The sequence below is a fragment of the Quercus robur genome, chromosome 1 (genome assembly GCF_932294415.1).
Source record: "Quercus robur chromosome 1, dhQueRobu3.1, whole genome shotgun sequence".
NCBI classification, from domain to species: domain Eukaryota; kingdom Viridiplantae; phylum Streptophyta; class Magnoliopsida; order Fagales; family Fagaceae; genus Quercus; species Quercus robur.
This window is the reverse complement of record NC_065534.1, coordinates 39,167,590-39,239,678: the sequence shown is the minus strand read 5'-3', so window position 1 is coordinate 39,239,678 and position 72,089 is coordinate 39,167,590. Positions and strand designations below refer to the sequence as shown.

General features: G+C 34.8%; 4 protein-coding genes and 1 pseudogene across 7 annotated transcripts in view; 1 reads left to right on the top strand and 4 right to left on the bottom strand.

Annotated features, from left to right (window-relative positions):
* Positions 1-5,636, bottom strand: part of LOC126689498 (peptidyl-prolyl cis-trans isomerase FKBP43-like) — a 6,274-nt gene extending 638 nt beyond the window's left edge. Inside the window, exons 1-11 of one of the 3 annotated variants that reach the window (XM_050384714.1) lie at positions 5,422-5,630; positions 5,204-5,277; positions 4,668-4,879; positions 4,070-4,206; positions 2,944-3,292; positions 2,487-2,729; positions 1,843-2,013; positions 1,016-1,255; positions 443-689; positions 131-218; positions 4-45 (exon numbers count right to left, since the gene is read on the bottom strand). In XM_050384714.1, coding sequence (XP_050240671.1) covers positions 4-45; positions 131-218; positions 443-689; positions 1,016-1,255; positions 1,843-2,013; positions 2,487-2,729; positions 2,944-3,292; positions 4,070-4,206; positions 4,668-4,879; positions 5,204-5,277; positions 5,422-5,434 — 1,816 coding nt within the window. In that variant the 5' untranslated portion in view covers positions 5,435-5,630. Of the gene's footprint in view, positions 1-3; positions 46-130; positions 219-442; positions 690-1,015; positions 1,256-1,842; positions 2,014-2,486; positions 2,730-2,943; positions 3,293-3,787; positions 3,914-4,069; positions 4,207-4,653; positions 4,880-5,203; positions 5,278-5,421 lie in introns of those variants that run through there. The other 2 variants (XM_050384722.1, XM_050384733.1) reach the window with 2 other exon arrangements.
* Positions 5,637-12,337: 6,701 nt separating this feature from the next.
* On the bottom strand, positions 12,338-13,328 carry LOC126689488 (auxin-binding protein ABP19a-like). The gene has a single exon (XM_050384704.1). The coding sequence runs from the start codon at positions 13,278-13,280 to the stop codon at positions 12,642-12,644; it is 639 nt and encodes a 212-aa protein (XP_050240661.1). The 5' UTR covers positions 13,281-13,328; the 3' UTR covers positions 12,338-12,641.
* A 731-nt stretch (positions 13,329-14,059) lies between these two features.
* LOC126689479 (UDP-glycosyltransferase 87A1-like) lies at positions 14,060-22,107 on the bottom strand. The gene is made up of 2 exons (XM_050384692.1): positions 21,614-22,107; positions 14,060-15,096 (listed from the first exon to the last, which is right to left on the bottom strand). Exons 1-2 carry the CDS (start codon positions 22,098-22,100, stop codon positions 14,204-14,206), a joined length of 1,380 nt encoding a protein of 459 aa, XP_050240649.1. The 5' UTR covers positions 22,101-22,107; the 3' UTR covers positions 14,060-14,203.
* Positions 22,108-43,340: 21,233 nt separating this feature from the next.
* On the top strand, positions 43,341-47,521 carry LOC126709063 (protein SHORT ROOT IN SALT MEDIUM 1-like; annotated as a pseudogene).
* A 12,955-nt stretch (positions 47,522-60,476) lies between these two features.
* LOC126689466 (UDP-glycosyltransferase 87A2-like) lies at positions 60,477-66,481 on the bottom strand. Of its 2 annotated transcripts, XM_050384676.1 has the most exons (3): positions 66,348-66,481; positions 64,201-64,808; positions 60,477-61,556 (listed from the first exon to the last, which is right to left on the bottom strand). In XM_050384676.1, the coding sequence occupies exons 2-3, from the start codon at positions 64,691-64,693 to the stop codon at positions 60,652-60,654; spliced, it is 1,398 nt and encodes a 465-aa protein (XP_050240633.1). In that variant the 5' UTR covers positions 64,694-64,808; positions 66,348-66,481; the 3' UTR covers positions 60,477-60,651. The 2 variants fall into 2 exon arrangements, with proteins under 2 accessions (XP_050240633.1, XP_050240639.1); XM_050384682.1 differs by lacking the exon at positions 66,348-66,481 and having other exon boundaries at positions 64,201-64,873.
* Between the last annotated feature and the right edge of the window lie 5,608 nt (positions 66,482-72,089).

Here is a 72,089-nt window from a genome sequence, read left to right as displayed (position 1 = left end):
TACCATTAATACCAATGTCCCAACCCTCCATAACTTTTCCCACACCTGCAAGAAGCCATATATGTTAAACATCTATTAAACTAATAAATCTTATTTGGCAAAACCATGATTCTATATAGTATGGTAATACCTAGGCGAAACTTAAAGGGAGCATCACCATCATTCGAGTCAACTGATTCTCCATTATTTTTCAACTTTCCATTGTAATTGACACTGATCTGGAACCAAACAAAATTCATATCAGCATTTTTCTAACATACATGTTTTTGGTTTGCTCTAGTAGAACATGTACAAGATGAGAATATCTTTTTTGGTAAGCTACCCCTCAAGCTCAGATGACCCAGAAGAAGAATAAATCAAATTACTCTATCTTTTCATTATTTGGATCAAAGATTGCATGCAACAAAAAAGCCTTTAATTAATATCATTTGAAGTGACTTGCCTTTTTCCCTGACACAGCTACTTTGCTGTCTGGTTTCCCCATTTCTAGCACCTCAAGGATTAATCCATTAGACAAGGTCCAAACTTGAGATGACTTGTCATCAGCTTTCTTGTCCACTGACAGAAGGGATGTATTCATGTTCAAATCTTTCCCATTCTCCTGGGTTTTATTCTTTTTCTTCTTCTTAATATTTTTGCCCGAAGAATGATTTTCATCAGCAAATACATGAGAATTGCTGTCAAGACTCCTGTACAAATAGAAGAATGATATAAACAGAAAGCATAAAGCATACAGCAAACAAAGACTGAAAGAGTCACCCAAAGAACAATTCGCCTTGCACTCAGCTTAGCATTCAGAAGATCTAGATGGCCAAGAGCATTATCTACATAATTGCATCCTTCTCACAAGTGAACAATAAAATGAGAATGAATTAAGCATGTACCTTAGTGATTTTGACTCTCTCTCTCTCTCTCCTGTATTTGGACTAGGTTGGAAGGGAGCGGGGCAGGGAGTTCATGCAACTTTTATATGTGTTTCTATTATTTGTAGAATTGAATTTAAAAGAATACTAACTTGTAATTGGCTGGATTTGGATTTTGTTTGAATGTCACGGGCAGACCAAGGACAATGTCTTCAGCCTTTGCCCTGTTTTGCTGAGCTCCATCCTCTCTGACAACATTTTCATGATTACTGTCAGATTTAGAAGCTTTCACATCCCTTGCCCGTTGTTTGCTTTTCTTTTTAAGCTTTTCACCAGGTTCAGAGCCAACTTCAGCGGAAGGCAGCAAAAGATTTTCAGGCAGTTCAGCTTCCCTACTCAAGTAAAAATAAGACAAAGTATGAACAAACTAAAGCCTTAGTAAAAACTCTCAATAAGAGGAATATGTGATGTCCCAATTAGTTGAGTGTGTGTTAGGCGAGTGTGAACTGAGTGAGTTCCACATCGGGCATGTACTAGGTTGATTTGGGTTTTATAAACAACTATAATAAATCTTAATTGTGACTAAAGTAGTCCTTTTAAGGTAGGGTGCAGATGTGACTAACACTTTTTCTTGGTATTAGTGCCAACCAAGTAACCCCGTGTATCTCTCGGAGACACTACCCCACAACGAGGGCCCCAACAAGGACGTCAGAGATTTCAATGGAGCAGATTGTGATGCCCCAGATTGATATTGAATAAGTTACTGTATTGTGTAGTTAAAAACTGAGTTCCACATCAGGCATGTTCTAGGTTGATCTAGGCTTTGTGTTTACAAGGAGACTCAATTGTAACTAGACTAGTCCTTTTGGGGTATAGCATAGATGTGGCTAATGCCTCTAACTTGAATGTATGTATATGACTATGTTATATATATTCTTCTTTTTTATATATTTGAATCTCAAATCACAGAAATACTCACTTGTCATTTTGTTGGGTGTTATTGTCTTCAACAACAGTGCTATGCTTATGCTCAGCTTCATATTTCTTCCCTTCCTTTGTTAGTCTTTTCTTTCTCTTCTTTGGCCTTTCAACATCTTCAGGGCTCGCTTCAATGGAAGGCAGTGAAACAGTATCTGGAAGTTCAACTCCCCTGCACAAGTAAATTCACATAAGCACAAGGATCGACAAACAGAGTTGTCAGTAAAAACCTTCTGATTAAGAATTTTATATGTATGCACAGTTGCACACTGATAAGAATTAAGAATTCTAGCATATTTGGTCATCAACCTTTAACCTTTGTTTCAAAATCATCCTTATAATCTAAAATGTTTTACGTTAGTCACTACAATTTCAAAATTGCTTTAAATATTTCCTTATCATCATCTGATGGATAGAAAATTCTGACATGGCAAATAGAATTCATGCCACATCCTCAAAGTGACCTTTATTTCATAAATTCCATTAGCTACGTCAACATTCTCCATCGCTCAGATAACAATAAGGACCTTTTTGAAACAATTTAAAGCATCAGAAAGATTTTGAAACAAAGGTCAAAGGCTGAGGACCATATATGCAATTTAACCGATATTAAAAATTCAAACCACAGATCACAAAATCACTAACTTGCCATTGGCTGCCTCCCACTCCTGTCCATTTTTCATACACATATCTTGCCCCATATTATCAACCCTTGCCTCATCTCTAGGGGCTTTATCCTCTTTAAGAATATTACTACAGTTAGCATTATCAGCCTTGAGAGGTTTCTCCTCCTTAAACCGCTCTTTTCTTTTCCTCTTTGGCTTTGCACCATTTTCGGGGCTTACTTCAGAAGCAGATGGCATTGAATTGATTGGCGGGTCAGATTGCCTGCACCAAGCATGGAAAACAGAATGAACACTTTCCCCAATGTTGCTCAACACAATTACCATTGACATAAGCAGTAAAGGAATAAAAGAAACCTTTCTTAAACTTAACCATTTGAGAAAACACATCTGATTGTTTTTGTGTGACCAAAAAAAAAATTATAAACCAAGTAGACTCTAAACAAGATAAATTGCCACACCAGCCATGCAGTACTCACATTTTTGGCTGAGCATCTACAATCACATTGTCAGCTTTTATTTTTGGTTCAATGGCATGATTAACATCATCTTCTGTCTTCTTGTCACCGGTTCCACCTGTTCCCTCGTCAGCTTTGCTTTTTACTTCCTCAGTAGATTTCTTTGTGGTGGTTTTGCTCTTGTAGAGAACTACAATGGGGAAGCTGTCCTTATCTTCACTTTGTAATACTGGCTCACTGCTACTACCATCGACTATATTTTTTGGTTGAGAACATCCCCCATCATCAGAGTCACTCATTTGGTAGCTCTTCCTAAGCCATCTACAGCTGCCCTTCCCATTCTTGGGTTTCTCATTATGCAACATTTCCTCTGTAACCACCAAAAAACATAGAGCAAAAATTCAGAGCATATATTCCATAAATATTTACAAACATGTACTACTGAGTGGGTATATCTTAATTGGACAATGGAAACACATGAGACATGTATTCAGCAGGAACAGAAAGAGAACGACGAGGTTAGCTAAACAAGGAAATGAGCAGCATAACCCTGAATTCGAATATATGGAAAATGTTGAAGAACATAAGTAGAGCATATGCATGAGAACAACAAGGAATGTGAGGAGATTAGGTTGATATATATATATATATATATATATATTATTTGATTTAGTAATAATTGATCAGAAGTGATTCAATAATCTGATGGTTGCAAAGTACGCAGCTCTTATCAACATGACCAGTCCAACCACACTATCATATTTATTGTTAAATTTGACTATGATCAAATTCCATTCACAAACAAGTTTGGTAATTGTAAGTTTGTAACTACCATTAAAGAAAAAGGTTCAATATTGGAACTAACCGAAGTCCACTATAAAACCAATTCTCTCATGCAGCACAAATGCACAATGCATGTATTAGCAGAACAAATAATTGTTCGCACTTGGGATATAAGTACTTCAATCAAAATGATAATGTAGAAAATACCACATCAAAGATGATACATACATAGTCCCCTCCATCTGGTGTGATCTACACCAATGACAAAAAATTAGAACTAATGTTATAGGCTAAATTTTAACATCGTATAAGAAAAACTCATGAGGAAAAAAAAAGAACCTCAGAAAGTGTTTTTTTAACATACTTTCATCATTGGAAATGGGAGAAGGTGGATAGACTTCTGGCTCATCATCGTCAATAAAACTATTCTCGTACTCGTCTTCATCACTATTCTTGGATAAATCTGTTTCTGTGTCAGCAATATCTTCTCCACAGGGTTCTCTTGCCATTTCAGTAAAGGAAAAGTAAAGGAAACCCCTAAAACAAATTCTCAAGCAATTAGTCGGTAAACTCTTTCTACCACCAAATTGGTTGCTAGTAAGGTGAGAATTTATGTAACTTTTTTTTTTTTTTTTTGGAGATGAGTAGATAGTGGAGAAGAGGGAAGTGGGAAGTGGGGTTTCAATCACAGATTTCAAGCCTAATGTTTTATGTTGATTTTATCTCCAAAAGATGGAAAGCTCATCTAAACTGATCCAAACTTACCAAGCATAATTAAATGAACAGCTCCAAATTAGGGGATAAAACAGCAAACCGTAATTCTAAATTCTTTTTTTTTCCCTACTTTTCCCCAATGACCAAACAGGTATTAAGTGCATAGACTTTTTAACTAATAACAAAAGTTAAAATAGCATAATGTCTCGTCATAATCAATACCAAGGTCCTAACCAAAAAAAGGATACTGCTGGCTAGTGCTCACATAATAACCAGAAAGGAAAATACTCCGAGGACCAAGCACTGAGAAAACGACATCATCAGCCTCCTCGAATTCCAAATTCACTTGCAGCGACTCAGAATTCACAGGATATAAAGTGCAAAGAAAAACAGGACTCTTGTTTCCTATATTGCACTGAAGTATACTTCTTCCTTCGGCAGTACCAAGCCCCAGTGTTGCCTGAGTAAACCCAAATAAACATCATCATTCACAATAACAGTCAAAACCCAGTTCAGGAAACCTCAAAATCTCTTCAAAACTCACACGGCACAAAAGATTTAAATCAAACACATCCCATAACTTTTTTATGAATCGAAATGAACAAAATTTTCAAAACCCAGTTCAAATAAAACTCAAACTCTTTACAGAAAGCAGCCAATACCAACCCAAAAAAAAAAAAAAAAAAAATCAAAACCGGAGCTTTTACCTCAAAATCTATTCAGAATACAAAACCAATACATAGGATTAAATAGAAATTAGCAAGCTCGGCCTTGTAAACAGTACCATTGATAAGTGAAGGCGTCCTTTTGTGTCATCATGTTCATGTTTGAAAGGATTCCCGGGTTTTACTTCAACTCCTGAAAATATATATATATAGACACACACGATTATAACACATGTGGATTGAGAATACATTGCAAAAAGTGACAAGTAGTTAACTTTCCAGGCTATTAACCAAATGATTTTCTAAAAAAGAGAGTTCCTTTTTTTGGGGAACTTACCCCAGAAAGCCATAGTTTTGGTATAGAATCAGAGCTCCAAGTCCAACAGAGGCGTTTGTAAAAGTAAAACCATAGAATGAGCGCCAATGGCCTTTGTCTCTTTTTGTTAAACCCTAGAACAATCACAGAGCTCTTTCTTCTCTGACTTGATGGAGGCACACAAAATGAGGATGTTCTATTTTAAAACACAACGTTGCCATATTATTATAGGTGGGATCCAGATGGATTGTGACGTGGTAAGCGCCTATGGGAAATTAGGCGGTACCCGCTGTTACGCTAGCTGGGCTCAGCGCGGGACGCTGATAACTTTTTTGTATTAATTTTGAATTTTTCTTTGGTTTTGGTTTGAATTTTACAACTTTGCCTTTTTATATCGGCTCTTCGCAATCAAATAGTAGTAGTAGTCTTCTCAAAAAAAAAAAAATTAAGAATAGTAGTAGTAGATAAAAAAAATTAAAAATATTCTATAAAAAAAAGAGGTGCTACATTCATAACATTTACACAACAATTTCAAGACAAATCATAAGTGTTTAAGTTATTATTGGTTCTAATTTTAATCAATAATTTAAATTATTTTTTACCTACTCATAACAACTAATAACAACCTACCATTTAGGATTTGTTGTGAAAATATTGTGAATATAGTATTTCTCTAAAAATAATGACTAAAATGCAAACTGTACCCTTAAAGTTTGAATCTTTAAATTTTACACCCAAAAGTTTCAGAATTTAAGTTTTACCCTCTAAAATTATATTTTGTTTACATTGTTAGCCCCACCGCTAAAAATATGATAATGTGTCTGTTAAGTGACATATTAGCTTGCCACATGTTTATGGTTGGTAAATACAATAACACCATGCAAATTTCTTATGCCATATCATTAAACAACTGTTGAGGACTCTTTTTTCAAGCCACATGGCATTGCTTCATTGGTGCAACCCACGCCATATCAATGTATTATTGAATTTTGGGTAAATCTCCTTTAAAGCCTAAAATAAGCTTATATCTTATCCAACTACATGGATTGGGTTCACATGGCCCACAAGATCCTTACTTTAGGAGGTGAATTCGTGGTCTACATTTCATCTTCATCAATTGGGATCGTAATCCACGACATCATCAACATCAACATATGGATCAGGCTCAAACAATAAATCAAAGCTCATAGCCTATATTACCTCTCTCATATTCATGGAAGGCAGTTTCTCCAACAAAAAACAGATTTACACAAAATAACAACATAGCCCAAGGTACATCATCTCATATTCAACTCATGATCCAAATTCATAAGTTTCTTTGAGAAAACTTTAGGAGTCGTGGTTTAGAAGACCAAGAAGTGTGTTCAGTAAAGCTCTAGTGGTTTAAAGTTGATAAAAGAAACATGTTACTTAACATGTCTTCTCTAACTCCTTGAACTCTAACGAGTCAGTGTGTAACAAGTAACATTTGGTAAGCCTCTCTTACCACATAAAACCTTAAAATAATAAAACTCTTCATTGCTCTTTGACTAAAATGTAATACTCTTCATATAACAAATACTCAAAAACTCCAGCCATATAAATGTTGACAAAATAACTATTCATTTTTTATCTCTAGCTGTTACTATACGGATTTGGAAACCTAATCATATTATTCAACATAAACTATAATACTATCTTCAGCTAAAATCCAACTCAAACACATGATTAAATTTGATTGGCTATCTTTAATTTTCAAATATAAAATATTCATAATATCTTTAATATCCAGCTGCCATCTACCATAATCATACCAAATATTCCCTTGCCATGAGGGAATTCAATGAAATAAAAAGAATAATTTTAGAATATTCTTTCATTCCCTTATTTGGGAGTTTTAATGGAGGAATAGAAAATTCATTCCCTTATTTGAGAGTTTAAGTGAGAGGGAATTGAATAAGTAAGAAGGAATACTCATTCCTCTCTATTCCCTTAAAATCTCAATTTTTTATTCCCCCAGAAATTGGGAGGAATAGGAGGGAATGAAATTAGATTTAATGAATTTTTTTATTAAACTCCCAAAATACCTCTATATATTCAACACTTTATTTTAAAATAGGAGGGTCTAATAGTAATATTGTCATAAAATGATTCCATTTCATTCTCTTTATATTACTCCCAAACAAGATTATTTACATTTCATTCATTTTTATTCATTTCCATCATTTCCATTCTTTTATTTTAAAACATCTAATTAAAGTTACTTAATTCTATTTCATTCTTTTCCCTTACTTAAATACATTCCATTTCTTTCCATTCTCTTGTGATCATTACATCCAATTCTATTTCATTCCCTTATGAACTTTCAAACAAAGCCTTAATGCTCAATACCAACGACCAGCTGCTATACCCAAAACATCAAGATATCCTTAAAAGAGATCTTACCATTTTCAGCTAAATCCAAGAAATTAATTTTGAATATTCTCTCCAGCAACCTAACATCATCCAACTAACCTCATCTACTTCAATTCCAAGCAACAACTGTCTTATGACAACTGTGACAGCTATTTCAGAACAAATGTGACAGTTGACTCAGTAGCCTTAACATTATAGAATTTCCTTATTTAGCTAAAAACCAAAACCAATCAAAGAAACTATCTTTTTCTTGCTAAAATCCTTTCATTTTTTGTTGGTCTTTCCTTCAGCTGAACTGATTTAATTTCAGACTTGACTCTATATAAAGAGGATCAAGCTAAAGCCTAAGAGACATCATTCCATACACTTACTACACCATTACTCATTTTATGCTTATTCTCTCACTCTCCATATTTTGAAAATACCAATATTATGAATACCGTTTCGGAACCCGTTTTGGTTTGTTCTTTGGAATGAAATATTTCGGTATCAATCAATTTCTGAAACCATTTCGGAATTACAGCTAAAATATATTTATATATATTTATATATTATTATTACTATTATATAAAATAATGAATTTAATATAGTTTTCTATTAAAAAAAAGTGGGATTATTATTTTTTTTAAAAACATTTATTTATGGTTTTTTTTTTTGTGAATAAAACTCACATTTTGGGTAATTGTACACAAGTGAGCTTCCAAGAAGCTTCCTATTGACTACTTTTTCAGTTTTTCCCTTTTTCAGCTTCCTAAATAAACTAATGTTAACAATTTTTTAGAATATTATAAAATAAAATGTATATAAATAATGAAAGATAAAAAATAAAAGCTGAAATTTATTTTTATAAAAAGCTAGATGACAATGTGGAGTGGAGGAGGGCGGGGGGGGCTAACAAGTCAACATAAAAAGCTAAATTAAAGCTTTGCTTTCAAATACTAGTCAGGCTAGACACGTGAAGGCTCACAAAACTAAAAATAATAATATTACCAAAAAAAAAAAAAAAAAAAAAAAAAAAAAGCACAATAAAAAGTTGAACTAGGCAGAAAATAGCCACAACAATGAAAGCTCGATTATGTGTTAAAATACAAGATCTTTTTTAGACTCCCAATTAAAACTACGGCTAGATTGCTTTTACTCTTACTTAATCAAAGTGCAGAAACAAGAGTAAATGTGCACAATGAACTAATACTACTCTAGTGCATAAACGTGAACAACAACTAATAAAAGTAAAACACAAGAGCAAGGGAAGAAAAATGCACAAACACAAGATAACTCACTAATTTGTTATCGAAGAGGAAACCAAAAAACTCGACGAAAAACCTCTCCACTGCCCTCCAAGTAGTAAATCGATCCACTAGACAATAAGTTGGGATACACGAATAGCAAGAGACCCTCCAAGCCTAATCTACCCAATATACCTAAGCCCTCCAAGCTCCTACTCCAACAAGACTTCTCGGAACTGTGTCTTGTCTAGCTTTCCGGATCCTGCAATACGCTCGATTGCATCCACCAAGCCTCACTGGCTTCTTTTGGCAAATCCCCAAAGCTTCCCAAGCTCTAAAACACTCTCAACACTCTGAATAGGTGTGATTTATGTTTGGGTTCAAATCTCCTCTCAAGGTATGACAATGGGGGAGGGAAGGAGAAAAGGTTAGAATGATTTCTCACTAAGGATGAGTAGCTTTCTCTCTAAAAGATGGGTGTGTGTTGTTGAAAACTTATCTAAGATTTTTCTCACTGAATGGCCTCCTTACCATTTCTATAGGTAATGAGGGTATATATAGTATGGGTGAAGGGTAAGAAAGTCACACTTAAAAATTCTCCAGGCAGAATGTTTCTCGACTAACTCACGGGAAGGCCTTACCTGCAAGACACTCGCGAAACTGACAACTCGACACGACTCTTCAGCTTTCAGTTATGTGCTTCATATTTGTGCAAATAAAGATTGGTGGCAAGAATACATTTTTTTGTGGTGCTACTTGAACCCATTTTTGTTTTTGTAATGTATGGGAGACATATCTCATTTATATATATTGTTGTAGTTATTTTGTAAACTACTTACTTTAATGGGTTTAATAGTATAACGCTTTTTTTTATTTACTTTTTAGATTGTATGGATGATTTGTTTCTGAATGTGATTGGAAAAGATTGTATGAATGAGTTCTTTATGAATGTGATTGGAAATAAATAGGTTAATGTATAATGTAATTGCAATTTAATGGAAAGAACAGGTTAATGTAATTGGTGACAAAATGTTTTGTCACTAACAAGTTGAACTCTGAGTATGCACAAAAATTGGTGAAGAAATAAGTCGTCACCAAATCCATTAAAACCGGAAAATAAAAAATACAAAAATACAATTAGTGATGAAATATTTCGTCATAGAATATGGTGAAATAAAAAGAATTAAGAATTAAAAATAATTTGTGACGAACTTATTTCGTCTCTAAATATAATGTTTAGTGAGGAAAATATTAGGTGGCAATTTTTTTCGTCACCTATAATTCTTTTTATTAAAAAAATTAAAACAATTTAGTGACAAAAATTTTCGTCACCACGACTTTCTGTGACCGAGATTACGTGACGAATTACATTTCATCACCATATGTTGTAGGTGACGAAATAAGGGTATTTAATGATGAAAAGTATTCGTCACCATAGGTCTTGTTTGTTGTAGGGGCATTATTTCTCTTGGTACCATTTTTTAAGGAAAAAAACAATGAAATTAAAGATTTATTTATTTATTTATTTATTTATGTAATGAGTTGAATGAATTACAAATTTGAATGATTAAAGTTTTTTTTTTTTTTTTTGGTTTTGTGGGGTCCCGATTTGTGGCCCAAATCCAAAGTATAAGGGATCTCAGCCCAATGAGCCCAATACAATAAATTTGTAGAGAGTAGGTCAAAGAACTAGACTCTAATAAATTGAACAACGGCTAATATGGAATTAAATGACAATCAGGCGCAAACGAAATGTATTGACATCAACAGACTTTTGGTCCAAGGAGGCTATAATCATGTATATTGATCACAGTTAAATACAAAGACAATTTTGATTACTATAGTGTTCTGTTTTTCTTTTTTCGATCTCCCCTCCATGAAGAGTCTTTTACCTTATATATCCTTCTTTGGATCATCTTCACCCTCCACTTGTTGATCATCCGAACCATTACTTGAGTAACTGTCCTATCAGACACACTCTCTAATTTTCTGTGAGTTGTGGTAACCAAGATAGTACTGTTCAGAGATTTTCTCCACATAAATGCATCCAGAAAAGTAGATGCAGTGCATTTAATGCGGTGGTGGCAGCTTTCCCTTTGGATAGTTTTGGGTTTCCTTCCTTCTCGTATGTTCATGAAATATGTCTCTTTTATTGGAGCTTTCTAGAGGATTAGGCTGACAGATGGAGTATATATTGTGAACTATTTTCATCATATCCGAGGAGGATTTCCTCCTCAGATTACCTCCCACTTGTTCCCCATCTTTAAGACTTTAATTGGGAACGTTTAATAATTACTTGCTCCTCCTCGGACTTATCAATATCCTCAGACAAGGCCTAAGGCCCAATACACTATTTTGGGCCCTAGTCCCTACAAGTTTCTTAATAGGTTTTTTGTTGAATAATTGTACACTTGTTGTAATTTAGTTTAGTCTTGTTTTTGTTGTTATTTTGGTTAATTTTTGTTGTTATTAGTTAAGTTTTTTTTAAGGGGTTAAGGATTATGTTTGGGAGGCTAGAATTATTTTTGAAGTAATGTTACATTTTCACAACAAATCTTATGCAACAAGTTATCATTGGTAGATTTAAAAGTGATGTTATTGAATTAGTAACAACTTATTACATAGTATTTCTTGTGAAATTATTGTAAAAGTGATGTTAATATTGAGCCTAAATTAGAATTAGTAACAACTTATTACATAGGATTTCTTGTGAAATTATTGTAAAAATGTTGTGGAAGTAATATTACTCTTATTTTTATTTAACCCAAATTCTTTTGATTTTCAAGTCAAGGTATTTAACATTTTTATTAGGGTGATCACAATAAATTAGTTTAGCATTTAATTTAATTTTTTAGCAAATATAAATATAGATTTTTTTGCAAGTCAGGTGGTGAAGCTTAGGTGTGGAGCTGCCACTGACTTTATTCATGTGGACCAGTTGGGTTGTCTGTTGATGTCGACATGCTCCTAATGGGGATACCTTGAAAGAGTTTAGAGTAGATTGGGTTGTGACTAATGTGATTAAATTAATCGTGATAGGCTTTTGTCTCTGCTCAACTCTTGACCCAGTTGAAGCAGAACTTCTGAATCTAAATAAAAAGGTACAAGAGAATGACTCTAGTCTTGGCACACGTGACCCATCAAGAACTTTATACCACACAAAATAGTTGATAAGGTTATCGAATTTGATGGTGGATAATTTAAAATGCAATTCCACATATATAAATGATGAATTGATGGTCTCCTTCTGTAGAATTTACCACCTATTATCTGAGAACTTGTTGGATAAGTCTTTATCCCATTTGGAACACACAAAATAAAGATCAAGCATTAATTTATTCATCTTGCTTCGTCGAAGGCATAGGCATAGGCATTTGCCTTCAACAATATTGCGTACTATTCATACATGCACTCATTAAAAAGCGTACAATCAAAGTTCCAAAAGCAACACAAAAACCACTCGCTAGACACTTATTTTTATTAATAAACCTAGCTAGCTATAGACTGCCAGACTTTGAAGAATCCTACTCTTACAGGATCAATCACGAAGACAAACAAAAATATTAAGCAAGAGAATCTCTGGAAACATTTTTATTGGTTGATGAACTACACACGAAGACCTTAACCAGTGCCGCCAAGAACAGCTTTAAGCTTCTTAATCTGAGCAGAGTCAAGGAAAGTAGTTGCTGCTATCAATTCGGTAGGTAAATTGTTTCCAAACAATGCATAGTCCAGAATTTGGAGACCTGGGCTTGAACTACTAAAGCTAACATATGCTTGGGCGACAGTGTTTCCGGCATTTACTTGGAAGTGAAGTAATCCTTGAGGGAAAACCATAATGTCAGCCACCTTCAGGGTTTTAAAGTAAACAGTGTTAGCTGAGGAAACAAACCCGGCAGAGATTGTTCCTTGTAAAACAATTAAGATTTCGGAACCTCCAGGATGTGTATGAAATGGCACAACTCCGCCAGGAGCCAAGTCTATACGAGCAGAAGAAATTCCAAGGCCATTGACACCAGGAAATTGTGCGGCGAATGCTGGTGTCACTGCGGCTTTAATAAGATTTGAGGTGTTACCGGCAATGCCTAGGGCAGAGTAAACAAAATCATTCACTGCGACAGTTGAAGGGTTCTTGCAAGAGTAGCCTGCAGGGCCTTGAGGAGCTGTGAGGTCACCTACACAGAAGTCTTGTACAGCAGCATGGGAGCTACTGCTGGAGGAAAGGAGGAGACAAGAGATGAAGAATAAGGGAAGTATCATCCTCACAAATTAAGATAGCTTTTTAGGGTGTGTTTGATGTTGGTCTTGGTGTCTATTATATATATATAGAACCTCGGATACATGGATTCGATCTTAGGCCATAGAAATTCAATCTTTGGAATATGCCCATGCAACAACAGGAAGAAACAGACTATTTCATACGTGGAAAATATTGTTTCTATGTAGAAAATATCTGTTCAAAAATTCGTTGCTTGGGACATGCCAAGATTACACGGGCAACAACAGGACAAGAAACAGACTGTCACCGTTTTTTGTGAAAAAATAATACCACAAAAAAAGACATAATACGCATGATGCGGTACCTCAAACTGAAAGACATTGTCCATAGTCTTAATTTTCACGTGAACAATATCGAACCTATACAGCCATTCTTGAGGAAAATATCCACGCAGAAGACATTATGCAATTTATTACACATATATGCCAGTTACTTCAGCTACGGACATTTTACACCAGCTGGTAATTTTATCAACAAAAAGACCATCATCATGTCATCATATGAAACTTTTAGCTCGATTTGTAGTGAATTGCTACACATGAGAATAATAATAAAAATTGTAACTTCGATTAAAAGATTGCTAGCCTACTACTGCACACTTCCTGACTGAAGGTTTCCGGAGTCTCTACCTTCTAAATGGACCAATTGAAAATGGAAAGTATTACTTTTGATAGTAAATTCTTAATTAGCTAATAATTAAAAATTACGAGATGCAACATAATCTCTTCTGATTATGCAAATAAATTTTTGTGCATATGTATGATAGGCTGACAGCTTTAATTTTACTTTTCACGAACTTTCCCAAAATCAAGCAATTCGAATCCACATGAACTTAATGGCACAGTACTCAGCATACAATTCAATTAGTAACTGGATACAACTCATACAAGGTGCAACAATCTACTTAATGACTGTGGCCTTTTGAAATATTTCTAATAAAAGCATCAAGATTTGCTTCTGATGATCCACCTTTAGCAATTGCTTGTCGACTGGTCTCTTGAAGTTCTTTCACTCTTTTCCTCATTTCATTCCCTTGTTCACTTTGTTGATCCATGAACCTTCTCACGAGCTCTGAAATTTCTCCTCTTGTCACAAATTTTCCAGCTCCCACGCCCTTCTTAGCTCTCCAGCCGATCTTCCAATCCTCCACAATTTGTTTACAGTTTAAGATTTGATCCCAAACAATAGGGAAAGTAAGCATTGGAACACCAGCAAAAATAGCCTCTAGAGTGGAATTCAATCCACAATGTGTCCAAAACCCTCCGATTGAGGAGTGGCACAACACCTTCAATTGGTCACACCAAGGCACAACCAAGCTCATATCATCAAAAACATCATTAAACCGACCAATTTCCCCACGTGACACCCACAAGCACCGAACACCACTATCCCTCATCCCACCAACAATTTCATCCATTTGGGCATTTGAAACCGATAGGAAACTTCCCATTGAGATATACAAGACCGAAGATGGAGGTTGACAATCTAGCCACTGGAAATAGTTGACACCATTGTTAGCATTAGTTACAGAGGAATTATTTCCAAGTTCTAAGTAAGGTATGGCAGGGCCAATAGGGTAGACAGGAAAAGGAAAGTTGGCTTTTAAAGCATCAATGGCTTGAGCTTCAAGTTCGTGAAACGTAGTGAAGAGAAGATACTGCCCTTTCGACACCAATGAAACACATTCCAGAGCTCGATGCAAAGCTTTTAGATGATCTCCTTGAGTAGAGATGGGAAGATCTGCAATACGTGTGGCAGAAACTCCCGGGATGTATTCCACGAGCTCATCTCCTCGTTCTTTGTCACCCACATGGCAAAGACAAATTTTAAAAGCAAAGTATGTGAAAATTTTTCATTGGAACTATTCCAATTTATTAAAACAATTTTTTTTTGTCGCACTATCTTATCATTTTTGGGACTCACACTTAAGAGCATTTAAATCAGCTCATACAAAAATTTCCATCTATTTTAGCATAAGAATCTGTATTTTTTTTTTACACAATTATTTTAAAAAACACCCACATTATTGATTTTAGAAGTTATTTCAATAAAATATTCATTTATCATTCACATAATCACTTTTTTTTAAAAATCCATATCACTCTCACACACACCAACTGAAAAAGTGAATTAAGAAATAAATAAAATATACTTTTACACACAAACAATAATCTTTTAATTTACCTACGTACTGTAGTTGTGGGTAAAATATGCACAATTTTAAACAAATTGATGTGGATAATTTTTTGGGTTAGTTGGCCGAAATTTTGGGCCATTTTACATTTATTGACGCAAGTGCTCTTTGCACATTATTTTTCCTTGCCTATTTTAATCCTTCTCGACTTTGACAGTATAAAAGAACATTACTATCATGTGCTGAGGCTAAACTGCCGTTTGTATGAGTGAATTAAATTTAGTAATAGTGAAAAGAAAAAAAAATGTAAGTTAGGGCTGTAAATGAATCAAGTCGATTATGAACAACTCGGGCTCGACTTGATAAAAAGTTCATTTATGTTTGTTTGTTTATAAATAAGCTAAGCTTGAGCCTTAGTTTTAGGCTTGTTTAATAAACAAGCCGAGTCCAAGCAAAAAATTTGTTTATGAATAAGCTCGTGAGCTATTAAGCTTGATATAAAATAATTCAAGCATAGACTCATTTATAAGTTTATATGTGTTAGCTAAATATACTCATTACACATTTTAATAATGACATGGCCAACATGGGATCACTACTTTTACCTTAATTTTTTTCATTTCCTCTAAACTCAGTAAACTGACCAAGAACCACTTTAGATTATAGTTACATTTAAAAATAAATTAATTAATTAAGTGGGTCACATATGATCCTTCCCTATCAATCATTTAAATTAAAGTTATGAAATATGAGTATTTTCTCATTCATAATAGTTACAAACAAGTATTTTTCTAGATTTTCACCATCTAACGTGAATGTAAAATTTGTATTTTGAACAACTGTTAAAGCTGTAAACAAGGAATGATAAATGAAATGAATTTAATTATGTAAAATTTTATTTTACATAAAATGAGTATACTAATTTCTTTTTCTTTTTTATTGATTTTAGAGATTTAAGTATTTCATAATATAATTTTTTTAGATTTTAAGCTCAAAAGCTTGACTTGTGCTCGAGTTTGAGCTTGATATTAAGCTTGAGCTTGGCTTGATTAATTAATTAATTAATCAAGCCAAGTCAAGCTAAGCCAAGCTCAAACTTTTTGGTTTTCTCACAAGCTCAAGCTCAAGCGCTATTTTTAAGCTTATCACGAACTGGAGCCAAGCTTGACCTTTTGACTTTTCCTGATAAGCCAAGTTTGAATATGCACTACTTGACAAAGTTTAGCTCGTTTACGATCCTAATGTAAGTTTATCCAACACTACAAGTAGGGGTTGTGCATCCAATCCAATATCTTGGGGTTCCTTTTCGTTGGGTGGGGTGGGTTTTTTTGTTTTTTGATAAACCAAGGGCCGAGTTAAGGGTAAATGTCCCGTGGCCCAAACAAAGAAACCAAAATCCTCCCTCCCCCAAAAGTCATTTTATACATTGATGCTTTTCTTTATTTTCTACAATATATACATATATATATATATATATATATATATTAACAAAATTATTGTTTATATATTGCTCTTATATTATAGTTAATATAACTACTATTTCTTTTGTATGTTGACTTCATTAAAGAAATAGAAAAAAATATTTATTTATTTCATCAATAGCTTTTAAAGTTCAAAAACTATAAAATAAAAATAAGAATATTAAAAAAAAAAAAAAAGCGCAAGATTTTTAGTCGAAGAGAAAAATTCATAAAAAATATAATCAAAAATATTATTATTGCCTTTTAAAAGTGATGAATTCAAGACCGATAATAATAGTTCAAATTCTCCTATCAAAAAAAAAAAAAAAAAGTTCAAATTCTTTACATAAAAATCTACAAGTCTTCATAAAAATTAGAGCAAAAGCAATAGAATTTGTGAATATTTATATAATTCTATTTTTTTTTATTACTTTCAACTTTTTTTTTTTAAGAAGAATATTACTTTTAACTTAAAATCTAAAATTTTAGATGCACAAATGTTTCACTCTAAAAATATAAAATATTTTACATGTAAAAAATTTTATATGTAAAACATATGGGTAAAATATCATTTTCATCCCTAAACTTTCATAAAAGTTCTTTTTTTGTTCCTAAACTTTTAAAATTTTGTTTTTTGTCCCTAAACTTTGCAAAACGTTCTACTTTTCGTCATGTTTGTTTATGTCCTACATGGCATAATAGGGTGTTGATGTGGTATTTGACTTGAACCAAACTAATTTATTTTTAAAATTATAACAAACGTGGCGTACAATGATTGTCATGTGGACTAAAATTTTTTAATGAGACAAAATTAACCTCACACCCACATAACCTGATCCAAACAACCTAGTCTCAAAAATCCACAAATCTGAAAGGATGAAACCCCAACGCCGTAATCCCATGACCTCAATCGGCAACCCTAACTGGCAATCCAAAACTGGCAACCCTAACCCGAAGATGGAGTACCGGCGATGGAGTGTCTATAGGAAACTTCCAACATTTTTTTTTTTTTTTTGAGAAAATAGGAAACTTCCAACATTGATTGTACAGAAATCCACATGAAAGTTATGACCAAGACATGGGTATATGGTACAGAGCTCATTAATTAAACCCATAGCCCACCAACAAATTTCATGCAATACAGTACCAAATGTGACAAAATTCAAACACCGATTTAGTAACTTTCGGCCAACTCAAAGAAACCAAGAATCCTCCAAAGATCTCTCTTTTTACTCCAAACCAGACCAAGCAAGTTAATTTCTAAAATTTTCAACCAAGCAAAACAGTTTCCTTCCTTATAGAGTTTTTCGAATAAGAAAATGAATTTTCTTCTCTTCTATGTATAGCAAGAATGTTCAAAATTTTTGAATTGCTTTAGTATCTGTTAGCTTCAACAACAATGGGAGGCTGCCTTTTGAACTCTTCATCGTGGGTTGGGGCCGCCGATTGAGGGCAGTGGGAATATGGAGTTGGGAACCAAGGGTTCATCCTTTCAGATTTAGGGATTTTTGAGTTTGGGTTGTTTGGATCAGGTTGAATGAGAGTGAAGGTAATTTTGTCTCATTGAAAATTTTAATCCACATGTGCCAATCATTGTATTCCATGTGCTTATAATTTTAAGAATAAATTAGTTTGATCCAAGTCAGATAACACATTAGCACTTGGTTAAGTATTTAGGGTGAAACTATATTAGTTTTATGTATTAGTATACATGTACATATCAAATGTGTGCGTGCTGTGCACACGTAAATCTACATATGTATGTATGTATGGAGGCTAATTTATGCTAGTTATAACATTTCTGCCTAGTTAAATCCTAGTTCGCCACTAAAAACTGAAAATAGCTACAAAAGAACAAGTCAAATTTATGAGAAAACCCCTCTATTGTGCAAAGAAAAATTGCATGACCAATTTGATCAATCTAATACAACAAAATATAATTACAAATACTCAAGCTTATATGTTATATCTCAAAACTTAAGTATACAGAAATATTAAAAAATACATTAAGTATTGGCAAAGCTAGTTGGAGGTAATAAATTTTGTGAGGAAGCAATGAAACATCCCTTAAAACTAAAAAATAGTCAAGTTAAAGTAGAATTCCTTAAAACTCTCTAGTACTTCCACCATTTTGCTCTTTATAGATACAGTACTAGTTTGGGTTGCACGTGAAAATGCTGCCTTTGAGTGAGAAAATGAAAATGAAGATAGAATTTTTTTTTTTGGAAGTATAATATCAAGTATAATTTTTTAAATAGCTATTTAACATATGAATATCTATTTACTATGATAATTTCTTAAAATTTATTTACTAAAGGCAATATCTTTTTACTAAAAAATTCTACTAAGAATGATATTTAATTTCATCATCTTCCAACAATAAACAACTAAGTTTTGATAACATATTGTCACAATATTTAAATTTTCACAATGAATGATGATATATGCTAGTATGCTACAATTGAAGCTTTTCATCAAATTAAATATCCGCAACCATCTACAATTAAGATTTTGTTATTCATAATTCCTTTTTTATCATCTTATTTTATGGCCCTAACTACAATGTTTAGCTTAATTAATTTTTAATGAACACCTTTTTAAGCAAGAAAACAAATATAAAAAAATAACAAGGTAACAAAAGACATATGTCATCGAAGTTTCCATTAGATAAAATTTTAAATCTAGAAGATTTAAACCTCTAATAAATTAATGTCTCTAGATAACAAATAGAACACCATACATCACCAATCTAACTTTCCAAGTATGACTAGACTACCACATAAAACTCAAAATACTTGAAGAAAATTTGTGGGATATTAAAATTTAGTGGAGGAATTTTAGGAATCATAAGATTTCGTTATGGTTTAATTAAGAGAGTAACATTAGGGGGTATATGCTCGTTTACAAAATATAAATGAGGAAATTATTCGACTTTAAAGTTTTGGGGGGGGGGGGGGGGGAATGAAACTACACCAAACATAAAATGAGATAGTACTTTTTCCACCCAAAAAAAAAAAATTGGTGGGTAAAATTGTGTGTTTTTTTTATTTTTTATTTTAACAATGTGTTAAGGGAAAAAAAAAAAGATAATCCAAGAAAACTATGCGTAAAACAGTGAATTTTGGTTTAAAAAATTGAATTAAAAAAAAAATCTAGGAACACAACAAAATACCATAATATTTTCACAATAACTTTATTTTTAGCTATGGCGGGTTTTGGTTGGATATATTATTATTTTATTTTAGAGTAATGTTATGCTCACAATATTTTCATAATAAATCCTAAGTGGCAAATTGTTACTAATTTTAAACTGGGTCAACCACTTTAAACTGTGCATTAAAAAAAAAAGCCAACCAAAGAAAATTGTATATGAAATAGTGAATTTTGGCTCACCAAATTTGACTAAACTAAAAAAAGAAGTTTAGGAATACAACAAAATAATAAACATTTTCATAATAACTTTTATTTTTAGCTGTAGTAGATCTGGTTTGATATTTATTAATAATTTTTTACGTTCTTAATATTTTCTTAATAAATCTTAAGTGAAGTTTTGTTATTGATTTTAAATTGAGACCACCACTTTAAAGTGTGCATTAAAAAACAAACAAAACAAACAAGTTGTTACTAGTTTAATTTTTTTTTTTTTTTTTTTTTTTGAGAAAGTTACTAGTTTTAAATTGAGCCAACCACTACTATCACTTTTTTATCTATCAATACTAGGCTACTAGCTTACTATCTAGGATTTATTGTGAAATTAATATAAAAATGTTATAATCTTGACATTTCTTTTTATTTCATTTTATTTTGATCTATAATGAACAAAGATTTCAACAATAAAAAATTATAAATAAATAAATAAATAAATAAGCCAGCTTAAGCAAAATAAAAACGGTGAGTTTTGCCTCACTAAATTTACTAAACCAAATGTTTACCGTAGATGCGCTCCTCTCTCTTTTTATATAGTTAGTAGTTATAGAAGTAGAGGTATTCATCAAAAAAAGAGAAGTAGAGGTAGAAATTGACATAAATATCCTTACTTTTCAAGCTTTTTTTTTTCTTTTTTGAGAAGTCCTTACTTTTCAAGCTGACACGCAATATTTCCCATTTAAAAAATAACTTATTTGTTATTATTATTATTATTTTTTTTGATGAACAAGAATTTTAGTTATTATTAATTTTTATTTTTTGGTTAAACAAGCAGAAGTCTATTACAAACCTATCCAGCTTTATCACTAGCTAGGAGATCTTCCACCACAGACTATTACAAACATATCCAGCTTTATCACTAGCGAGGGGATCTTCCACCAAAGACAATGGATTATACAAAATAAGTTGATCTGAATGAAGGTCAATCCTTAACCTAGCTAATCTATTAGCACATTTATTCGCCTCCCTATAAACATGCGTCACAGAGTAGTTATTATTAATTTTTGTTATTATTAGATTGAAATATTAAATATTTTGTTATTTTCACCTCTGAAACTTTATTTTATTTTATTTATTTTTTTATGGGACCTCTGAAACTTTATTATAAATATGATCCTATAAGCTCTTTATTTATCATAGAAGTTTAGAAGATTAAAAAATTTCTACAACTAAAGGTACTGTTTCTACTTTCTTAAAAAATAAAAAAGGTACTGTTTCTAGGGGAAAAAAGAAGAAGAAGAAGATTGAAATGAAGAAAAAACAGGATTAAAGTTGAAGGTTTTGAGTAACGCACCAGAAAAATCAAGAAGGAATTGCCCGTTCTGATGGAGCAGCTCAAAATGATGAAACACTGAGAACACCGAGGGCGACATGGTCCAAAGTGAGGCCACCGGAATATTCCTTCGGTTCCCCAAACCGACAGCCCAAACAAGGAAAGGATCCATGACGATGGCTGTCACCGGCGGCTCAAGCCGGTCCAGAACATCCTCAACGGGGGCTCCCATCTTCGTACCCACGGCTTCTACGAACCCAGGAAAATCTTTACCACGAATCAGCTCCGAAGGTAAAACGTTTGGTATGGTGGCATAGCTTATATTACTTGGCTTTGGGTCTGAGCCGATGAAGCCGAGCCATTCTTCAGTAATGATGAAGGTGATGAGAATATCGGGGGCTTTTGAAACCAGTTGCTTGCAAAGGTTCATCATGGGGTTGATGTGGCCTCGACCGGGATAGGGCAGCGCCACCACGTGGCAGACGGCCGCAGTTTTGGCAGCCTCCATTTCTGGGAATAGGGGTGTGCAAAAAACCGACGAACCGAACAAACCGACCGAAACCGACCGAACTGTTGCTAAATTTTCGGTTCGGTTTCGGTTCAGTTCGGTTTCGGTTTCATTTTTTAAAAACCGAAATTTTCGGTTTCAGTTTCGGTGTTGGATTTTTTCACCCGAAACCGAACCGAACAAACCGAATATATATATATTTATGTAATATTAATACATAACTGATCAGTGGCCTTAATGGTATGCTCCTTATGATTTAGCTAACTGATCCCAGGTTCGAGCCTTCGCGCGGAACGTTTGTATTTTTTGCTATTTAATTTTTTAAAACCCTAGTAGTAGCATAAATACCGAAATACCCCTGTTTAATCTTCCCTTTTCTTCAGCTTCTCTTTTCTTTCTTCAGCCGCCGCTCTCCCCATTTTTTTCTCTCAATTTTTTCTCTGTTTGTCTCTTCCTTTCTCGTTTCAATTTTTTCTCTCTACCCTTCGTTCCTTCCCCAATTTTCTCTCTGGTCTCTGCCCTTCTCAGTCCAGCCGCCTCATTCTTTTCTTTTCTTTTCGTTCTCTGAGTCCCATGGACCATGGCCATGCCTTTCTCTTCTCTCTAAGTCACATGTCTCTGTTCTTTCTTCAATTCACTACAGAGACATGGTGGTAGACTCAAGCATGGTGGTAGGCTCCTGCTATGGTGCAACAATGGTAAAGTTCTGTCTGGACCCTTTTGCTAAATCAAAATATTTTCAATTTTTTGTTGGAATCTGTATGTAATATTGTAAATTGTTGAACAAATATTGTTGGAAATTTTTCTTTCTCTGTCGTTCTGATTTGTTCAACAGCTCTCTCTCTGTTACTCTATTTGTTTTTTTTATGTGATTAAATTTAGGGTTTTGAAAATCTCAATAACCCTCTCTTTGGAAAACCGAAAACCGACCGAAACCGACTGAAACCGATATACACCGAAACCGATGGTTTTCCAGCCATTTCAGTCGGTTTCGGTTGAGAATTTCACAAACCGAAATATTCGGTTTCGGTTGGCCATACCTATACAAACCGACCGAAACCGAACCGAGCACACCCCTATCTGGGAATTTGATGGAAACTTTTTTTTTTTTTTTTTAAATATAAAAAGTGAATTATATTGAATGAAGATCTGAGATAAATGAGGGATAAGCCAGAATTAGGGCTTGATCCAGCAAAATTTACATTAACAAATGAAGGAAGAGACCATTTTGACGGAAACTGATCGAGAGTGAGTGTTAAATGTCGACACGCAAAAGTGACAAAATATATATATTATAAATTTCATACCATTTTTACTAATGCATATAATACTCAATTATTTATTTATTTATTTATTTTAGGTTAAAATACAAAACTCACCTTCTAAGTTTTACGATTTGTCATTTCATTCCTCTAAATTTCAATTTTGTCATTTCAGTCCTCTAAGTTTCATAGTTTTGTTAATTCAGTCTTTTCGTTACCATTCTATCAAGTAATGCCGTTGACTAACCAAATTAACACTGTTTTGGATATTTTTTTTATTATTTTATTTCTTAATTTAATTTTACTGGAAAAACGTTCTTAGCCCAAACATTTTTACGGTGGACAACTTTTTGATTAGGAAGAATAGGACGGTGGATTTGAACAATTTGGGTCCGGAGAGTAGGGACAAGGTTCTCAAGTCATGTAGAAAGCTTATGAGATTGTCTGGGTTTCTATTCAAGGATCAATGGACGAGTGTAATTCCAAGTAAAACAAGTTTACTTCTTGACTGTATTGTTTCGGTTGGAAACCGAATTTAATTTTGTTATCATCATCATATTTGACCTTCAAATTTCATGTTTAACCTTACTGTTCAACACTATTGTTCTCAAATGTAGATGGAAAGCCAAGATTAGTCTGTGGATAGCAGGTTGAAGAGGTGGGATTGGGGTGACTTTGGGGTTTGGAAAGCGAGTTGTCTCTGCCACCGACAACGCTTTTCTCTTCTGCTATTATCGTTAACCCTCTCAATGTAGTCAAGGTAGGGTACATGCCCATTTTTTTTTTTTTTAGGTTGTGTTTGGTTCCTGTAAAATATTTTCCGGAAAATATTTATTTTCCAAAAATGCTATTTTCAGGAAAGAAAAATGTATTCAAGCTGTTTGGCTGCCACAAAATTCGTTTTACGGAAAATCAATTCCGGTGTTTGGTTCGTTCAAACATTTTTACAGAAAATGCTTTACATAGCCAAGCCACCCAATTTTCCATACACTTCCTCAGCTGTAAACATGTGGATAATGAATCAATCACTCATTCACAAAGAAACAAAACCCAGCAAAAAAAGTCATCAAATCCGGTCAAATTGAGATCGCGCGGTAAAGGAGAAGGTGAGATCGCGCGGTGGAGGCAAGATCAAGCGACGAGATCGAGCGGCGAGATCGGACAGAACCAAGGTATTGCATGGTCCTCGGACTCAAACCTATGGGGAAACCAACTACTTAAAAATCAAGTTTTGGACAGAACCAAGGTATTGCATAGTTCTCGGACTCAAACCTATGGGGAAACCAACTATTTAAAAATCAAGTTTTGGACAGAACCAAGGTATTGCATGGTCCTCGGACTCAAACCTATGGGGAAACCAACTATTTAAAAATCAAGTTTTGGACAGAACCAAGGTATTGCATGGTCCTCGGACTCAAACCTATGGGGAAACCAACTACTTAAAAACCAAATTTTGGACAGAGCCAAGGTATTGGATGGTCCTCAGACTCAAACCTATGGGGAAGTTAGCTACTTAAGAAGAATTATAAGTCGCTCAGTTCTCGGATCAAATACCAGAAAAGGTTAAGGCTATGAAAGTTATTAGCAAGATGGCGAAACGCCTTATTACTCAGCAACCTACAGGGGCTGTGCATTTTTGGGTTATATATCCTCGGATGATTACTTCCTACATGGCATTGAGCATTCAGTCATCACCTCGTTCAAGTTTGGGGTATACAAACCATTTTCAGGTCGGTCTTATTGTACACAATACCTCTAATAAGTTCATAATAACATCTTTTTTCTTAGTAAGGGATTTCGGCCCTAAGTATTGCTTTCTCAGGTCGGCGTTATTAGGCATGACAGCCCTAATAAGCTCATCATAACATCTTTTCCTTTTCTTCTTAGTAAGGATTTCAGTCTTAAGTATCATTTGTTCAATTCGACATTATTATGTCGGATAGTTTCAATAAGCACAGAGCAAGGTCTTTTTATTAACTGGGGTTTTGGCCCTAAACATCGTTCAGAGTATAGAAATAAAAAAAAGTCACAGAGAATTACGTCTATTCACGGCATAACCATTTCAAAAAGAAGAGATAGAATATACGGAATAAAGCAATGATGACTTTTATTAATATAAAGAGGTATTACAGTGTACAATGAAGGGTTTAAACAAAGCCTATATAGAAAACGAGTTACAAAAACAATAAAAAAGAAAAAACAAACAACCAGAAATCTTTTTAAGCTCTGCTCCCAAGTCTTTCCAAATTCTGCCTTAGTGGCACCCATATTGAGAGGAGGACCTTCCTTGGTGGAGGAGGAGAAGAAGAGGAAGAAGGAAAAGCATCAGGATGGATCTGGTGATGGGAAAGAAGAAGAAGGAGAGGCAAAAGGAGGCACCAATGAAGGAAGAGAGGAAGAAGCAGGGATACTTTGTCCCTGTGTCAGTCCTGACTCCTAACACGCTGGTGTCATGTTAGCTATGCTCATAAGAGAGCGGCTGGTACTGATAATGGGTGACCCCAGCTCAGTCGCGCCAAAAGTTTGACGCGACGAGCCCCTGCTTCGGATTTTGGCTAAAAGGAGGATGAGAAGTATCTTGAGTCTCTGTCATCCCTACCCTGACCGAGCCATTTTGAACTTCATAAGAACGTAGCATTTCTGGGAAGTGTATGGTCTTTCCATTCCCGCTCCTATCGTGGACGAATCACAATTCAAGGTGTAAGCGAGCGGATAAGGGAAACTTCGGGGGAGGCTAAGGGTTTTCAGACTTTAAAAGGATTAAAAGGTCTCTGTGTAAGAGAGGTAACCTCTTGCTTTCCTTCTTATATAAAGGGAAAAACGGGAGGCATTTAATCTGTCCAAATTTCCAAGAAAATCGGTAAACGAGAATATACCCATTCCACTTCCCCACACCGTCAATAACCGTCGAATTTAAATGGTCTCGTAAAAGAAAATCATTAAAGGCGCATTTCGGATAATGAAGCGGCAGGAACGCATCATGAATGAATTCAAAAGAATGTCTAGTAGTCCAGTATGTTTCTTGGATAGATGAAGAGACACCCACATTGATGAAGGGCAGATCTAAGCAGACCGCAATAAAGGCGTGGCATTACCAAAACCCTCCTCTTCGACCAAGAGGTCGGACAGCAGGATTTTGAGGGGCTATTGTGGGCTCCAATAATTTGTGGCCCTGGCCCATTTTTACATTGGGGCCCAATGCCCGAGCCGAGGAAGGTTATAGCCGAGGATAGGGAATAAAAGTCCAAATAGTCTTGAGACACGGCCGAGGATGATTCTATCCTCAGCATATCCGAGGTCTCCCTGGAAGGGAGGGCAAAAACGGTATAGGAACAGTTTGGGAAAAAATCCAAAAATATCTAGGTCAATAGAGAAGGGTACGCTGGATAGTATAACGACCAAGAACAAAGGGAAAGCTGCCCTTACTGCCATTCAATACTTTGCACCTGACAGAGCCATACTCTTTAACTTTTACAACCACCCCCAACCACTCTGAGTATGGGCTGATGGGACAAGTATCAGTCCTGGAAAATCGAACCCACACGTGGACGTTGGATAAGGGATACAGGCTAGTATAAAAGGAAAAGTAAGCAATTCGGGGAAAGAGGCTGGGAAAAATGGCCAAAAACCAAAACCTCCCAGCCCGCCTCCAAGAGAAAAACTCCTAGGGCGAACACGATTTAATTATGTATGAACACCACGAAAAAACCACTGTCTGGTGTCCAAGGCCTAGCCTTTCAAACCCACGCTCTACAAATGATATTGTTTGGGCCTTTATTACGTGCGAACCCAATATTATTATGGGTCGTCACAAATTGTGTCCTTACATTCCTATATATAAAAAATAAAAAATTCGCTACATTAGTGTTTTTTTCGATTCTTAGTAAAAGTAAGCATATCAGCATATGGTTATTTTTATAAATAAATAAAAAAAAAATCATTTATGGCATTTTTGTAAATAAAGCCAACATTTTGAGTAATTAAAAACTAAGAATCTTCTTGAAATGCACTTTCCCGTTTTCCAAACCCACTCACGCAAACCACTCTTTCTCACCTACCCAATTTATTTCAATTGTCTCACATACTTCTCAATATTCTTTTCAAAGTTTCAAACGGTTGGACACTAGTGCATTATCTTTTTCTTAGTCGCTCGTCTTGTTCTTATTTTTCTTTTCTCAGTTTTTCTTGCTGCCACTATGAGGGAGTTTGGATTCGAATTATAAGTGACTGCGTTTGCGTTTTCTGACCTTTTTTTTTTTTTTTTTTTTTCAGCCGCATTATTTGATCAAGTCAACCATGAACAGTGCACGGATGCACTGTTCACAGACACACAAATTCCACTTTTCAGTCACTTTTTTTATTAAAAATGGGTCCCACAACACTATTTATACATTTAAAAATTATTTTGTTACAGTGTTTTCAGTTTTCAGTTTCAGCAAAATAAGTTATATCCAAACAGACCCTATATCCTTTTGTTTTGTTTTGATTTGTTTTTTTTTTTTTACCTTGATGTTTTAAACTGAGACAAAGACAATCACAATGGTACAATATTTTTTTTTTTTTTTTTTTTTTTTTTTTTTCTAGAAAAGTTGTGGTTTAGTTCAGACATCAGATTAAGGGGAAAAAAAATTTTAAAACTCATTTTGATCGAATCTTCAATTTCGGCCTATATTGACTAAAACGTACCGAAATGACCGAAATGGTTCGGAATAAGCTGAAATTCTACTCGAGGTGGAATAGGGGGGGTCATTGTTTTGATTTACACACCGGTACGAGATATTTCGGCCATTTCGACTGGAACGAAACAGAATTCATAACAATGCTTATTCACAAACAAATTTAGCCTCTCCACAATATCATCACTTTCCTTTCTTACTTTCATCTATCTTGCCTTAATCAATTCAAATCCCTAGCAAATATCCTTATAATATTAGTACATGTTGAAGGAAATCAAAAGGGATAATTATGGAGTGCTCATATTTTAGGATGCACGGATATGGGTACAGATACGAAATTGCGACACAAGGCATTTTTGAAAAATTATAACATGATAAGGCATATTGGACACCGTTATGACACAGATACAGCACAAGTACGGTACTCCAAATGAAGTGTCCGTGCATCCTATCTCATATCACGATAGATTCTCAAACTTTATGTCGGGTTGTTTCAACTCTTTCACTAAAAATATTCCACCGGCTCTCCTATATAAACAAAAGGTTATTCTTCTTTCAAATATGTGAGAAATAGAGGGAAAAAAAGTTTATCTAATACATTATTTCCTCTATCTTTCTTCAATCTTTATATTAGGCATCCAATGACAAGTTCGAAGTTCTGTTTGTGAATGCACAATAACAGAGCTGTCGTTATATCTTGAATAGTGATCACCTAAGCCATTTGCTCCGACAAAGTCATTCCAGTGGGGGGCAAAATCGCTTCTTTAGAACAGCGGATTTAGGTCCATGCCTTAGCTCAAATCAATAAGTTTATATCTCTCTACACTCTTATCTTATATCACTAATTTGTTTTGTATTTTGTTAATTAATTTGGGCAATTTTCAAACCTTATTTCCAACAAAACCATCCCAAATTTGAATCACAACACAAATAAAAAAAAATCCATAACTTTTACCCATTTAAATTTCTCTCGAGGAGTCTCTTTCTCTAACCTCTCTTAGCTCTCATTCTTCCTCACACACAAGTCACAAACAATGGCTTGGGTGAGTGGCTTAGGTCCATCCATTCCGTTGGTGTCTCCACCTCTCCAGTCTTGTCCACTGTCCACACTCACACATAAGTCAAACTGACTGAGGTATGGTTATAGATCTTTATTTACTTCTCTGACTTGATCCTCTCTCTCTCTCTCTCTCTCTCTCTCTCTCTCTCTCTCTCTCTCTCTCTCTCTCTCTCTCTCCTAGTTTTGCTATGTGAGGTATCAAGTATGTGAGTTACTAAGTGCTTAATTTATTTGTTTATTTAAATTATTGGTTGTTTGTTCTGGTGTGAGTTACTCACACCATGTCAATTTGTTTGGTTAAGCCACACCCACACTATCACACACGTGTAGACATTATACAACCCAATTACTTCTTTTTATCTTGTTTCTTTTTTAATTTTCTATTTTAACAATAGGAAAAATACAACCCAATAATAATAAGAGCATTAACATATGGCGATGCAAAAAAAAAAAACCTATTTTGCATCCTCAAACACCACCTTATCTATTTTACCAACCCATTTTACAACTCACCATACATCCCAGTTTTTATTTTTCTATATAACCCAATAAAATAATATATATTATACAATCAAATAATATAAAAAAAAATCTATTTCTCTCTCATCTCTCTATTCTACCCAACAACACTTCCCCACTACCTGCCAACATCACCCATAACCCATAAAAAAACAATTGAATTACCACTACAAACCCATTAAAATGCCAAGACCCATCACCATAGACCCAACAAAACACCAAGACCTGCCAACATAAACCACGATCAACCACCACCGAGTATCGCAACAAACGGCCTAATAATATAAAAAATATATTTCTCTCCTCTCTCATCTCTCTATTCTACCCAACAACACTTCCCCACAATCCGCCAACATCACCCACAACCCATAAAAAAACAACTGAACCACCACTACAAACCCATCTAAACACCAAGACCCATCACCATAGATTCAGCAAAACACCAAGACCTATCAACAAAAACCACGATCAACCACCATTGAGTATCACAACAAACCACCAAATAATATAAAAAATTTACTTCACTATCTTCTCTCTCATCTCTCTATTCTACCCAACAACACTTCCCCACTACCCTCCAACATCACCCATAGCCCATAAAAAAATAACTGAACCCCCACTACAATCCCATCAAAACACCAAGACCTACCAACATGATCAATCACCACCGAGTATTGCAACAAACCACCAAACGCACAAAATCAACCAAAACTCACCATCGGCACCACCGTCGCAGCTACAAAATTCAGTTTACCTGTCAATCTGTTAAACCCACCCACCAAACCTTAATCCAAATCCAAAAGAGATCAGAAGCGGAGGAGAAGCCGAACCCATCCCCACCACCATGAACCTGCAAAGCAAAACCCATCAAACCCATGCCCACCCAAGGCCGATCAAACCCACACTCATTAAGCCCATTAAACTCACCCACCTTCAACACCACCATCACCGAAACACTCCTTCACAACAGACCCACCCATCATAGAAACCACCACAATCGACACCACCACCACTATCATGACCCATTAAACCCACCCACCATCGACACCACCACACTTTCCACACCAATCTCCACAAACCCACACTCTCCATGCCAATCAAACCCATGCCCATCAAACCCACCCACCATCGGCACCATCATCACTGAAACACTCTTTCACAATAGACCCACCCATCACAAAAACCACCACACTCACCACCACCACCACCACTAGCAACTCAATAAAGCCAGCAGCCTCCTACCACTTAAACTCAGCCCAACAATTTCAACCCATCGAAGCCAGCAATCACAAACCCACTAGAGCCAGCAAAGCCACCAAATCCAACAATCACAAACCCAAAAATTTCAACAAAATTTACATACCCACCAAACCAAAAACAACCACCAAGAAACCAAAAACCTAGAAACAATTAACAAACAACCACCAAGAAACCCAAAAATTTCAACAAAATTTACATACCTACCAAACCATAAACCTATAAACGACCAAGAAACCTTGACCCAAGACCATAAACGACTAATCTTCGGTTGAAAGAGATGAGAACAACAACGGCAGCATCGATTCAACAGCATAACCGATTCAATAGCATCAATTCAATAGCAAAAGACGAGAACAACAACAACATGACCAATCTTCAAGCCGCCGCCACCATTGCCGTTGCCTTCAGTCTTCAAGCCTTTGCCATCGCCTTCACCGTTGCCATTGCCATTAAGAAAAACTTAGCTGAGATATGAGAGAGAAGAGCAATGAATCGAAAACCTTGGGTAAGAGGCCGAGAAAAGAGATAGAAAGATAGGGAGAGTGATTTTTTTTTTTTAATTACAGTAAGGTTGCAAATATACAACCTTAGAGCACTAGCATTGGGGGGTGTAAACACCCCCAGTTGCTATTTTGCAACCCTATTCCTTAAAAGCATGCAACATCTCGTTTGCTATTCTTAAAATCTTATGCCAACCGGCTATAGTGAGGTTGTATATACACAACCTCACTGTAGCAGGTTCTTAAAACTAAATATTATATTTTATTATAAACAATAATTTTCTCTCTCCTATTTAATAAAAAAAATTCACTCTTGCTCTCTTTTTCTCTCTTTTCTCTGCCTCTTGCCCAATGTTTCTAATTGCTCTCCTCTCTTCCATCTTAGCAGCTCAGCTAAGTCTCTCTTGGCAGTGGCGACACCACATTGGTCCCAGGGTGTTCCCAGGAACACCCTAAAGGCTTGAACTGAAATAAAAAAAATTTATAATAATTAAATTTTTTTACCCTTTTAAAAAAAAAAATAAGAACACTCTCAATCAAATTAGGAACACCCTCAAATAAATAAATAAAAATTTATTTGTTCTACTTTCAAGCAGGGAAAAAAAAAGGCCCAAAAAAAATTTGAACTAAAATTTGAAAAAATAAATGAAATTGTAACAGAGCAAGCCCACTAGGAAAAAAAGCCCAACATCAATCGGTAAAGCAAACCCAATCTAAAGAAAAAAACAAGGTAAAGCAAACCCAATAGATTACAGTAGCAAACCCACGGATTCTCAAAAAAAAAAAAAAAAAAAAAAAACCAAACAAACCAAATCCCAATATACTTAAATCAAATTCTCAAAAACCAACGGATGTCGCTTGAAAGAAAGAAAGAAACCTAACCTAAAGTCTAAAGAAAAAAACCATCCTCCGCTTAAATCCAGCGACGATCAACCCTCCTTCACTCAAATTCGGCGACGATTTTTCTCAAATCTACTTAGATTCGGTGATTTTGGCTCAGATCCGAAGATATTTTTCAAAAACCCACATAGATCCAGCGATGTTTAAGCTTAGACCGGTAACGTTTCACTCTCCACCGCTCAAATCCGACGACATCTAGTGATATTTCAATCTCCTTTGCTCAAATCCCGCGCCATTGTGGTGGGTTTGCAATTTCTCTTCTCTCATCCTCTTTGCGGTGGCACTGTGGTGGTGGGTTTTGTAATGGGTCAGTTTTGGTTTGGATTGGTGATAGAGAATTTGGTTTTTTGTGTGTGATGGATTTTTGTGGGTTTTGGTTTGTGTTTTTGGTTGGGTGGCTAGGGCTAATCGTCACCGGTATTTCATGATTTCATCTTTGTCTCAGTCTCTCTCTCTTCATCTCAGACTTCTGTCTTTCAGTCTCTCTCTCTCTCTTCATCTTAGTTTCTCTTTATTAATATTTACCTTGTTTTTGGCTCTATCCGGTGTTGGTGTCTTTTTTTTTGCTGAATTATCCAATGTTGGTGTTGGTGTAAGGTGTTGGTGAGATTATTAATTGTCTTTTAGTGTTGGTGTTGGTGTCTTTTGGTGAGATACAATAAATTGGCTTTATTTGATTGGCTCTAGTCTTGTGATGGGGGCCATGGGGCATTGGGGCAGGGTAGTGCAAGTGTGATGTGTGCTAGTGCTAGTGCTAGTGCAAGTATGCAACTAATAATTAATAAATATGACTGTGTGCTATGTATTAGTTGATTAGTTCAATTAATGGTCATAAAATATGTATCGAATCACTTTTTTTTAGACTTGGACTTAAGCAATACGGCCTATATATTTTTGTGCTACACAATTTATTGACTTTTTTTTTTTTTTTTTGGTTAAGTAATAGTGTGATATTCCAAGTATCAAACAATCATAGTAATTAGTTGAACTAATTAATTTTGTTTGTTTGGGATACTAATTAACCAATAATTAATTGGGGAAAGTAACTAATAAACAATAATTAATAATTTAATTAACCAATACATTATAAAAGACAAATAAATTTTATTATAATAGGCTAAACAACAATTAATAATTTTATAATTAATGAAACAACAATACATTTGGGAAAAATTCCTGGAGCCCCACTGGAAAAAATTATGCTTTTTAAGGAACACTTTGCGAAAAATTTTTGGAGTCACCACTGTCTCTCGGTGGCAATGGCAACGACAAAGGCAATGGTGAAGGCAATGACAAAGGCTTAAAGACTGAAGGCGGCAGCAGCTTGAAGATTGCTTGTTTTTTATTGATGATCGATGGTTTCTGCTTAAAATATTCACTCTTTCTCTCTCTTTTCTCTGCCTCTTGCCCAATGTTTTTGATTGCTCTCCTCTCTCCCATCTTAGCAGCTCAGCTAAGTCTCTTTGGCAATGGCAACGGCGAAGGCAATGGTGAAGGCAACGACAGAGGCTTAAAGACTGAAGGCGGTGACGGCTTGAAGATTGCTTGTTTCTGACAGATGATCGATGGTTTCTACTTAAAGATCGCTTGCATGGATCTTGAAGATTGCTCGTTTCCACTTAAAGATTGCTTGCATGGGTCTTGGGTTTAGAGCGCTTGAAGATCACTCGTTTCCGATCGCATGGGTCCTAGGTCACAAACCTAGATTTGGTCCCTCTTTTTTAGCTGAACCCAGCCAAGCACATTACCCATTTCCCTCCTCTTTGTTCTCATCTCAGAACTGAAGGGTATGTTGGGTGTTTGGTGGGTATTTGCTATTTGGTGATAGTGGTGTTTGATTGGCAGTGGTGGCTAGTGATTTGGTAGTAGTAGTGGGTATGGATCTTAGTGGTTGTTTGTGGCTCGGAGGATATGGAAATTTTGTTGAAATTTTTGGGCTTGTGGTGTGTCAATGATGTAGTGGTGGTGGCTGGTGATGTGTGGGTTGTTGTGGTTCGATGGTGGTGGTGGTGGTTGGTGCTGTGGTCTATTTTTATTTTTTTGATTATGTTGTATTTCAGTGGTAGTGGTGGTGGTGGTGGTGATGGTTGGCTTTTGCTGGTTGGGCTGAGTTTCAATGGTAGGTGGTTGCTTGCTTTGTTGGGTTGTTGGAGGTGGTGGTGAACCGGTGATTGCTGGTCGTGGGTTTGATGGAGAGAGAGAAGTGAATTGTTGTTTATATTATATTATTATCTAATTAGGTAGTTTGTATTATTTTAATGAGGTGTATGTAAAAATAGAAATTAGGATGTGAGGTGAGTTGCGAAATGAGTTAGTAAAATAGATAAAGTGGTGTTTCAGGATGTAAAATAATTTTTTTTTTTGGAGCCTCCAATGCTAGTGCTCTTACTGTAGCTGATTGGTATAAAATTTTAGGCATAGCAATTGGGATGTAGCATGCTGTTAAAGAATTGTGTTGTAAAATAGCACCTGAGGGGTGTAAATGCTAATCCATCTGAACTAATAGTCCATCACCCAAGTGAACCATTGCCATTTTATTAAACATAACAGATGACTTGAACTAGGAAGAACAACTACTGTTTCTTCCACTCTCTACTGTTACCTCAACCCGTCGCTTTTTGTATTTTTTTCATAATTAAAGCCTCTATCAAATGGCATACATTCATGAGATGAGCTGGCTAGTTTTACTAAAGAATAGAATTCAAACTTCAAAAAAAAAAAAAAAATTAAAACTTCTCTACCTGTCAGGGCTAACTTAATGAATTGTGGGGCCTAAGGTGACAATTTTAAATAGGCATTTTTATTAATCAAATATGAACAAAATAATTTTTATTTAAATTTTGATATCATTTTTTTTATTTAAAGCCTAATTTTATTACTTTTTGCGATGTAAAAGCATTAATCAAGTTTTTGTAATCAAATTCTACTAACATTTCCATTTGAAATGATAATTGGCTTATCCGCGTTTTTTTAGAATAATGGAATAATTGATCTTAAATAATATGTTATTAATAAATATAAGCCATCAATATCATAAATATCATGTTTGAAATAACATTCAAGATATTATAGACAATAGCACAAAAAAAGAATGAGTAATTGTTCCACATTGCTTAAGAGATTGTGTTGTGTGTAGTATAACTTGCTCCACCCTCCCTTAAAAGTTACCATGACTTTTGAGTGGAGTTGTGATGTGCCTTTGTGTTAGAACCTATTTTCCTCTCCCCTCTGTGTGTGTGTTTGTTTCTAAAAAAAAAAAAAAGAAAGATATTATAGACAATACTTTTTCAAACTATCATCATTGTTTATTGTACTATGAATTAAAAATATAGCTTGATCTTATTATATATAAAGATATAATTAATTATTATTTTTTAATTAGTTTTTAACAAATTAAGAATTTATATACTAACAAAACCAAAAGAATCCTCTCAAAAAAAAAAAAAAAAAAAAAAAAAAAAAAAAAAAAAAACGAAACAAAACAAAAAACAAAACAAAACAAAAAGGGAAGTATATATAAAACTATAAAAGTGTGGAGGTAAACCTATGCAACCCAGTACCCAATACCCACGCACCCTCCCCCCCTTTTTTTTAATCAAAATGTATGGACCATTGACAAGTGTGAGGGTTATCTACCACTAACAACCAAGAATAAAAGAAGGCAAACTAAAGCAAGAAACAACAAGGTTAAAGAAACAGAGATTTTAGAGTTAAAATTCCAAACCTAGATGTTGAAGGCTATGGCCCAACAAAGAAGGAGGTTCGAAGATCCAAAGCCGAGTGCAAATAAGACTTCAAAAAACCACTTTTTCTCTTAAAATGGAAAGAGTGTAGAAATTTCTCAACAATCAGTAAAAAAATTGAGGTTTGAAATTGAATTTATTTTGGGCTTTTTGCTTTCAGTTTGCTTTGTAGAAAGGGAGATGGTGTGTGATTTTTCAGCTTCGGTATATGTAGGAAATTAAATGATTTTTACACTACCCATAGAGAAAACAAACCGTTCAGCACATCCAACAATTTTTTGTTTTTGTTTTTGTTTTTCCAAATGATTCTTTAATAATAAAAATTTGGGTTTTAATTAACACTCATATATGCTAAAGACATATATTTATTGGTTGGTTTTCTCCAAGAAAAAAATATTATTGGTTAAAATTTGGGGGTCTTTTTTCATTTGGGGCCTTAGGTGATTGCATCAGTTACTTATATGGTTGAGCTGGCACTACTACCTATATCAAACCGAATTTCCAGCTTGTACTGTGCTCTAGGTCCCACTACAATCATTGTGTCTTTTGTTAAAGGCTCAAAGGTTGTTGTTGTTGTTGTTGTTAAAGAAAGGCTCAAAGTTTGTATTTGCTTTTGTATTTTTCAATGGTACCCATCTTTGCTGCTTTATTTATTTATTTATTATATAGGCAAATTAGAACATTGTTACCCATAGATATGGACTTTCATTTTCATTAATATTTTTTATCTTTACTTTTTCTCTTCTTCCTACCACAATGTAGGTTAGAACATTGTTCCTAGTCACAGCCATGGTTGTCAAAATCGCCATCTGAATTGTTGGATCGCATGATTTTACGATCCTACCTCACCAAAACGTTTAGGATCGCACTAGGATCGTAAAAATGGTAGGATCGTAGGTAGGATTGTATAGGATTGTATGGGATCCTACCGATCTTACCAAAAACATAAATTTTTTGTTTTGTTTTGTTTTGTTTTTGTTTTTGTTTTGTTTTTTTTTTTTTTTGTTTATGGGATAAATTTTTTGTTTTGATGAAGTTCTAAGAGTTTTTATTTTTTCATGTTGTGATGATATGACTTTTTATTTTATAAAATTATGTCAACCTAAGCAAATTTTTTCTAATTTCTAGTTCACTTGTAATCAAAATAAAGGAATGCTTCATCATTTCTAAATGAAAAATTTGATGTTGGCTTTGCTGCATTGTAAGCTATAATGTTGTTAAATTTATTTGATCAATGTACTAATTTGTGGTCTAATATTACTAAAATATTTTTTTAAATGTAATTTTATCAGTTATGCTTGTATTTGTATATTGAATGATTGATTTTTTTGAGCATGCTCTTTAATTGTTGCTGAGTGGTATAACTTGAATAGTTGAGTGTGAAATTGTATTTCGATGTCTTTTGCAACTCTAGTATACAAATATATAATGTTTACATAGATGATGAAATGGATAATGATGATTAGGAATTTAAGACGGTGGTTATAAGAACTTTCGAATGTGAATAATTAAATGTTCACTTCACTTTAGTATTCATCTTGCTTTTGGATTTCATATTGTAGTTAGCTAGTTTCCATTTGCTAACTTATTTTGGATTTCAAACTTGGAACTTAGAACTCGGAAAATATTTTTCATATGTTTTGATAAATATTTTGGTATTTGGTTGCTAATTAATCATGTATTGAACTTTTTAGATACATTGAGTCAAAACTTAAATATTTTTTTCGTTAGTATAGACTTAGCGATGTATGACATGCAAATTACATTATATGATGCAAATCTAAATTTTTTTATGGATGAATTTATAATTTACGTGAAGTAGATATCTTTGTTCTTTGTCAAACAGACACTAAAGTAGATATCCCTTAATAGTGAAGATATCTTTTACTAAATGCTAACCACTAACTACATAATAGTTGTTTTGAAAGCTCGTAAAAGAAACCAAGAGATATTATATTTTTTTTAAGGCAAAAAAAGAAAATCATTTAATAAATAAGAAATTTCTATCAAGAGTCATCATTTAGAATTAGATAGCTCTCCAATTAAATAAAACTTTGGTTAAAAAAATATTTTGCCATATAACTTTTTTTTTTTTAAGGCAAAAACGAAGTGCATACAAAAAAAGCATGGAAAGGAGCCAAAGAAACAATTGTAAAAAAAAAAACAAGAAAGAGCATGAAGTTCCAATGAATAAGAGAAAGAGAAGAAAAATACTAAAGTTGAAAAAAGAAATGGAAAAGAAAGCATCAGCCGTTGGAGAAAAGGAAAAATCCAAAAAAAAGAACTGTTCAACTAATCCCTAGGAATTGCTGCGAGGCGGCGAAACTAAAAGCGTGCAAAGAAAGAAAAGAAGTCCACTGCCTCCAAGAAAAGTCTATAGAATCAACCTATTGGGCCGCTCATCCTTGGGTTTGTTTGTACACTTGCTACATGTAGGTCAAATGTTTCTTTTCGAAACTTGATTGAAGCTTGTAACAATGGACTTAGTTTTATATTTTCAATAGTTGGTCCAACAAGACATGTTCTGGTCCTTGTACATGCAAGTAGGACCAAGATCATGAACACCAAGCACCTCTAGCTGGGCTTTCCAATTAAGGTGATACTATACCAGCCAATTGGGCCGAATTATTACAAGACAATTCTTTGATATGGGAACTGTCTATGTGTGCCCTCAGATTCTATGACTCGTTCCTATGTGCATGGAATGGCGAGTGAAGTCTAGTATCGTTATCAAACATCTGCAAGTTGTTAAGACTTAAGAATAATAATAATATTCATGTAGTCTAAGAATCATCAGTCATGCATCAAAATTCAAGTTTCGAGACTTGCTCATTCACCATATTCAAATATCACGTATGTGAACAAGTCTCAATGGGAAATTTGTAGAAGTGGAAATTTTGCAACCAATCACAAAGTGCCATATTCACCTTTTTATGATTCTCTTTGACTCTCTCACACCCTCTCTGACCTAACATGACAAAAAATGCCAAGAATTTCAATTTGGAAAAATTCATTTGTCCGTTGTAGTAGATGCATAATATTTATGTCAACAAGATTTTCACTACGCATGAACCATGTTCAAAGAGATATATAATCTGCTACATTAAAATAGTTTAAAAGATAACTGTATGCCTACAAACTGTTTGGTTATTTCTGTGAACAATCTTAGTATGCCACAAGACTAAGAGAGAACCCTTTACATTATGCTCGATGAGAAAGGCTAGTCTACCAATTGTGTAGTCTAATTTTTATGGTGATACAACTAAAGCGCCCTTCTTATGAGTGACAATGTTAGGCCTCAAGTGTATTTTTTGATGCAAAACCTCTTAATTGGAGCACCTGGAAGTCAGATAGACATGGAGGTCTTCAATCTAATCTTTCCATAGGTTTGCCATGAATACCTGAAGCTATTGTTAAAATTCCTATTACATGCCAAATAGTGCCTTTGCATTGCCACTAAGGATCATTCATCCGAGTGCTACATTTATAAGGTTCTCGGTATTCATTACATGTCCTTCATTTTATCTTTTTGGCAATGAAATATTGTAAATGATTAAGCGTCCATAAGGATCCCTTTAATTATTCTTGAATTAAAATTCTTTGAAATGCAAAGGTAATAGCATATGCCTGATATTGGCAAGAGTTTGGGTATGGGTGCTATGGGTTTTGAGAACCTCAAAGTTTCTTTTAGTTGGAAAATAAAGTTTTACTTCTTGAGCTGCTGAAATTTTCCTTTAGTTGAGCAATTGGTTAAGAAATAAAGGAATATATTAACATAAAAAGTGAGTTGTATGCTCTCTAGTCTAATCCTTTAGAAGCCTCTCAAAATTGTTAGTCAATAGAAATCCAACTCACATGAAAGCAATTTCTCTTAACAACTTGTGACTTCAATTTTTATTAGTTAATTAGTATCTCTCATGGTAAGTAGTTAACATTATCCACAATTTCTCAAATGGCCAAACACCAAACAAATTCCAAAGGGTTTCATTTGGCACCACACTCTACGTACTACTCACTCTAATCAAAGGAGACTCAATCATGATTACGTCTCTAGGAAGGGCAAAAAATTCAAGTTTTGCAATGACCACTAAATCTTTCACCATCATCATTCCTTAAAATTTAAGAGATTTGTATCATCTAGCAAAAAGATGACAAGATTACAGCTTATTTAGAGTTTAGTATGCTTAATTTTCTTACATTTATCTGATTTCTTTATATATATATATATATATATATATATATATGTATGTATATCACTTGTTGTAGGCCAAGGATGTGGTTGCTATGGCAATTGCGCTTTTTGTGGATTCTCAATTTCAATTTAGTAAAAAAATGATCAGTATTTAAATCTACAAAGCTTGATCTCATTAGTGGCAGAGGTATGTTTATAATCTTTTTTATTTTCTAATACCCTTTATTTCAATTTTTCTTATTTTCTAATTCTAGCTTTTTTTACACAATTAGGGAAATGCAATTTGCATCCAAGGCTATGGAGATTACAGTCTCTTGTGATGTAGATATGAAATCTCATCCGAAGGACAAGGCTGCCATAGCCTTTGTGGCAAGTGACAAATGGTCTATCCCACCCGTGTCATACTTTTTTAAAAATTACCGTATTGCCGCACTACACCTGCACCTATATCCATGAAGTTGCTTTCTGGATGTAGGTATTTAAGAAATTGCTTATTGAGAAGAGGTTAGGTTATGAAACAATTTGTGGTTTTCAATAACATTTTTCATATTTGGCATATTTTACAATTATAATTATAATTTTAAGATTAATATATATTTTATTATCATGTAGGAAGAATACGAAAGAAGTGTTTGCTAGCTGACTATGGTTGACGCTAAGAATGATTGTGTAAGTATTATGAAAGAATGTATTATTATTATTAGTATTATAGTTCAAAATTATGATATCATTGTTACTCTTTTCTTGATGGCAGGGATATGTTCGCATACTAGGAAAGTACAACGCTAATCGTTAATCATCACTCTAAGGTGCCTCTTGATGATTACAACTTGGAAGACCTCCACATATACCAGAGGTTCCAACTAATGGGGCCAACCAATGTTTTAGAGTTAGATTCATTAAGGTTTGATCAAATCAATTTATACTTCTTGATAAATTATTTGTAATGAATTCTTACTTACCTTAAAAAAAAGTTAAAATTTGCAAACGTTCTAAATTTCTAACCCTTTTTTTTTGGGTGTAGACACAAGCCATGGAAGTGAAGAAAAAAGTGTTTTCAAAATTTCTAAATTATGGAGACAAGTTGTTTGGAAATGATGTTACAGATGATACCTTTGATGAAATTTTTATGAAGATAAGGAGTGATTAGGATCACTATACCAAAATAAGTTTATTACATCAAGTGTTAATACATCAAAATTAGTATAGGCACCTTGCCTACACCTAACTCTAAGGTAGCAATTAAAGAAGAGAAACAGTAAAGTCTACACCCAACTCTAAGATAGTCATTGAAGAAGAAAAACAAATACACTATCTACCCAGACCAACAGAGTTGACCTAACCCATTTAATAAATTGTCATTTAAAAAAAAAAAAAGTATAGGCACCTAGCCTATACTTTACCCTAAGGTAGTCATTGAAGAAGCGCAAACAGTGATCTAAACATGAGGAAAAGAGAGGCAGGGTATTTATTATGCTACTGGATTGTTGCAATAAAATAGGTAGTCATTGAAGGTCATTCCAAAAAGAGGATGACATTGATGTGGCGTTTGGTACGGGGTAATGTTTTAGGATTCCTAGGAATGTTTAAAGATTCCCATGTTTGGTTGCAAATTACGCTAAGGAATCAGATATCAGGGGAATCTGGATTCCCCTCTTAAACCCCTCTCAGTAGGAATGTGATTCCCTTTAAAATAGGTGGGTATTCAGATTCCCAAACTTAAAGGAAATTGTATTTTTTATAAATTGACAATTTTAACCATTTTTCCTTATCACTTAAGCAATTAAGATAAAATATAAAACAAATCATCAATATTTTTTCTCTTATTTTTATCTTTTTCCTGCCAAAACAACATAAATAGGATAGACAACTCTGTTAATATATTTTTTTAACAAAGTTCTATTTAGATTTTTACGTGTGGAAAAAAAAAAGGTTTGAAGAGGACCCTCCATTATTGTCAGGTATTCACTTTTACTCTTGGTTTTGTTTAGTTGCTACAAATATAGATCTGAATTGGTGGCTTCATCTGGTTTTTTTTTTTAGATTAATGGCTTTGTTTCTAGATTCATATGTTATAGTACATGTCAATAATTTGTATCCTATCTAGTGTGTTTTTTATACAACGATACAAAATGTATAGATTTTTAATTTTTAACAACCCATTATATTTGTATGCAATGATGGTGCCATAGTTAAAAATCTCTAGCTTCTTGCTACAGTGAACAGCCATAAATGGCTGTGCATGGTGGCTCAAAGCTAAACTCAATTTGATTTTTTTTTAATTCTCACTCTCATTAAAATAATATTTATTTATTTCTTTTTCTATTTCTTTTTACTCAGCCGTATCTGTTTCACACTCATTCTCTCTTTCTCAAAGCTCTCAGACTCTCACCTCTCTCTCATCCTCAAACTCTCACTGATTCATCCATCATCCTCACCCATCTACAGTTTTAATGAATGTGTTGCTAATTAATAGTTTATATTTTGTTTTTCATTATTTATTTAGAGGAAGATATTTTTTTAAAGGACTAATTAATAGTTTATATATTTTTTTCATTATTTATTTAGAGGAAGATTTTTTTAAAGGACTTGGTAGTTCACATTCAAATCTAAGGATAGAATGAGAAAAATAAATAATTCATTTAAGATTCCAGGAAATAAACCAAACATTATCATCTCACATTCCTTGAAATCTTAAAGAGATTCCCAATGAAACCAAACATAGGAATGTGATTCCTAGGAATCACATTCCTAGGAATCTAGATGCCAGGAGTAATGTAGATTCCCCCATACCAAACGCCACATAAAGGTCTTTTCAAAAAAAGCAAATACAGTAAAGTTTCTTTGGTTGCGATTGTCATTGCAACCACATCCTTGGCCTGCAACAAGTGAGATATATATATATATATATATATCTCACTTGTTGCAGGCCAAGGATGTGGTTGCAATGATAATCGCACTTTGTAGATTCTCAATTTCAGTTTAGTAAAAAGGGGTTAATATTTAAATCTACATATTTTGATCTCATTAGTGGTAGAGGTATGTTTCTAATCTTTTTTATTTTCTAATACCCTAGTTTCCAATTTTTCTTACTTTCTAATTTTAGGTTTATTTGCATTGTTAAGGAAATGCAATTTGCATCCAAGGCTATGGAAATTACAATCTCTTGTGATGTAGCTATGAAATCTCATCCAAAGGACGTGGTTGTCACAGCCTTTGTGGCAAGGTACAAGTGGTCTATTCCATTACTTGCTGGAGTGTGTTGGGAATACAAATTTAAGAGACATCAATTAAAAAATGTATTCCCGAACCTGTGTCATACTTTTCCGAAAATTGTCATATTGCCGCACCACACCTGCACCTGTATCCATGCAGTGATTCCTAGATATAGGTATTTAAGAAATTGCTTATTGAGAAGATGTAAGGTTATGGAACTATTTGTGGTTTCAAATTTTTCATATTTGACATGTTTTATAATTTTTATTTTAATTTTACCATTAATATATATTTTATTATCGTGTAAGAAGAATATGAAAGAAGTGTTTGATAGTTGTACTATGGTTGGGGAAAAAGAATGATTGTGTAAGTATTATGAAAAAATGTATTATTATTATAGTTCAAAATATGATATCATTGTTACTCTTTTCTTGATGGCAGGGATATGTTCGCATACTAGGAAAGTACAGCACTAATCGTCACTCTAAGGTGACTCTTGATGATTACCGCTTGGAAGACCTCCCCATATAATAGAGAGGTTCCAACTAATGGGGCCAACCAATATTTTAGAGACAGATTCATTAAGCTTTGATCAAAGCAATTTACGCTTTTTGGTAAATTATTTGTAATGAATTCTTACTTACCTTAAAAAAGGTTTAAATTTGCAAACGTTTTTTTTTTTTTTTTTTTTTTTTTTTTTTTTTTTTTTGGTGTAGACACAAGCCATGGAAGTGAAGAAAAATGTGTTCTCAAAATTTCTATATTATTGGGACAAGTTGTTTGGGAATGATGATACAGATAATACCTTTGATGAAATTTTTATGAAGATGAGGAGTGATTAGGATCACTACACCAAAATAAGTCTATTACATCAACTGTTAATACAACAAAATTAGTATAATTATATCTACAAGTTAAAAGTCATTGCAATAATAATTTAAAGGTGGTAAATTATTACATCAATAATAAGTAGTTGCAATAACTTATAATTTTCTGTTACAATAGAGGCTTTAATAAAAAATTGCATTAGGAAAATTTGTTGCAATAACATAAATTAAAGAAATCATTGCAATAACTTGATTCAAATTATTCATGCAACTATTATAATGAAAATTTCAAAGTGGTAGCTTATTGCAATGAAGGCATCTTTGCAATAACCAAATATCAATTATTTTACAATTTATTGTAATGATAAACATGAAACAATTATCTATTATAACAAAGATATCATTGCAATAACTTGACCTAAATTATTTTGTCAATTATTTACAATTTATAACTATAGAATTTGTGAAGTAATAGCCTATTGCAATAAGAGATTCGAAACAATAAATTGTTTATTGCAACAAAAACTATACTTTGCATTAAAGTCATCATTAAAATATCTAAAATTTATTGTAATGAAATTTTTTATTCCATAAACCTATTACTTCAAATTTTATTGCAACACTTTGCATTAACTACTGTAATGTCCCTGATATCATTGCAATGGTTTTTTTTCACTGTAATAAACATTTTTTTATTGTAGTGGATTCATACAAGCTTGGCCTTGCAAAAAAAGAGAGGATATTATAGGAGTACTCTTTGAAGGTGCTGTGAGGGAAAGATTTGTTCATGTTAGATCCTAGCATTAACCTTTTTTTTTTCTTTTTTTCTTTCTATGCATGTGCTTGGAAACCATCCTGAAGTGATTCTAATTATTTGGTAAGATCATTTGAGCCTTTTTGGTGGAAGAGCAGAAGATTGTGAAAAAGGTCTTGAAGAAGGCCAAAGAAAAGCTAGCCTTAAATGGTTAAGATGCTGCATGTGGAGAACCATGGAAAGTAATTTGACATTTTATAATTTAGATCTTTTTTTTTGTTAATGGCTAGTTTGAACCATGATTAGTATTTATTGACATATCCAACATTGTAATATTTTTCTTGTTTTTGTTATTTGTCTTTTGGTAAAATATATTGTTGCTAATGTGATGTCTTTTTAGCTTCTCGATCGCAAGCATATTTTTTTTTTAAGAGTCATGAATTATAAATTATAGAGTTTTTCCCTAAAATTTCCAAATTTCAGCTTTAACCTTAATGATCTTTTTTAGTGGGTTACCAAATAGGGGAATTTTCAGCTTAAAGTTCTTTTTAGCACCAAAATTTTTTTATGGCTCAGTTAAACATAGAGCCAAATAGACTTAGAGATTCACAAAATTGAGGTGGATCTTCAACAAACTAGTTAGAGTTAAGTAGTGTGTCATATACATCTCCTACCATGGGAGAAGGAGTGGTGTAGGGAGCATTTGCATGAGAGAGATAGAGACAAAGAAAGGGAGAAAGAACGTGAACGAAAACAAGAGCATGAAAGGTAACGCATCTTGGAACGATGGGAAAACGAGAGAGAATGAGAGTGCAAACGAGGACTTGAAGCCAAGCGTGATCAAACTCCAGCAAGAGTCTCTTGGGACCGCCGTGGTTCCTCTTTAACGAAGGAGGGGAAATCTTTGCGATGAGATTCCCCATATCATGATGCTTTACATAGGTGGATCTTGATGTTTTATTATGCGTCCTGCTCAAGTTCTAGATATATAGTTGTTTGTGTATCTTGTGTTGGAAAATATGGCTAAATAAACAAGTTTTGATTCAACAAAGTAAAAACCTAAACAATTAGCAGTAACAAAAAATAAATAGAGAAAGTTAGAAGGATCTCACAAACTATAGAATCATGCAAATGGTGTTGTCCTTAAAGATTGATTTGTGCCACCCGAAGTAAAACTCGATGTGAAGGCTCTCTTGGCCGAACAACCTATCAGGATTAGACTATAGTAATTTCTTCAAGTTGGACACACACCCAAACAAGAAAAACAAAGAACAACCATATTTTCCTTTTCCTAAAAATAAAATATAAGAGCTAAAATTTGTGGGAGAAGAAGATGAAGGACCAACGGAAAAAGGAGAGAGTGGTATGGCTGAAATTAAGAAAAAAGAAAGAGCTATTATAGCCTTTTTATAATCCAAAGGATTAGGGACAATATGGTCTCCAACGGGCCTAAATAAATGGTCATTGTGCACTCAACAAATGCCCCTATGTGCTGCTTGGGTAATGCCCAATAGACTGAACAGAAAAAGGGCTAGAACAAATAAAAGGAAAAAGTTAAAGCTCAAGAAAGATAGGAACAAAACCATGCCAAAGTCCAAGACCAAAACCTAGCCCATTATTTTTCAAGTTATCACTCAATGAGGATAATAGCTTATAAACAAATAACTTGATTCATCTCTAATCAATGTGGGACACAATGCTATAGGTTAAGTATTTGAAACACAATCCACTCAAATATCTTACAGCCTTTGTAACTAACTGTATAAGATATTCCTTACAACACTGAGTAGCCACACATTTTTGGTAGACAAGAAGATTATCTTGAAGCAAGAAGTACTGTAAGTCGTCATCCCACCCAAGTTCTTCTCTCTTATGCAAGAAGGATAAATGTTGATCCTCGCAATTTATCAATGCTTACTGCTTCTTCATATAGTGGACAACAAGCTCCATCGATATTAGGGGCAGCTGTACAGAGGAATGCGGAGGATCTCATGTATGCAAAATTCTTCAAATCCTAGTTATGGAGTGAGTTTGCCTCCTGGTAGGGACTATGCCACAAGAAAAAGGCTTCGTGGCACATGTCTTGAATTGGATTATCCCAGTAGTGTGTCATCACACGGTGACCATCCAAGAATTGATGATCTTAAGGATGACAGGGCTGGTTTTCTTAGAGAGTTCGAGTTAAGGGAGGAGAAGCGACAGAGGGAGCATTTGCATGAGAGAGATAGAGGTAGAGAAAAGGAAAAGGAACGAGAATGAGAAAGAGAGCGTGAAAGGGAATGCATCCTGGAACGACGGGAAAACGAGAAAGAATGAGAGTGTAAATGAGGACTTGAAGCCAGGTGTGATTGAACTCCAGCAAGAGTCCTTTGGGACTATTGCAATTCCTCTTTGACGGAGGGGAAATCTTTGCGATGAGATTCCCCACATCATGTGCTTTACATAGGTGGATCTTGATGTTTTATTTTGCATCCTGCTCAAGTTCTGAATATATAGCTATTTGTGTATCTTGCAGCCCTTGTAACTAACTTTGTGTTCTCTTCAGCTTTCAACACTCCTGTTAGGTGTCGCTCTTTAATACTATTACTTCAATGGTTTTACAAAGTTTATCTTATGCTTATCCAAAATATGCTTTTCTACCTTTAATCTTTTTGGTGCAAGTGGCCATTTGTGATTTTAATGGTTTTTGTGAAACAATCTATTTTTTTTTTTTTTTTTGATGGGTAAGAAAAATTTTATTGAAAAAGACTACTTCATGCAAGATGAATGAAGTACCATAAAAATATGTACAAGAAAGAAAAGTAGAAAAACAATCTATTACTTGTTTTTTATAAACTTTTGGTCCAGTTGCTAGCCAAAAAAAAAAAAAAAACAAAACAAAATATTGCATGTCAGAACAAGCATTTGAACTTTCACTAGTTTTGTGATTTCTAATATCCCATATTTCTTCACTTCTTCTCAAAACCAAATGGATGGTTGTTGTATTACTTATTTTTTGAAAGAAGGAAAAGATAAGATGTTTTCTATTATATATATATATATATATATATTTAAACATTGTTGAGTAGAGCATTTTTGAGCATGATTTTATTGAAGAAGAGAAGGCAATTGAGCTGAAAGAGCCATTTGCTGATCTTTTGACTAAAGTGCCTACAAAACCAGAGCATGGAAATATACTGTGGAAGGCAAAGGTAAATCATTTGTAAATTTAAATTTTAAAAGTATACTTGTTGCAATTAAAGACGATGCACTTTACAGTGAACAATTTATTCCATCAATGCTGCTAATGTTCTGCCATCTTTTGGAATCAGTAAAAACTACCCACAGAAGCTTAGAACTGAGTACCTGACATCATAGTTGTCAGTATCGTACGATACACGATACGTATTGTATCATGTGCAAAAAGTTTCATATCGTAAGTGCTTATGAATTGTCCGATATATAAGTGCGTATTGTATGAATCGTATTGTATCGGTGAATTGTACGTATCATACGATACATAGACATATGGGTTTAAAATAAGTTATTTTTGTTAAAATTTGTGGTTTTATTTGATTAAACAAGTTTTTGGGCTTTTTTAACACAAAATTATTGGGAAACTTAATTAAGTCCAATAAAATAGCAAGTCCATGAATTTTTTTTTTCCTCCCTTCTCTTTCTCTTATAAAATTTAGACTATACTCATAACACTCACTTTCATATGTGCAAATTTATTTTCTAGGCTATTAATAATGTATTAAATGAAAATATAATTACTTTTTATTTTGTTATTATTATTATGAGTCTAAAAAGCTAGAATGCCAAGAAAAAATTATTAGAATAAAAAAAAAAATAGTAAATGTTGATAATAATGAAGAAAATGTCTATGAAGAAAAATAATTTTACAAGATACTGAACATGATAATAACATTAACTTAGATGGAGTTGATTAGCCAATAAGACGATGAAAAGATATTATTATTTTGGTTCATATAACATGTATTATCACTTATGAGTTAAATCAATTTAAACGTGCATGGTATAAATATAAATTAATTTGATTTATTTAATTAACTTTGTTAATTTTTATTACATAAGTAATGATTAAATTGATTATTAGTTAAATATATTTTGAATTTATAATAAATATACATTTTATATATGTATATTGTGGGCGGTAAAAGACTAATAGGCCCATTTCAATATCTATACTGGGCCAGGGGCCCAGCCCATGGAAAAACCCCTCCTCAGCCATGGAAAAATCCTCCTCGGATGGATATATCCGAGGGTAAAAGAGGTAACAGACCACTGATGGCGAGACTCCAGATCGTTCTACAGGGCAGGGAAAGCACGAAAGTAGAGAAAGACAACAAATAGAACGGAAGTGTCTAAGGGAAGGCTGCCTTTATTGCATTCAGTGCCTTGTGCCTGACACAGCCATACTTCTCTGTCCTTACAACCACTCTCAACAATTGGAGGTAGGGACTGATGGGACAAGTACCTACCCTAGGGACCCCAGTCAGGAGGAGAAAAACGACTATAAAAAGGGGAGTAAAGAGAAACAAAAGGGGGGGGGGGGGGGAACCCCCAACACACGAGAAGCACCAGGAAAACTCCTCGGATTCTGCCAAGGGCTAATTCTCTCTGTTAAACTTGGCCCATGGGGAATACCTTGATGGTCGTCATTCATATACCAAAGCCCAGCTCTTTGGCCCACTCTCTACAAATTCATTGTATTGGGCTCACTGGTCTAAGGTTTCATGCATCTTGGACCTGGCCTGAAAAAACGTGGCCCTACAATTGGCGCCGTCTATGGGAAGAGCTGGAGCGTTAGCAAGTGCAATGACCAATCACGGCGGGGTCAAGCTCCTGCCACCAGGAGTCCATCAGAAAGACCGTTGTGGCGATGGTACAAGCTACACGAAAGCCTCCCCCTTATCTCCCAAAACACATCGTCGTTGTCGTCACTCAGCCTCCACTCAGGCCCATACTTCAAAGTGTTGATTACGCGGAAAGGGTTGTTAAGTGAAACGTGGTCCTAGGGGCTTCTGACGTCAGACATTTGCCCCAGGCACCTAACAAGGGGCTAACTCTTGCGGGCCTAGTAGTCCAGCCCGTTGAATCCCCTACGGAGAGAGAAGTTGATAGCCTAAGCCTAAGTGCTAGACAGAACCAAGGCCTTGCATGGTCCTCGAACTCAAGCCTATAGGGAAACTAGACACTGAAAACAAAGCCTAAGTGCTAGACAGAACTAAGGCCTTGCATGGTCCTCGGACTCAAGCCTATGGGGAAATTAGACACTGAAAACAAAGCCCAAGTGCTAGATAGAACCAAGGCCTTGCATGGTCCTCAGACTCAAGCCTATAAGGAAACTACACTGAAAACAAAGCCCAAGTGCTGGACAGAACCAAGGCCTTGCATGGTCTCCCAAAACACGAAAGCCTCCCCCTTATCTCCTAAAACACATCGTCGTTGTCGTCACTCAGCCTCCACTCAGGCCCATACTTCGAAGCGTTGATTACGCGGAAAGGGTTGTTAAGTGAAACGTGGTCCTAGGGGCTTCTGACGTCAGACATTTGCCCCGGGCACCTGACAAGGGGCTAACTCTCGCGGGCCTAATAGTTCAGCCCGTTGAATCCCCTACGGAGAGAGAAGTTGATAGCCTAAGCCTAAGTGCTAGATAGAACCAAGGCCTTGCATGGTCCTTGGACTCAAGCCTATAGGGAAACTAGACATACTGAAAACAAAGCCCAAGTGCTAGACAGAACCAAGGCCTTGTATGGTCCTCGGACTCAAGCCTATAGGGAAATTAGACACTGAAAACAAAGCCCAAGTACTAGATAGAACCAAGGCCTTGCATGGTCCTCGGACTCAAGCCTATGTGGAAACTAGACAAACTGAAACAAAGCCCAAGTGCTAGACAGAACCAAGGCCTTGCATGGTCCTCGGACTCAAGCCTATAGGGAAACTAGATACACTGAAAACAAAGCCCAAGTGCTAGACAGAACCAAGGCCTTGTATGGTCCTCGGACTCAAGCCTATATGGAAACTAGACACTGAAAACAAAGCCCAAGTGCTGGACAGAACCAAGGCCTTGCATGGTCCTCGGACTCAAGCCTATGGGGAAACTAGACACACTGAAACAAAGCCCAAGTGCTAGACAGAACCAAGGTCTTGCATGGTCCTTGGACTGAAGCCTGTGGGGAAACTAGACACACTGAAAACAAAGCCTAAGTGCTAGACAGAACCAAGGCCTTGCATGGTCCTTGGACTTAAGCCTATGGGGAAACTACACTGAAAACAAAGCCCAAGTGCTGGACAGAACTAAGGCCTTGCATGGTCCTCGGACTCAAGCCTATGGGGAAACTAGACACACTGAAAGCAAAGCCCAAGTGCTAGACAGAACCAAGGTCTTGCATGGTCCTCAAACTCAAGCCTATGGGGAAACTACACTGAAAACAAAGCCCAAGTGCTGGACAGAACTAAGGCCTTGCATGGTCCTCGGACTCAAGCCTATGGGGAAACTAGACACACTGAAAGCAAAGCCCAAGTGCTAGACAGAACCAAGGCCTTGCATGGTCCTCAGACTTAAGCTTATGGGGAAACTAGACACACTGAAAACAAAGCCCAAGTGCTAGACAGAACCAAGGCCTTACATGGTCCTCGGACTCAAGCCTATGGGGAAACTAGACACACTGAAAACAAAGCCCAAGTGCCGGATAGAACCAAGGCCTTGCATGGTCCTTGGACTCAAGCCTATGGGGAAACTAGACACACTGAAAGCAAAGCCCAAGTGCCAGATAGAACCAAGGTCTTGCATGATCCTCGGACTCAAGCCTATGGGAAAACTAGGCACATTGAAAACAAAGCCTAAGTGCTGGACGGAACCAGGGTATTGCATGGTCCTCGGACTATATACCTAAAACAAGTTAAAGCTATGAACATCGTCGGAAACTAGGGAAAGGACCCTAATGCCCAGCGACCCCTTCGGACAGTTTATTTCAGATTGCACATCCTTAGGCGGTTACTCTGTTTGCAATACGGAACGTGTGGCTATTATCCCGGTTAGTCCTGTATGGTTAACTTATTTAAAATCGGCACTGTTGTGCTCGTCAATTTTGATAAATAACTCTACCGACGAGGTCATCGGTTCTAAATATAGTTCAAAAGAAAAGACACCAGTACATCCATTCACATGATAATTATTTCAGAAGATAATTATTGCAAAGGAGAAAGGATACGTAAAATGCGATAAAATCATCTTTTATTAGATAAAGAGATGGTACAATATACATAAAGGGGCTTAGACAAGCCTGAAATCAGAAGCTAACTGAAAATAAAAATTATAACATAAAAAATACACGGGGACGATAGATCCTTCAATTCTGCTCTAATAACGACTAGGCAAGTCTGGGTGGTAGCAGTGATAGAAGAGAAGAAGAAGCAGAGGCATCTGGGCGGCGCCAGTGATGGAAGAGAAGAAGAAGCGGAGGCACTAGGGTGGCGTCGGTGATGAAAGAGAGGCAGAAGCGGGATGCCAAATCCCTGTACCAGCTTTGACAGCAATTGAGCAAGTATAATATTAGCAACAATCGAGCGGGAACGGATGGTACCGACGATGGGAAATCTCAGTGCTGTCGCACCAAAAATCTAATGCGACATCCACCTACTTCGGATTTTGGTTGAAGGAAGAAGAGGCTCCTTTCTTGCCCTGTCGAGGAGAAGGAAGGCCTTGAGCCTTTGTCTCCCTTGTCCTGACCGGGCCATTCTGAATCTTGGAGATACCCAAGACTTCTGAAGAGGGTTTTATTCCTTCACCCTCATCCTAACCATGATCATTTCACTCCCAAAATCTCAGTCACTCTCGTAGTAGGGACTTTGGGAACGTTTGAGGAGATAGAAATCTAAAAACTCAAGGCTCTGCAAATAAAAATGGACTATCTCCCACTGCATGTCTTATATAGAGGACGAATCTGGAGGCAATCAATTCGCTCCGAAACCCCAGGAAGGAATTACGAATGAGATTAATCTCGTTCAAATTCCAAAGTAGCCTTCAGCCATTGGATTTATGTCACCTCGTGAAAGAGCCCTAATTAAAGCGCGCCTCGTGTACCGAAACGACAGGGATCTGGCTGGGATAGATTAGAAGAATGTCTCATAGCCAGGAATGCGTCTTAAGCAAACGAAGAGACTCTGGCATTAATGGAAGGCAAGGCTTGGGAAATCGTGACAGAGGCCCAATGTCACCAAAACCCTCTTGTCCGTCCGAGGAGTCGAACAGCAGGATTTTGAGGGGCTATTGTGGGGGATAAAAGACTAATAGGCCCATTTCAATATCTATACTAGGCCAGGGGCCCAGCCCATGGAAAAATCCCTCCTCGGCCATGGAAAAATCCTCCTCGGATGGATATATCCAAGGGTAAAAGAGGTAACAGACCACCGGTGGCGAGACTTCAGATCGTTCTACAGGGCAGGGAGAGCACGAAAGTAGAGAAAGACAACGGATAGAATGGAAGCGTCTAAGGGAAGGTTGCCTTTATTGCATTCAGTGCCTTGTGCTTGACACAGCCATATTTCTCTGTCCTTACAACCACTCCCAACAACTGGAGGTAGGGGCTGGTGGGACAAGTACCTACCCACCCTAGGGACCCCAGTCAAGAGGAGAAAAACGACTATAAAAAGGGGAGTAAAGAGAAACAAAAGGGGGGGAGGGGAACCCCCAACACACGAGAAGCACCAGGAAAACTCCTCGGATTCTGCCGAGGGCTAATTCTTTCTGTTAAACTTGGCCCATGGGGAATACCTTGATGGTCGTCATTCACACACCAAAGCCCAGCTCTTTGGCCCACTCTCTACAAATTCATTGTATTGGGCTCACTGGTCTAAGGTTCCATGCATCTTGGACCTGGCCTGAAAAAACGTGGCCCTACATATATGCATAATTATTTTATAATTTTATTAGGTGTTTGTGTATCTTATTATACATGATTTGATATGATACACAATACAGAAAAATCAAAAATCGATTCACGATATGACAACTATGCTTGACTTGTTAAGTTGTTCTAATCATTATTATCGTATGAGGAAGTTGTAATTAAGCCCATAAATTGGTTGTTTTTCATATTCTTGTGCATCGTGGTTTTGTTGCTACTTGCTGGTACACTATGACAAACTTGGCAAGGATGGACTTTTAAGCCATAAGGAGGTCACTAGACTGTTTATTCCAGATTTGTTTGAATGTCTCCCTTCTTTGGATGCATGGAGAGACCAATGGCTTGCTCATAAGAAGGCTGTTGCAGAGAGAGAGCGCCAACTTTCTATTTAGCTCAACGTTGGGCAATCATGTCTATTCTTGCCTAGGTCTTTTGGATTTGTTGCTTTCTTCTTGCTAATATAATGCTGTGTTGTTGTCAGAGGTCTAGTGAGAAGAAAGATGGGCTGAAAGCTAACTCTTGTTGTGCATGGTCTCATTTTATTTGATATATCTTTTCTTCTTATGTTAGTCATCAGTACATTTAGATATGGAAAAGGATTTCTCAAAAGATGTCAAAAGACAAGACAAATTAGAGAAAAAGAAAGAGTTCACATCCTTTGGACAAGCAGAAGATTCTAACAAAAAGGAGAAAAATGGAAATCGCATGAAAGGGATTACTACAGCTGAAGAAAATGGTGATTGGATGAGAAAGATAATGGATAGAAGAATGCAAACTTAGAGATACTTGATCAACAGGATAAATCAGTTGCTCCACTATGGAATTTGTAAGAAAAAAAGGTGGTAAAAAAGGTTCCAACAAGAAAAACTGTTTAGAATGAAGGTGCTGAAGATAAACCAAAGGATAATTCAGATCCAAGCAGTGCTGCAGTTGTGGAAGAAACCAGTGTAGATACAACTATGAAGAAAAAAAAAATTAAAGAGGATAGCTAAAAAAAAGTCTCTGGTTGGGGTTAATTAAAGTACAAACTATACTCAAGTCAAATGTACTAACTCACCTCTTAGTCCACTTGCCCTTCTTTTAGTGCTCTTGTGCACTACTTTCCTCCTAGTACACCACAATCAATAATTATTAAAAAAAAAAAAAAAGAAAAAAAAAGAAAAAGAAAGAAATTGATGAGAAACATTCAAAGTGTTATTGGAACAAAAACAAACCATTTTGGATAGTTTAATTAAATATTAATCAACTAAAGACACAAAACAAAGAAAAATTGAAAATGGAAGAGCAAAAAACAAAGAACAAAAATAAAACATAAAAGGCCAAAACCAAACATACAACCTTCCATTAGAATCACATACATTTATTGAAAAATTAAAAGTATTTTTTTTGAAAGCAAAATAACTCAATAATTATGTTAAAGCTGTACCTCTAGTCTTCATTCACATGTTATGTAAGTTTTATTCATTAAAAAAGAAAAAGAAAAAAGCATAGGAAGGTATTCTACAAATGATATTACTAGTTCAATTGTAAATCTAATACAAGTTGAACCAAAATTGTGAGACCATTAAATTGAACAATGTTTTTGTATTTATAATCCCCAATTACCACACCAAATTTAAAGGAAACATAGCCATGTCTTACATAATCTACAAACTATTACCTTCTTCACATTGTCATACTTAAAAAAAATTAAATTAAATCAATTATGAGATTGAGATTATTAATGATAATAAATTTCTGCAATAAACAAAAACCTCATCACTATTTGAGGACTAAGGACCTAGGGTTTGTGTTTGAGAGAGAGAGAGAGAGATTACCAATTGGAGATGATGACAAACCAGCAAGGTGATGACTTCCTACGATGGTGGCTGCATGAGTGGCTGTGAGGGTCATGAGGGGTGAGGTGAGAGAAGAAAGAGAGACTTATATTTTTTTGATAAAATCAGAGAGAGTGATATTTGGTAAAGTTAGAGGTTGGGAGTATTGAAATTTCGTCAAACTCTACAGTGACGAAAATGTTTCGTCAACTAATGTCATTTTTCGTCACCATAAATTTCTTTTTTGCGCTCAACATTTTAGTCTAGTGCTTGGTTTATTTGGACTTATTGGTGATGAATTTAGCTTTTCATCACCAATGATACTAATCTTTTTAATATATATATATTTGGTGACGGATTTAGTGTTTCGTCGCCTATTGTCCCTATTTAGTGACGAAAATATTCGTCACCCTAGAGCTCCCTTTTTGTGACGAAATATTTCGTTGCCATACTCCCCTGCCACATTTTGCGCTCAAAAATAATATTGGTGCAAGAATTTTTTGAGACATATGGTGACAAAATTTCATTTCATCACTAATTTGATTCCTTTTTCCATGTTAGGTGACGAAATATAAATTTCGTCACTGAATGTTCATATTTGGTGACGAAATAAATTTTCCTCACTGGATTTTGTCACCATAGGCCTTCTTTGTTGTAGTGTTTTTGGAACTAAGAAAGACGCTAATGGGGATAAAATAAAGGTAATTCAGGCAGTGCATGAAACTAAAAACACAGAGTGGCAAGTAGCAGATGCTGAAAATCTGGTTAGTGAGGTCAAAAGATCTGAAAAGAAAATAGTTCCCAAGACCGACTCCAAAACAATTGCCACTAAGAAGCAAGGTGATGGCAATTCAATAAACACTTAGATAAAGGCTGACAAGGATGACTCTAGAAGCAAATCAAATAAAGATTTGAAAGAAAAGAGAGAGCCTGAAGAACCACCTCGACACCCTAGATTGATTCTACAAACCAAATGGGGCAAGGAATCCAAAGTAGGTTTTTGCACCCATCCTACATATATAGCATTGGATTTTACTAATGTGTGCCCTTAAGGCACACAATAATATACCATTTTTGGAAAAAGTTTAATCGGGAATTGAAAAAGTTTTGACAACTTTTTCAATTCCCGATAAATTTTTTCCAAAAACGGATTTGTTAATGTACGCCCTTAGGGCATACATTAATCGGACCCTATAGCATTATATACTTTTACTAAAGAATAGAATTCAAACTTTAAAAAATAAAAATAATTGAAACTTCTCTACCTGTATCAAGCCAAATTTCCAGCTTGTACTGTGCTTTAGGTCCCATTGCGGTCATTGTGTCATTTGTTAAAGGCTCAAAGGTTTTTTTTTTTTTTTTTTTTGGTGTTAAGGAAAGGCTCAAAGTTAGTATTTGCTTTGGTATTTTTCAACGGTACCCATCTTTGTTGCTTTATTTATTTATTTATTATATATGCAAATCAAAAATCACTCCCACACATTAGCTTCCTTAAAACCTAAGTTCTTTTCAATCACCAGCAGACTACTCCATGGAGTGACAGCTTTTTTTCTGTTTGTTTCTTTCACCCTTTGTGATTTTATTCAGTTTTTCCTTTTAATTTTCAAACTTTATCTTCCACCATAGTTACTGGAGATCTTTCATTATTATTTAAATGTTTATCTTGGCTAGACTTTCTACATGGCTTGATGGCACTAAAGGAACTGAAGGTGTCAATTTTTTTTTTTTTTTTGAAGAAGAGTGACACTATGACAGGAAGAGAGAGACATAGGATCCGTTTGGGAATAATTTATTTAACTAAAGTTGAAAACTTTTTTGCTAAAAAGTGTAGAAAAAAAGTTTAAAAAAATAAGCTGAATAGTACAATGAGACATATGAATAGTATCAAAAAATGTAGTGGAACACATGAATGGTAGTAAAAATAAGCTAAAATTGCAAATAAGCTGAAAAATTCAGCCCATCCCAAACAAAACGCATAGAGTTAATTAATTAATTTGCCACAACATTAATGCTATGAAGGCACTATTTCTAGGTTGATGACATCACGTGCACGTGTGTCTAATGTTCCGTTTGTTTTGAAGTAAAATATTATTTAAAATTTTTTTCTCATTTTCAAGTGTTGGTTTGCAGGTAAAATATAGTCAAACTTGTAAAATATTTTTCTTTGCCCGTAAAATCATTTATAAAAAGTTGTAAAATGTTTACCTTTGAAAATTTGGTAAAACATTTTTCAAAAGCACACAGTGGCTTCCCCTCTCCCATCTAGTTGCAAGGTTATCGATCTAGTGGCCGAAGACATCACTCTAGTGATTTGGTTGTCGGAGACTTCATTCTGGCGATTGGTGCCAATGGTTTAGTGTTTAAAGACTCAACTTTGGCGACTAGTGCTAATAGTCTAGTGGTAGGAGACTGTTAGGAAATCCTATAGGTATATAGATAATAATTGTTGTAATGTTACATTTAGTTAGTTAGTTGGTTAGTTAGTTACAATTCCAAGTATGTGAATCACATTTAATGCATGTTGGAATTATTTATGTGCATGAAGAGGAATAATAGGACCATTAGGATAAGACCACGTGGGCCAATAGAATAGTTTTATGATTCTATAAATACCTACTTGTAAGTTGTAATCACATTTTCATCATTGAAGAATAAACCAATTGCTTAATGCATTAGTGCATCTCTTTCTTTCTCTATGGAAAGTGACTACCTTGAATTAAGTTAATTTTCCCACCATTCCCATACACTCTCCTACAATTCCTATCAATTCCCGTTAGGAACCACTAGGTTCCTAATAGAGACATCTCATCAGTAATCGGTGTTGGTGGTTTCAATGGCTAGACACACCATTGGCGACCTGAGTTAGCGGTTCGATGGCCAGAGACACTGTATCGCAACTGGTGTCAGAGGTTCGGTAACCAAAATCATCGTTTTGTTGAATGGTGTTGTCGGTCTAATCACTAAAGATATCACTCTAATGGTAATCGTCAGCAGTCTAGTTGTCAAAGCCACCACTCTGACGCCAGTTCCAGCATTCTGGTCACTGAAGCCACTTCTGGCTACCGATACCAACGGTCCGATCATCAAACCTCTGGCACCAACAGCTTTGGTGCTAAGCCATCAGTTTTAGTGGTTTGTTTGAGAAATTTTACTTGTCATACCAAACATCTAAAAATGTTTTACATGTAAAATTTTATGTTTGAAAATATTTTACTTCAAAACAAACGGTGCATAAGTAAAACATCGTTTTACTATCAATTCCTATAATATCTCGTTAGGAACCACTACGTTCCTAACAGAGACATCTCATTAGTAATCGGTGTTGGTGGTTTCAATGGTTAGACACACCACTGGCAACCAGAGTTAGCAGTTCGGTGGTCAGAGACACTGTATCACAACTGATGTCGGAGGTTCGGTAACCGAAAACATCGTTTTATTGACTGGTGTTGGCGATCTGATCACCGAAGATATCGCTCTAATGGTAATTGTCGGCAGTCCAGTTGTCGGAGCCACCACTCTGACTGCCAGTTCCAGCATTCCGGTCACCGAAGCCACTTCTAGCTACTGGTATTAACAGTTCGGTCATCAAACCTCCAGCACTAATGGCTTTGATGCTGAGCAATCGGTTTTAGTGGTTTGCTTGAGAAATTTTACTTGTTATACCAAACATTTGAAAATGTTTTACATGTAAAATTTTACTTTTGAAAATATTTTACTTCAAAACAAACGGAGTATAAATATTTGTGGTTAAAGGAAATTTTGTTATAATGTGGGGAGTGATGAAACATCAACATATGGGATGACCCTGAATTCTTGAATTAGAAGATTTAAGACCTTGACCAAAAGAAAAATATTCAACAAATTTTACACGACAACTGGAGTAAAATTTGTTGAAGATTTTTCTTTTGAAATTCTGTGGTTTATCCAAACAAAAAAAAAAAACAAAAAAACAAATTTTGCTCTAGTGGGTGACTGAAGTAGTTTATATCTATGGTCTATTCCAAGACAAGGTTGATCAAATATACTAAGCAGTAAGTACAAATTGTTCTTTATCTGTCAAAAAAGCATATCATCTTGATCAACAAATGGGATTTACCACCAAAACCCTCTTCGACAGAAGGACTTCACTTAACTTTGGAACGTTAAAATCCATGAAAGCCTAAAGCTATTTGTGGAAGCTAACTTGGGACGTACTGCCAGCAAAGACGGGCTACTACAGAGATATAGGTACAAAAGCAATGATGCTTGCTTTGTCAATGCCAAGCCAAAACTAACCCTTTATCACCACAACTTTGCACGTTGCCCTGTTATAGAAATTGTGTGGGCAAACTCTAGACGGCCTTTAAGAATAAATAGATGTTGGGATGACTTGTGAAATGGCTAAAACAGAGAAAATAAGTCCAAACACCCCCTCAAGTTCAATAAGTGTTATGAAATTGGGAGAAAAGCCCAAAATTCTAATACCCAAGGAGTGGAGGCTAGTGGGGCATCACAAGCAGAGGCAGGGCTCGGGGGCAGGATAGCCATGGCCCCCTTAGCATTTTAATTTTTCCTTTAGAACCTAGAATTTTTTTTTTTTTAATTATAAAAAATATATATTCACTCTCCCCCTTGAAATTTTAGAATTTGCATTCAAAATTTAAAATTGGCCGCTGAAAATTTTAAAGCTAATCCAGCAAAAGTAAAACACAACAAAATTAAATTGGTATAAAAATAAAAAAATAAAAAATAAAAAAAAAACTCAAAGAAATAACCCAATAAAAATAAATAATATTCCACATGTTCAACAAGCAAAAACTTTCATAAAAAATTAATCCAAATATTCAAACGGGCATTAATGAACATAAATTAAGAACAATTGTTCAATGACCACAACTCGTCTAGTCACTGACAACAAATAACGAAACTTCTTAATGGTTATTGCCTTGTAAAAAGTCATTAACAAATGCATCCAAGTAAGAATGAGATGATCCACCTTCAGTAATCGCTTGATGACAAATGTCTTTTAGTTCTCCTGCTCTTTTCCTAGCCTTTTTTACTTCAAAGCTTTCAAGATCCATAAATCTTTTTACGAGTTGTAATATATCTTCTTTTGCCACCAAAATTTCATTTCCCAATTCTGACCTCTTCACCCTCCACCCAATCTTCCAATCTTCCACAATTTGCCTACTATTAGGAACTTGATCCAAAAATAAGGGGAAAGTAAGCATAGGAATGCCTGCATAAACAGCTTCTTGAGTGGAATTCCAACCACAATGGGACCAAAACCCCCCTAGAGAAGGATGGCACAAGACTTTCAATTGGTCACACCAAGGCAATACCAAGCCTTTATCACCACAACTTTCTTTTAGCCAAGAAGCTTCTCCACGAGCCACCCACAAGAACCGAACACCACTAATACGAAGTGCAGTTGCAAACTCATCCATTTGGGTGTTCGAGACCACAAAAAAACTTCCCAATGAAATATACAAGACAGAGCCTGCAGACTGAAGATCCAACCATTTTAAATAGTCAGGTCTGTTGTCACCAGTTGTAGTTGTAGAGGAACTATGTTCAACTTCAAATTCCAAGTAACGTATGGCAGGGCCAATAGGGTACACAGGGAAAGGGAATATTGCTTTCAAAGAGTCGAAGGCATGAGGTTCAAGCTCATAAACAGAATTAATTAGAAGATATTGTGCTTTGGACCCCTTTGAAATGCATTCCAGGACCATTTCCATTCCCCGTGGGTCATTTTCATGAAACACAGTTCGTAGGTCTTCTACATGTGTTGAAGGAATTCCTGGTATGTCGCCCACATGCTCGTCTCCGTGATCTATCACACCAAATTAAGCAAATATGCACCAATCGCAATTCAATTGTTTGCATTTCATATATAGGTTAGCTTAGTGAAAAAACAAAGAGTGGTTAGTTAGGAAAGCATGAAATTAGATTGAGAGTTGCTCCCATGAATATATATATATATATATATATATATATATATATTTACTATATTCAAATTTACCAATGTTTGAAGTGTTGGTGAAAACAATTTGACAACTCAATAGAGGGTTCCAACAAGCTTATATACTATTAGTCCAGTAGGGAACCGTGATTCATGATAGTTATACATTCATGGCTTTATTTTACCAACAAATGAAATTCCAAGGATACAAATTTTTAGTACTTCTATTTTCACATTGTTTTTTATATATATATACTCTTACATGCATATATTTTCTTACTTTAACATGCATATATAGAACCGCATTCAACCCACCTTCAATTATTGGGGCATTTGTTACTAAATTAAATTGTGAGAGAATTCTATAGCACACAACACAGATGAATTAAAATTGTGGTTGATATGTATAGACATAGAGTTTATTTTGTTTTGCTTATTTTATTTTATTTTATTTTTTCCTCGTACTATTACCATCGATATTTGTTACATGTAGCAGACCATGAGGCTATCAAATTATGTGTCTGGGAACAAATTTGACACTCCAGAAAAAATAACACAAAAGGAGAAGAAGAAAAAGATAGACAAGATCTAATGTCCTTCTAACATTAGCAATAATTCAATCAGGCTGTGTAGATCTGTTCTACAGTTGAGCATCAGTATCTGGAGACTGGAGTTGTAAAACTCCAGATATGTTAAAATCTAGCATCAAACCCCATAAAAGATGCATTACCCAGACTTGCAATTCTAAAAAAATTTACGAATTTGCTACAGTACCATCCTAAATTTATGATGGTACTGTAGCAATGTTTTAAACCTAAATAATATATTTAATTTCCTAAAATATATGCATTTTTCTCTCTCTTCAATCTCTCATCTCTCTCTCTTCCTTCAAAGCCACCATGGCTGGACCACCATCACCAAGCCAAGCCGAACTCGTTGCTCTATCTCTGTCGCCACCACCACTCACGATGGTGGCTTACTTGTTCTCTCCAACCCCTAAACTCTCTCTCCTCTCTTCAAAGCCACCATGGCCGGACCCACCATCACCAAGCCAGGCCGGACTCATTGCTTTCTCTGTCGCCACCACCACTCACGGTGGTGGCTTGCTTGTCTTCTCCAACCCCTAAACTGTCTCTCTTCTCTTCAAAGCCACCATGGCTAGACCCACCATCAATAAGCTACCATGGTTGGACTTGTTGCTCTCTCCTCCAACCAATCACTCGTGTGGCCATGGATAGCTCCATTTTCATATTTAGATTTGGTGGGTTTGTGTTGGTTTTATGGATTTATGGTTTGATTTGTGTTTATGTGTTTGGTTTGATCTTATTTCTATTGATACGAGTTTATGGGTTTGATCTGATTTATATTGATGTGGGTGGCCGATTTCTGTTGATGTGGGTTGCTGGTGGTGTTATGGGTGGTGTAGCAGTGGTGGGGTTGTGGGTTTGGCTGAGGTGATGCTGCGAAAGTGATTTAAAAGTTTTGGGTTTGGGTGGTGCATGGTTATGTAGTTGATGATGGTGGTGCAACAGTGGTGTTGTTGATGATGGTGGTGGCATGATGTGTTGTTGATGATGGTGGTGGGTTGTGTTGTTGATAATGGTGGTGGTAGGTTGTGTTGTCAGCAATGGTGGGGTGGTTGGGTTTGGACGGTGGTTGTGTTGGGCTTTGGGTTTGTTGACGGTGGAGAGAGAGAGAGAGAAATTAACGAGTGAGAGAAATGGTTTTGGAATATATATTTTATTGCGTAAATATATTAATTTAATGTGTTATATTGAAAAACAAAAGTAGAGATATTAGATATATTGTCAAATGAAATTGTATAATAAATAAAGGAACTTCTGATACGATATATTTTTTCGTAATTTATAATTTAATAGAGTTCACATTACATTCTTTTTGAAGTAGTCATAAGTTATCCATACGATATCATTATTATACATGAGTACTAAATGAATATTCTTAAGGATCAAAATTGGATCTTTGATGCAATCATTGTTTATCACTATAAAGTAGGTCAAATATTCCATCAATTACAGTAGTTGCCGCAACCTCTATCATAAATTGTTGAAGTTATCAACTATATGCAGTGAATTATTACTTTTATATGAATTTATATTTTTCCTTTTTTCACTATTTACGATCTATTATATATTTATATTGCCGGATGCTAAAAAATAAAAAAGCGATGAAATCTTTGGAGTAATAAAAGTGGAAAGACCCATTTAATGCTGTTACTTATTTCAAGAAAACTGATCATAACATGGTTACTAGTGTGTTTTTAACCATTGGATGTAATAAAAATTAATGCCTAAAAAATGTGCAATTTTGCAAAGTTAAATGTAACTTGGAACTCCCACACACACACGTGTGTATATATATATATATATATAATTATAAGTATTTATTTATTTTTGAAGCCATGATATGGCTTTTCTCCCAAAACAAGTTCAATAATATGTAGTCAATAATTGAAGGAAAACAAATTTATTACTAGTAGTAGCAGTGTGCTAACCTATAAAGTGAAGCGGCAAATGTTCAGGTTGAGCTTGTGTGAAAACATGATAATGATGAAGCGCTGAGAAAAAAGATGCAGACATGGTCCAAAGCGAGGCCAGTGGAATATTCCTTAGAGTTCTGAAGCCGAATGGCCACTGCAGCTCAAAGTCAGCTATGATTCTATCCACCGGCGGCTGAAGCTGATCGAGGAGCTGCTCAAAGGGAGCTTCCATCTTGGTCTTGATCACTTCGTAGAAGCCACAAAAGTCAACGGCTTTTGCACGCTCGATGACTGTAGGGATAGAGGCGAAGCGGATCTTATCTGGTTTGGGCTCGGAGCCGATGCAGTGTAGCCACTCTTCAGTGACAACGAAGGTGATGAGAAGGTTGTGTTTTCTTGAAGATAATAACTTGCACAAGCTCATCATGGCGTTGATGTGGCCTTGTAATGGGAAAGGCATCGCCACCACGTGGTGTACGGAGGTTGGTTCAGCACCGGTGGGATCCATACTGAATGGATGTATTTTTGATGAATCTGGTTTAATCTTTCACTTGAGATTGAAGAAGAAGAAGTCAAGGAGTTGACATGATGCTGGTATTAACTTCATTTATATTTACAGCAGCCTATATGACAAAATTCATTTTTAGAAAGGTATATGACGAAATTCTCGTTGAACATGTATGAGTCTGTGACGTATTGACATTAAATAATACTTTATACTTATATATTATTTCTATAACTTTTTCTCCTCTACTCCTCTACTACTATGTTAAAATATTTAATTTCTAGTGAAAAAAGAGGAGAATAGAAAATAGTGGGAGAATGAAAAAGTAAGATAATAAAAAAAGAGATGTTACGTCTACAATATTTTTACAACAAATCACAGGTAGTTAGTTGTTATTGGTTCAAATTTGAAACTAACATTAAGATTACTTTTTTGCCCCAACAATAACAACCAGTAATAACCTGCCACCTAGAATTTGTTGTAAAAATGTTGTAGACATATAATTTCTCTAATAGAAAAGATTTTATTTTTTCTCCTATTTGTTTTGTTGGGAATGAAAAAATGGAGGGATGGAAAAAATAGGTTTGAATAAATTTATTCATATACCATTGTTAAAAAAATGTGCCCAATTAAAATAAAAAAGTGACAAATAACCACAAAAAAGAACAATCACTCAAATTTATTATAAAAAAAAAAAATCATATCCCCAAAAAAAAAAAGAAAAAAGGTCTAGTTAAAAAAAAAAACACCTATCATGCTCGGGCCCTAAAAAATCAAAAGAAAAAAAAAAACGAAAAAAAGAAAAGAAAAGGCTGCCAAAGAAAAAAAAAAAAAAAAAGAGGCACGCCCAGGCCTAAAATGTAAAAAAATAAAAAAGACAATGTTGCTGCCCAGAAGAAGAAAAAAGACAGGCTTGAAAAAAAAGAAAAAAAGGAAAAAAAAAAAAGCCAAAGGCAACGTTACTGAGAAGAAGAAAAAAATAAAGACAACTTGAAGAAGCCCATGTGCACATACACATGGGCATTTTTGTTAATTAAGAAAAAATTCATTCTTACTCAGTTTTCTCTCTATTTTGGAGAGAAAACATTTTTGTGAGCTCAGGAAAAAAATATCTGGCCCTACTATTTGTTTTCATTTCTTCCCAAAACACACTCCAAAAAAGTTTTATCTCCTATTCTCTCCAAATTTTTCCATTTATCCTATTTCACCTCCAAACAAAATAACAAATACACCCTTACACTGTGTTTGGTTGGGGTGAAAATAGGGAGGATGGAAAACAGATGAAGGAAAATAGGGTGGAAAACAATGTTTTCTACTGTTATGGCAAAAGAAGGAAAATGCTGAGAATGGAAAACCCCAGAGAAAATTTTCTCTTTTGGGCCCACAATTTTCATCCTCCCAAATCGGGAGGAAAATTGTTGAGAGAAAAGTGCTCTTACAACACTTTTACAGAAATTCCCTCATAGCTACAAACACAACAATCTTTCTCTCAAACATCTCTAAACTCAAGCATAATCAAGCATAATTAGATTATCAGATTACAAACTCAAAATAACAATTTTAAAATTAATTAAATCATAACAATAAAAGTAAAAATAATAAAATAATAATAATAAAATAAAAAAAGACAAAAGACAGAAGATAAAAGTCATCTGACCCATCTGGACTGTGTTGGGGGATGAAAATGAGCGACGGCTCTGGCTGGGCCAATTGCTTTGGGACGAAGATGACCCATCTGGACTGCGTTGGGGACAACTCTTCTGGAATCAAGTAAAAAAAAAAAAAAAAAACAAAGAGAGAATGAGAGTGCTGGAACTTTCTTGAGACTTGAATGAGGGAGAAAAAGAAAAAGAAGGGGGTGGGGATAGAGATAGGAACGTGTGTGGAGGAGATAGCGTTGAAAAAAAAAAATCCTATTTGAGAAATGTTACTACAATATTTTTACAATAAATTTTAAGTAATAAATTGTTATTAGTTAATATTGGTGAGTAAAAAAATAATTTTAGTAGTGTGTTCAAATTAAAACTAGTAACAACTTTCTACATAAATTTTGTTGTGAAAGTATTGCGAAAAATGTTGTGGACATAACACTTCTCATTAAAAATATAATTGATGGTAAATTTTATATTATTTAATGAGTACAAATAAATCTATTTCTTACCTATTATGTAACAAGGGTATAATAGTCAATTTATATAAACTACATTTTCTATCCTCTCCTTTTTCTTTCTAACCAAACAAAAGAGTTTTCCACCCTCTCATTTTTCCACCCCTCCAACCAAACACACATGAGGAAAAACCAATCTTTTATATCCTCTCACTTTTCCACCCTCTCATTAATTTTCCATCCTCCCACTTTTCCACTCCTCCATCCAAACAGACCCTTAGGTTTCTCATATAAAAAATAAAAAAAAAACAAAAAAAAAACCCTTAGTATTCTCAAAAAAAAAAAAAAGTATATAGTAATAGAATTGAAAAAATGAGTTACATGTTTGAATTCTCTAAAGCATTCTTAATAGTTAGCTAACATTATTTCAAAAAAAATAAATAAGTGAGGATATAAAAGTCATTTAAAAATTCTGTGTAAAATTAAAATACAAAATTGGCCTCATTTTCCTAATATTTACCTTACCTTGTAAACACAAACTTCCCACCACTGAAACACGTGTTCTTCCATTTGAATTCAAATTTCTTGTTTTTCTTCTTTTTCTTTTTCTTGTTTTTTTTTTTTTTTTTTTTTTTTTCAACTTCAATTCAAGCTTTAATTGCTTTTAACTTCTTATTCTTATCTTACCTTCTTCTCTTTTTTTCCCCATTTAAATAAAACTTTAAAAATGCTTATGATTCTTTCTTATTACTTATAAAAATAAAAATAAAAACAAAAAGAATTCTCTCTTATTCAAACTTCCTCTACTTCCCCATGTTCCACTTTTCATCAATCCATTAAACTTTTCTATCAAAATTTTTCTAGTACTTTGTTTGGACCAAAAACTCTCTATAAAGACAATAACATCCTTTCACATTGTTGTTTGAATATATATATATATATATATATATATATATATATGTTTCAACTGAAAGAACTATAAAGTGACCTTGATAGACCTAAGACCGGTGCTAATTTAGGATTTACCAAACGAAAGCATTGAAAAGCTTTTAAGCACACGCATATTGCGTATGATGAGGCCTATATGACAAAATTCTCCTTGCACATGTATGACATTAATTTATATATATTATTTAGTTTTAGAATAAAATTGAAGTAAACTTTTGGCAAAAATGCACATGAAGAAATTAATTTATATACTAACCTATTTGCACGCACTATGTACATGCTTAGAGGTTTTTTTTTTTTGGTTTAACGTTAAAACTTTCCCGTCATCCCAATTTGAAGCTTATGCATTTATCCAATGATATTTGTATATTTTTCCAGTCACCAATATAGCTAGGGATGTAACGATACCTAGCACCAAAAAAATGAAAAACGAAACAGTATTGAAATCATTAGTTTGTGTGTATGTGTGCGGTGCTAGGAATCATCACACTCTTAGTTATATTAGTGATTAGGAAATGCATAAATACCATGGGACAAACATATAAATGTCGAATTTGGATAAATGGAAAGTTTTGACATTAAACCAAAAAAAGAAAAGTCTCTCAGCACGCACTATTTTATCATCCATTTTCTACATTGATTCTAATTTTTTTTTTTGGTAACATAAAAAAATGGTTAGGAGGAGGTGACTAGTGTAGCTTGTTGGTGTCGGTGCGTGTGTCGAAAACACTTTGCCTTATGTTGTTTGTCCCAAATTAGTTAGAGATGAACCATCTTATGTGTTTATAAGCCATTGTTCTACTTAAGTGATAACTTAAAATAATGAGCTAGGTGTTGGACTTAGGCTTTATATTTTTCCCTTTCTTTCTTTCTAGCACAATCTTGGATCTGCCCATTAGGTATTTAATGAGCTGCATGTTGGATATGCACAATGACCATTGGAGGTCTAGTCCATTAGATAGCCCACCAGTCCTTTTATTTTGCGTCTCAACTCCTTTGTTCTTTTCTTTTCTCCCACTGAAATTTCAACTTCTATTTTGGTTTAAGGAAAAAGAAATAAGGTTCTTCTTTGTTCTTCTTGATTATGTGTGCGTCCAAACTTGACAAAATTGCTATAGTCTAATTCTGGGGGGTTGTTTAATTAAGAGAATCATTTGCATCGAGTTCTATTCCATGTGGTATGAATCAACCTTTAAGGATAATGCTATTTACGTGATTCTATATTATTTAACAATTTTTAAACCTTATTAGCCCATTTATTTTAATCCTATGCAACAAGTTATATTTTAAGACATAGACTCAACCAATCACCAAAATTCATTTTAATTAATTTTTATTAATCCTGTGTGATTAGCTTCACCCAATCAAATGCATGCTAATTGTTAAGACTTGATCTTGTGATATCTTTCAATATGACCGTTTGATTGAGTTGAATGTATCGTTGTCATCATTGAAACCTTAAGATCATTTTTATGGGATGTGATTAATAAAGTAGTGACTAAATTACAATCATGCTTTTGAATATGTCAAATAATTATTTTCCATCTTCTAAGATTAAATTATGGGTGAGAAATGGGGTGTCTAATATATATATATATATATATATATACTAGTCTCATCACACGCGCTTCGCGCGTGCAATGAGACTTTTTTTTTTTGTTTAGTGTCATAATTTTTGGTATATGCATTGCTATTGAAGTTTCAAGAATAATTGGAAATATAAAAAATATAAATAAAAACTACATTAAATCATGGTTCAAATTTTTAATCAAATCAAAATTTAATATATAAGAAAACGTTTAATGTCTTTAATTAGTTTCAAAATTAATTTGCTAGTTCTATAAAACTAAAAAAATACATAGAATAAGGCATAAAAGTATTTATATCAAGGCATAAATTTTTCAATTTCCCCATTCTTGCAACCTTAACACATAATAAGGCAGCACATAAACCTTTTGTGCGCGCCAAGGATGAAGCCTATGTGCCAAACCTCACTTAGGCTCACAACTTATTTATGAAGTGGGCTTAGGATTTCCTACTTTGGGTTATTCACAAAGACCCAGCTTAAATGTCTCTCCCTCTAAACTGTTTTACTCTCTCTATCCTACAACTATACTAGCTTAACGTTTTCCCTTTTTCTATATTCTCATTACTCTCGTGGCTAGTGGTATAGGAGGTCCAATGTTATTATTGCTAAGTGGGTGTTTAGCTGGGAGTGGGGTGTGGTGAAAGTGGCATTAGAACTGGTTCCTTACTTCAGAAGATATTCCCGGCAGTGTTAATTCCTAAGGCAATACCGGGCATCTATGAGTCCACCTTCCCGGGAGATTTGTCCTTCTCGGTTGAGCTAGAGTTGACCGACAGGAAATTACACTTGCAGCTCATGTCATGATGGTATCATTGCAGTTTTTGAGTTTTAGAAGGGTATCAAGGTTAATTGGGGCTAAGGGTGCGAGCCTAATAGAACACACAAGTGCACTCAAGATCCTGAGGTCCAAGGCTCAATGCCCAACAAGATTAAAGCCTCGTATACATGGCACCAATACATCGGATCATACGAACATAGGAGTCCTGGGGGGAACCGTGCCCCATACACCTTTATTAAAACTATTGATGGTATCTATCTTTCATCTCCAACAAAAAATAAATAAATAAATAAATAAATATTGATGGTAAAAAGATACCTAAATTTAAAGAAAATTGAAAGACATAGAATATAAGTTGGACATTGAAAAACATACACTTTTCATTTAATTTCAATTAGATAAAGGGAGTAATCAAATCAATGTACAAACTCGATTCCTCAATTTTAGCAATCCTAACAACCAAAACTGATGGTAATGAAAGATTTGCAAGATTAGTTAAAATGAATGGTTAGAAAAAATAAAATATTCTTTAGATGCTCATAAAGTTGATGAATTATATGAAGGGGCCTTTAAAAAAATACACATAATTAAAAAAATTTGTTCTTCTAAAAAAAAAAAAAAATTGTTAACAAAATAGTTGGCGATAGAGGAACTTTTCAAGCCAAGTCGTGCTGCAACTTTTAAAGTGTGGGGGCCAGTTAGCCAGAAGGTACTATTAAAACTGTACGAATTGGGCCTATGGCCCAATTCGAGGATATTTACTAGTCCGAAGATGATCAAATATGGTTATTATGGGAATGGTAGAAGAAGAAGAAATAAGGATTGTATATGATAGTTCAAAATATGCCCGAGGAGAAAAGTCATATTGGAAATGGAGATCCGAGGTCAATAGGAATGTCCTATCATCCTGAACATCCTTCAAGGTTGCATCATGGTTAGAAGTCAGACATTGGACAAGAGAGGAGTAGAGGGAGGCAACAAATATCTATAAAAGCTGCTACCTCCACATTAAATGCATCCTAGCTAACTCTCTGGCCGTATTAATATGAAGGTGAAACCTGAACAGTGGTGAAGCAGCCTTATAGCTGCTAGTTGAAGGTTCTGGGAAGTGTTGGATGGGACAAGAAGGAGTTCTTAGAACCTAACCTACACATGTGTGGTGGGGATGATACCAAAATTACAGTATATAGCATGGAAAGGTGGCCTAAAGAAAAGGAGATCGGAAAACCAAGAAATCTTTGTAATAATCCTTTGAACTCTTGTAACCTTGATCATCAACTTGACATTATAACATAGCCCTTTGGACTGTGCCGATGACAAATTTTCTTACCTTACTTGTGTTTGATTCTCTTAAATAAACAACTGTTATTGTCTTTTTTACCGAATAGAACTAGTTCTTTCACCCACGCTCTACAAATTCATTATTTAGGCTCGTTGGGCTAAAACTCAATCTTATATTGGGTCCAATCCAAATTCAGTCCTTACATAAAGATTGCTTCTTTTTCTATCTTGTGTGTGTTCTAATTACTAGAGAATTTTATCTTTTATAGTAGTAAATGGTGGCTTGGCTTTTGATATATAACTGGTTTGTGTTGAATACATGGGTGAGTTAGTGGGAGAGTAGTCCAATTTTGTAGGCATGTATTTTACTGGGTTCCAATTTTGTCTCTACTTAGATAAATGAAAAAGAACAGTGGATAATTGGATATTATTTTACCTACATGGGATAATCTCATTAAAAATAAAAATAAAAATAAAAAAAATACATGGAATGATGGGATAAGAATAAGGGATTTAAAAAAAAAAAAAAAAAAAAAAAAAAAAAAAAAAAACTCTAAGTCATTCTTAAAATCTAAGTTAACGTGGTTTTTTATTCCAAAAAAAAAAAAATTAACATGGTTTTTTTCTTAAGAAGATGAGAAAAATAAAATGTGAGATTAGAATTTAGAAGAAAGGAAACCGAAAAAAAGAAAAAGAG

What these genes read in the sequence shown, in the direction of transcription:
- LOC126689488 (XM_050384704.1), bottom strand. Translation starts at nt 13,280, where the DNA reads ATGATACTTCCCTTATTCTTCATCTCTTGTCTCCTCCTTTCCTCCAGC.
- LOC126689479 (XM_050384692.1), bottom strand. Translation starts at nt 22,100, where the DNA reads ATGGAGGCTGCCAAAACTGCGGCCGTCTGCCACGTGGTGGCGCTGCCC. An exon ending in ATTCCTTCTTGATTTTTCTG is followed by an intron (nt 15,097 to 21,613) that starts GTGCGTTACTCA and finishes TGGGTGACAAAG; the next exon opens with AACGAGGAGATGAGCTCGTG.
- LOC126689466 (XM_050384676.1), bottom strand. Translation starts at nt 64,693, where the DNA reads ATGGATCCCACCGGTGCTGAACCAACCTCCGTACACCACGTGGTGGCG. An exon ending in TTTGCCGCTTCACTTTATAG is followed by an intron (nt 61,557 to 64,200) that starts GTTAGCACACTG and finishes TTGGTGTGATAG; the next exon opens with ATCACGGAGACGAGCATGTG.